The 54,075-nt window shown below is 32.9% G+C and overlaps 1 protein-coding gene across 1 annotated transcript; it reads left to right on the forward strand.

Moving 5' to 3' along the window:
* Positions 1–31,732: 31,732 nt before the first annotated feature.
* Positions 31,733–34,880, forward strand: LOC120067212 (probable aminotransferase ACS10). The gene is made up of 4 exons (XM_039018722.1): positions 31,733–32,523; positions 32,636–32,773; positions 33,656–33,816; positions 33,895–34,880. The coding sequence occupies exons 1-4, from the start codon at positions 32,029–32,031 to the stop codon at positions 34,748–34,750; spliced, it is 1,650 nt and encodes a 549-aa protein (XP_038874650.1). The 5' UTR covers positions 31,733–32,028; the 3' UTR covers positions 34,751–34,880.
* Positions 34,881–54,075: the final 19,195 nt, after the last annotated feature.

Here is a 54,075-nt window from a genome sequence, read left to right on the forward strand (position 1 = left end):
CTCTCCTCAACCATTTAAACTTTTAGCCAATTGAGGATCGGTTTGGATTGACTAATAAAAATAATTTCTTTTCAAAAATTAAATTTTATTTAAATATTTTTTATGAAAATTACTTAAAATAAAAACAGTAATGTGTTTGGCAACACTTTCTCATAGGTTTTTTTATATAAAAATCAGAAGAGATTAACTACTCTCTCAAACCACAACTTATTTCATAAACTCATTTTCTCAAAAGTTATTTTGAGTGGTTGCCAAACACTTCAACTTTTTTCATAATAACTTATTTTCAAAATTAATACTTGAAAAATTAAATCAAACACACTCTGAATTGTGATATGACATGTGTTACGCTACAAATGGGATATGAATGGTTTGGAGAAAACATACACATCAATAATAAAGCAGTAGAAACAATCATACCCAAAAGTCAACTTTATATAAATATTTCTCCCCTTCTATAATGAAGTAATCAAGTCCTTAATAACACCAAACAAAGCAATGAAAAGAATAAGAAAACAGCAAACCATATATCATTGGAAAATACACAGACATGTGAACTACGTATAATCTTCTGCAAACTGCACAAGTTTCTATTATAATAGGGTAAATTATCATCACTCCACATTACAAATTCTTCAGCAAGCTCAACACTTGCTATTTTCACTTTCGAACACCACAACGATAGTTGTTTAGGTTACAACAATGAAATAAATTTAAACCCCCCCTGAGACACACAAGATCTACCCCACACACACAATGATTTAATTTCTTCATTGGCTTTCCTCACGTTTTAATTTCTTCTCAATCTAAAAATAGTCTTTCATCAGTTTTACAAGTGTGAGCAATATTCATCTAGATCGAACTACTTTTGTAACACGTTTTTATGCATGTTTGGAAATAATTTTAAAATTACTCGAAAAGTATGTTTGGTTTAACTTTTCAAGTGTTTAATTTTGAAAATAAGTCATTTTGGAAAAAATTGAAGTGTTTAAATAGCATTTGAAATAATTTCAATGTATAATTTAAACGATTTTTTTTTCAAAAGATTTTAAATAAAAATAATTTTTTTGAAAAACACTTTTTTCTTTCATCATTCCAAAAAGGCCCTATATTGGAGATTTGATTAGTTGGCTTTATAATTTTCTAAGGCAGTGGTTACATGGCTGTCTAAAATAAAGTCTTAACATCTGTTTCAGACAACAATTCATTTTCCTATAGAATATTTTTCTTATCTGGAAATATTCGATTGCAATTCTCTGTTTGATATTTTCCTTTATCGAGATGCAACTTACCTTTTCCAAATGGGAATTTGTTTCCTTTCTTGGATTTGAATATTTAAGGAGATTTATGTTGAATCTTTAAGGCTGACGTTTTTTTTAATCAAGCAAGATGTGCTCTGTTCTATGGCCATTATTGTGCAGCGTTATGTTCTTACTTATGGTTTACTATTCCATTGTGCAAGTTCTTCACCCGTTGAAGTGCAACACTTTGACGTAAATCACGGTCTTAGGGGGAGCCTAAGACATTGCTGCCAAAGAAGGGATTCTCAGTCTTAGAGGGAGCCGAAGACTCAACATCGAAGAAGGATTTCTTCATCTTAGGTGTATTCTAAGATTCATCATTGAAGGGAGTTCGCTGACTAAGGGGAAGGTATCTCAGTAAGGGGAGTTTCACACACTGTCGGAAGTCGAAGTGTCTAACACTAATATTAGTGAATTGAACTCTATGTGAGTCACTGTAGTGATCATGTATTACAGATAAATACTACGTTGTAAATTGCTTAACTCTTTAATATTAGTGGATTATCGTTCCTGGGCATACTGCCCTCCGACGTAGTTGGATTGTCACCTAATTGAGTTACTAACTTCTGTGTGTCTTAACTTGTTGTTAGTATTTTTATTGTTATAGTGCTTGTTAGTTGTTTCTGTTTAACATTCATATTTCGAGTGGGGAATCATTCTATTGCCTTTTCAATTGGTATCAGAGCGGGTCACCTTCACCTCAGGTGCTTCAATCATGGATAGGTGTTCAGACTGAAAAATCGATGTCGTTAATTTGACTCCAAACAGAAACAAAAAAATATTTATAAATCACTGAAACCTACTTCTTATACTAACAAGTAACACAAGTGACAAGTACATGGTCGAACAACATAGAGGCCAAGAATTAAATCCCTCTTAAGCTAAATTTGACTGTGAAAATCAGTAAAAATGGGGGGTTTGTTGTTTGGATAGAATAAAATAACTTGTATGAAATTAAATCGCAAAGGGTGAATGTAATCGAGGAGTGGAGTCTATCTAATTTCTACAGTAAGAGGGAGAATTCTATGCAATTTCTATCATGGAGTTCATTAATTAAACAAACATTTCATTCTATGTATGCATAATTACTAAATCAATTTGTTTTAACTAGTCTCTACAAAGGCCGACAACTAATTAAAACCAAATCAATCATGTGTCCTAAGCATTAATCAAGGTTGGAAAGCTATTCTCTAATTAAACTATATGCTTTTGATTCTATTGAGTTTGATAGTGTCCATATAGAAATGAAATTCATATGCATGAAGATTGCGGATACAGTTGTATCGATTAATTGATTGGACAGGCTTATTCAATTAATCAAATTGATTTTTGAACCTAGGTTGAACATGCATTACTAGAATTCTAGTCCAACCAATAAATAAAAGCATTCACATTCAATCCTATGCTACTAGGGTAAATTCAAGCATAGATGAAGACAAGGGAATGCGCAAGCTCGAAGTTAACTAGCAAAGATAAGCAATTACGATAGGGTCGTCAATCCAGCACATAACGATAATCTAAATTAGATTAAGATTCAAAGAAAGCATAGAATTGAAGCAAATTAAATTCAATTAAAGAAATCTCAACAAATTGAACATGGAACCTCCTATTCTAAGAAATTGGATAGGAAGTACCTCTTAAATTCATAGACAAATTCAAGAAGAAGATATGATCCATGATTACAACCCAAGAGAGAAATAAAAATCCAACCTATTGATGCTAAAAAGATAAAGGGGAGGGAAGAAAACTAGGCCTTTCCTCAGCCTCCATCAAAATCGGCATAAAAATTTGACCTAAAGTGAAGAGATATATATATAGAGTCTGTTAAAGCATTGCAATGGTAGGGACAACATTGCAATGTTGTTATGCGGATGGCCTCGGCCATTGGGGTAGAGGAACAATGTTGTTGTGATGCTTGGTTGCACAAGAGGCGCGCGTGCGGATGCTAGAAATTTCGTCAAAAGTACGTAGTGTTGCAACGCTCTTGGTAGCGTTGCAACACTACCCTCAGTATTCAACTACTGCCTTTCAGTGTTGGGCTAGCGTCAGGCTTAGGTATATTTCATAATTGTGACACTCCTAATAGGGGCAGTTTGGGCATTTTCACTCTTTTGAAGCCCGAATGCTCAAATTACCTCCAAATTGCTTCAAATTGACCCCTTTTGGCTCCAAACTCTCAGTTTACCTCTTTTTTGCTCGATACATATAAAATAGGATAATTGACGTTAAAAATCTTCTAATGAGCTTTAGTTAAGCTAGGAATTATAGCTCTTTTTTAGAGCTATCAAACACTCAACTTAATTCTTCTAGTCCCAAGCAAGGTAGAAACACACATTCAAACAAAAATTTATTAAAATATATCATGCTTGCTCTAAAACTATGCTTAGTTGTTACTCTGGTTTTATTCTATAAGACCTTTTTTTTTTTTTCCTGTGCTGGTGTTGGTGATATTTTTTCTTCTTGTCAAGACTTTATTTCAGACATCTTTATCTTTATTGTTGAAGGTTGTTTGCTTCTTGTTTTGCCTTTTAAAAAAAAATATAAGCCAAAAGGGGAGTTTGTTGGATATTTGATTAGTTGGCTTTATAATTTTCTAAGGCAGTGGTTTCTACGGTTGTCTCAAGTAAAGTCTTAACATCTGTTTCAAACAACAATTCATTTTCCTACTGAATATTTTTCTTATTTGGAATATCCGGCTGTATTTCTCTGTTCAAAATTTTCCTTTATTGAGGTGTGACTTATCTTTTTCAAATGGGAATTTATTTCCTTTCTTGGATTCGATTATTTAAAGAGATTTATGCTGAACATTTAGGGTTTCCGCTTTTGTTAATCAAGCAAGATGTATTCTGTTCTGCGGCTATTGTTGTGCAACATTGTGTTTTTGCTTGTTGCTTACTATTTCGCTGTGCAAGTTCTTCATCCGTTGAAGTGCAACACTTTAAAATAAATCAGAATCTTAGAGAGAGTCTGAGCTATTGCTGCTAGAGAAAGGATTCTCAGTCTTATGGGGAGCCTAAGACTCCACTTCGAAGAAGGAGTTTTCCATCTTAGGGATATCTTAAGATTCATCAGTGAAGGGAGTTTGTTGACTAAATGGAAGATATCTCAGTGAAAGGTGTCTCACACATTGTCCGAAGTCGAAGTGTCTAACGCTAATATTATCAAACTTAAGGGGAGCCTAAGCACACTTGAGAGGGAATCTCACATCTAGGGGAAGCCTAGGTGGTTAGTGAATCGACCTCTATGTGAGTTACTGTAGTGATCGTGTATTACAGATAAGTACTACGTTGTAAACTGCTTAACACTTTAATATTAATGGATTAACTTTCTTGGGCACACTGTCCTCCAGATGTAGGTGGATTACCACCAAACTGGGTTACCAACTTCTGTGTGTCTTTACTTGTTTACTTCTCGTTAGCATTTTTATTGTTACAGTGCTTGTTCGTGCTTTTCGTTTAACATTCGTATTTCGAGTGGAAATCATCCTAAACATGTTTTTTAATCACCAAAATTAATTTAATATTTAATTTTACATTTTTAATTATTATTTTCGTATATCAAAATTGGTTTCGAATTATTAAAAAACCTTTTTAAGAGTGATTTTAAAACGATAAAAATGATATTAACTATTTTAGAATCATTTCCAAACATGCATTTGACTCCACGGAATTAAATCAACACAAACTTCTTTTTAACACATGAAACAATTGTTTAAAAAAATAACTAAGTTGATTATCCTTCAGTCCCTTTATCTAATATTTTGTGTAATAATAAAAGAAGAGCAACCCTTTCTATTATTTTATTGGATAGGTTTCGTAACGGATGAGAGTTTACTCACTCCCTTTCAAACGATGTAAAGCATTTCTTAATTAGGACAATTCTCGAAACAATGTTATCTTTATCTTCTTGATTTTTTTCACAATAAGGTAATTAGCTAATTTACTATTCTCTCTCTCTTTCTTTTTCTTTTTCTTTCTTTTTTTTTTTCACTTTTAAAATGTTAAAAATTATAGAAATGCATAAAATCAAATCAATAACATGTTGTAATTCTTGAGGATGATTCTTTGAAGCAATAATTCCATAAGCAAGTACATGACACTCTTTGACTTGAAAGCTCCGAAGAAGACTGAAACCTATTATTAAAAATACAACAATATTTCGATATTAACTCGTGCATGTTAAAAGGAAAATCCAATTATATAATTATGAACTTGGTTCGTCTCTACTTTAATTAAATTCTTCTATTGTTAAAACTCTCTATTCATATTTAAACGCTATCATTCAATCCTATTTAATGACATAAAATCGTTGACTATTAAATCATGGGATGATATATTCTTCTAAGAAAAGGTTGGATAATCATGAAAATTGTAAAAAAAAAAAAAAAAAAAAAAAAAAAAAAAAAANACTCTCCTAATACTCACAAAGAAAACAATCGTTTTGCGAAAATTTTCCTATCAAAGTATAAAAGAGAGCACCAGAGCAACTAAACAAGACACACAAGAGAAAAAAAAAATTATTGATTGCCAAAAATTCTAGCCCGATTGATAATGTTTTTTTTTTAATTTTGTCGAAATAGAAACAACTTTTTCTATTTTTTAGAAATTGGATAATGTTTTCCTTCATCTAAAATATAAATATATATTTTTTTATCATAAAAGTCAAATATGAAGCTAAAAAGAGATAAGCTTGAGAAAGAGAGAAATGTTAGCTAGAAAAGAGATAAAAAGATGTTTTCAATAGAGACACATATTAGAGGAAAATAAATAAATTTATAATATGTAATAATTAGGATATATATATAACTGTAAAGAGATAAGTTATAAAGAGAGGATTATTAGTTAGAGCCCTTGTTAGAGAAAGAAGAAATACTATGTATAGTGTGTCAAGAAAATTATTTTTTTAAAAAAATAATAACCTAGCCATTTGTAAAAGAACATATTAATTATGCTCGCTATTTGTTTTTAAATTTTTTACAAAATAAGCATAGTTCAATAAATATAAAAAAAATTATTATCGATTTTAAAGTGAGAGATTTGATTCCTTATCTGTATTGTTAAAAATAAAACAAAACAGAACTCCTTTGCACCCAAAAATCTGAAACTGAATTGGATTAATATCAATAATTACGATCTTTATATTGTTCAAAATTTATAACTGAATGTATTAATATCAAACACATCCTTTTATTTTTCAAAACTGAGTTAGGTTATAATACGGTTCGTTTAACTTGAGTTAGGGTTATAATTAGGGTTCGTTTGTTAAAAAGTTCTAGTTCTACCTTCTATTTTTTTTTTTATTTCTTGTTTCTTATTTTTTATAAATGTTTTTGAAATTGTGTAGAAACTAGCAAATAATCACATCTAAGTTTTTTTTTTCTTGTTTTGTGATTATGTTTCTAGATTTTTCCAAAACATAAATAAAAATATATTTTATCATTCTTCACTTATAAAATGCTTAATAAATATATATTAAAAAAAACAATCATAACCTATCTTGAAAGTCTAATTTAAAAAGAATTTTCATCTAAACTTGGGTGGTTTTAATTTAAAATCCAATCAAACAAATCTAGTAAATCTAGTAAATGTGATTATATTTCTTTTCACAGAATAAATCGTTATCAAATGTAATTGTAGTTTGCTTTCTTATTTAAGAAAGAGAAAATAGAAGATAAGAAATAAGAATCAATAACATTATCAAACGAAGACTCGGATTAAAATATTAATGAGTAAAGTGTGTAAAAATAAAATGGAATTGTCTTCTCCAAATAGACGAAAGGCAATAATAGAAGCATCCCTTTCGATGCCATCGAAGAGGGAAAAATGGGGGGTGGGTTTTGAGAGAGAATTCAAACATATCTTTAGCTAAGAAACTTTCTCCAAAATTTGGTCATCTCTTTCTCTTGGCCTCAAACATCAACATCCAATCCTTTCCTTTGGTTAACCTAAGCTTCACCATCTCCACACTTTTCCCTTTCCCCTAACATTGCATATACTTTGAGACCCACCACATTTGCCCATATCCTATATGTTTTCTTTCCTCTTTTTATTACCATATATTTCAAATTTTTTAATGTTTATTTTCTTCTTATTATTTTTCAATTATTGCATTGTAGATTTGTAATATATTTTTTTTCTATTAATACTAATCTCATGAAACAACTGCTTGAATCTATAATATTTAGATATCAAAATAACTAATAAAATTTTAATCCTAAGTATGTCTAGTTGTCATGACATGATTTCATATTATTTTATCCCGTTTAATTTATCTAATCCTAACGACTATAAGATGAATAGTTGAAATTTAGGGTTTTAAGGCATTTTATTTCTCAATTCCTTCTCACTATGCATTCTCTAGTAGCCTTTTTGCCTCAACAAAAATTAGATTTAGAGAAAGAAATTATAAATTTGAGGGTGGAGTTGGGAGCGCTAATCGAGGTAAGGCATTAAAAAAAAAATAGAGAGGACAATTGCATAAGGAGAGGAAGAATACAAAGGTTTTTTTTTATAAAATAAATAAAATAAAAACAAAAATTATTCAAATGATTTTATATAAATTCTTTTGGAAAAAAGAGGTCTCTTTCCCACCACCCCCTTACCTTTTCTTTTTCTTTTTTTTTTTTTCTCTCTCTCTCTCTCTCTTACTTATAGTAGTTTGGGTGGAGATTCTCGCTGATTAGTCAATAGAGATACTTTCCCTACAAAAATATATGGTAGAAATTTAAGATCCTTTTAATAACCATTTTATTTTTTGTATTTGGTTTTTGATAATTAAGTCATTTTTTTTTCTATTTATTACAATGATTTGCATCTTTCGTAAGGACAATGATTGAATTCTTAGCTAAATTCCAAAAACAAAAACAAATTTTTAAAAGATACTTTTTTTAGTTTTCAAATTTTTGCTTGGTTTTTTAAACATTGGTAGAAAGTAGATAACGAAGGAAGAAATTTGGAAGTGAAAGTAGTATCTATAGACTTAATTTTAAAAAAATAAAATCAAATAAAAATCAAATGGTTATCAAACGAGACCTAAAATTTTGATTTCATAATTGAACACATATATCTTGTGACATATATGGTTATCCATCATGTTAGATATTATGTGGTTGGCAATATTTGTTTGAGTATCACAGAGACAATATTTGTTTGAGTATCATAGTGGCAATATTTGTTTAAGTATCACAAATATTTTCTTAGTTATCTCTGCATTTATGGTTTTCTAGCAAAGGGATGTTCTATGGAAATGCAGATTCTGCAAAATACTTTCCTTATCAGGTTTTCCTTCTACATCATTATTTTTCATTTTTTTTTTTGTTTTTGTTTTTTTAGTATGTGACTGCTATAGAAGTTAGGGTTGCTCATATGTGTTTCCATTGTGCATATTTATAGGACAATTAGTCCTCTAGTTTGGGTCGGTCGTTTTATTTTGTGTGAAGCTCGTGTTTGAAAGAAAACAACTCAGTGTATTTTCGGTCAACATTACAATGTATTGACAGAGTTGACTTTCTGGAAGATGTACTTTGTGTTCCTCATATCGAAGGTTAGAAGATCTTTTCTATAAGGGATTCTCAGCTTACAGGGAGCCTAAGCCATTCAAACAAAGGAGACTTTATTCTTAAAAGGAAAGATACAATACGAGTGAGAAGTAGTCTCACGACTTGAGGGGACCTTAGGTCTTATAGAAAGGGAGTCTCAATCATAGCGGGAACCTAAGATTTTATTCACTGATAATACAACTTAGAGGTAGCCTAAAACACTATGAGAAGGAGTCTCACACCTAAAGGGAGCCAAGCTTATTAGTTAAGTGATAAAGTTATACAAGAGTTACTGTAATTGTACATTTATTACAAATAAGTGTTACATCGTAATTGCTTAGTATTGATATTAGTGAAGTTATCTTTCCCTATGATTTACACCAAACTGGGTTACCAACCTCTGGTGTTATTTTATATATTCTTAATATTTAATAATTGTCTTGTAGAATGCTATAACATTTCTCGTAACATAGTTAACTTGCAGTAGATACCTTCTTATCCTTTTTTCATCTGGTATTAGAGCAGGTTATCATTATCTCTGGTGTTGTGATCCTGTCTTGCTCTATGGAAGGAGTAAAATAAAGAGGCTTTACCTTTGGTCCACTTGTTACCTCTGGTCCACTTGTACTGTATGAAACCAACTATGGATATTGAAAAGCAAGGATGACTGCCTTTCTGAAATCTTTAGACAGCAAATCCTGGAAGTCTATTATCGTCGGATGGTCACATCATCAGGTTCCTAATAAGAAAGGTAAATTGAGGCTCAAACCTGAAGTTGAGTGGACAAACGATGAAAAGCAAGTTTCCCTTGGAAATTCTAAGGCCTTAAACACCATATTTAATGGTATTGACAAAAACATCTTTCGCTTTATCAACACTTGTGTGTCTGCCAAAGAAACCTAAAATATTCTTGTTATTGCTCACGAAGGAACATCCAAAGTTTAAATGTCTAGATTTAAGCTATTGGCTACAAAATTCAAATCTCTGAAAATGCAGGATGATGAAACTATTGTTGAGTTCAGACTCTTTGATAGTGCAAATGAATCATTTGCTATAAGAGAGAAGATTCCTAAAGAAAAGCTTGTATGAAAAATTCTCAGACTTCTACCTAAGAGATTTGACATAAAGATCACTGCTATAGAAAAAGCGCAAGATATCCCCACTATGAAACTTGATGATCTGTTTAGATCATTACTCACCTTTGAAATATCTCTTAGTAACAGGCCTGATAAGAGAAATAAGGGAATTGCTTTGAAGTCTTCAATTGAAAAACATTCATTTGAATCAGGAGAGGAACCTGAAAAAAATCTTGCTGATACAATCTCCTTAATATCAAAACAGTTCTCCCATGTGATGAAGAAATTTGAGAAGATTCTGGCTTCTATTCTCTAAGGGTGGCTAAGAATGGCAACAATTTTGGGTCAACTATTCAAAGATCTCAATGTTTTAAGAAGAAATCTGACGAACCAGGGGAAAATGATACAAATATAGATAAGATGTTTCGATGTAAAGAATGTAAAGGATTTGGTCACTACCAGTCAGAATGTCCATCATTTTTAAAAGACAAAACAAAAGTTATATTATGACCTTGTTAAATGAAGAGTCTGATGGCAGTAGTGATCCAGAAGAAGATGTCAAGACATTTTTCAGTTGCATCTCTTCTGATAGTTTTGAAGATAAACAACTCATAGATAACTTCATTGCAATAAGTGGTAATGATAAAACTCATGACTCGTCAATTGCATCTACCTATCGTGATCTTTACAAACGAAAATGTGAGGGTGCTAAGGCTTTCGATGTTTAGAAAAGAATGATAGAATCACTTATTGCTAATAACACTCGCCTCATGTTTGTTATCTCTGACTTGATGTGTGAACTCAATAAAGTTAAAGTTGAGAAAGAGTCAATGCGTAAATCTATAAAGATGTTAAATTCAGGAACTAATCATCTTGAACAAATCCTCTTTGAAAGTAAACCATCCAGGGATGTTTGTGGCATTGGGTTCACTGGTTCCGGCTCTCCAAAAGGAAGACATTATTCAAAGGGAAACATAATTTTTTTTTTTTTAGAGAGCAAGAGCCTTAGAAAATATGCAGCCTGAGTGTCCTATCACAAGTCAATTTCGAAACAAGAACTATCTGAGTATAATGCAGTGGATCTGTCACTTTTTGTGAAAAAATAGGTCATATAAGTCTTTAATGCTACAAGCTACATGGGTATCATAAACATGAGAATCGCTCAAGATTTCCTGAGTTTGTCTACAACAAAAGATCAAATTCTCCCACAGTGAAGAAAGTTTGGAAAGTCAAACCCAACCCAAGTCGTTGTATTGTTGTTCTTACATCTCTTTGATCTTCAACCAAAGGTGATTGCTTTCTTGATAGTGGGTGTTCAAGGCACATGAGGGGTGAAAAGAGCTATGTTTCTGATATTAAGACTGTTGGATTAGGTCAGATCACATTTGGTGATGGAGCCACAGGAAAGATTGTTGGAAAAGGAAAACTAAAATATCTCAAATTGCCTGTTCTTGATGATGTGATGCTGGTAGAGGGCCTGACAGCAAACCTTATTAGCATAAGTCATTTGTGTGATCAGGGGTTGAATATGAACTTTATCAAAGATGGTTATGTTGGCATGGATAATGCTAAATCTCTTGTCATAATAGAAAAACGCTCATCATATAACTATTATTTGTGGACTTCTACTGATTCAAAGCAAAGTTGTCTTGTCTCTAAGCAGTGCCTTGTGGCACAAGCGTCTTGGACATGTCAGTACTAAAACTATACAGAAGGTCGTGATGAGAAATGTTGTGATTGGCCTTCCAAATGTCAGCAACTATAAAAGAGTTATATGTGGAGAATGCCAAGCTGAGAAATAAATGAGAATGCCTCATAAACAGGTATCTATTACAAATTGCATTCTTGTTGGGTTTTATGTCCTAAAAACTCGCATGTTTGTAAAATGATAAACATTTTCTATTATCAATATACTTGTTATTGATTTAATAAATTGTATGAAAGTTCAAATTCAATAAACTAAGACCCATGACTATTGTATGAGTACTTAAACTTTATGTGGAGACATAAGAGTGGATCGGGTTCGAGTAAATAGTCAAAATGATCTATGGTACATGAATGAGGTTGGGTACCTTATTCTGGTAACACCATTGGATGCAGCCTACTTTGTAGTTGTTACAAAGAGTTGTAAAGTGTTACATACAATGTGATCCTAATTCGTACATGTTATGACATGAGGAGTGGGGACGTCTTATGCAATGAGTTTGCATAAGATCAGGACCAAGAAATAAGTCACTCTTACTTTATAACACTGTTTACTATTTAAGACTGACTATTTCACCTAGATGAGGTAACTCGATCTTAATCCTGAGCTAACTATAAACTCCTGTTTATTCGGGATTGCTCTTAGATTTGCATAGTTAAGGGTTGGCTCAACTACACCGGCTCAATAAGACTCCCATTTCAGGGGTAAGACTGGATAGATAGCTGGGGACATAGGGTACAAGATAGAGTTCACACCTACCCGATTTAGGGATAGGAGAAAGGTTGTTCTTTCAAGTACTGAATCCAGGTCTTGAACAAGGGCCCCACTCTCTCACTGGGCTGAGAGAGTTTGGTTTGGTGAATGGATCACAAACCAGTTGTTCATTAAAGGATCAGTAGAGACTTGAGGAATAAGACGTAATCTCAGAGGTAAAACAGATATTTGACCCAGCCGTTATTACGAACAACCTGTGAAGGATTGACTTGCTGATTATGGTTAAATCATGTGGACATAATATATCTACAGTGAGGGGAATGCAACTATGGGCTTTAGTGGAATGACCCATTAGTTAACGAATGTGGATTAATTTGGTCTAATAAGTTTAGCCAATTAATCTCGGATCATTAGAGCCCATGATCTGTAGGTCCACGAGGTCCACCTACTAGCTCGTAACGGACTAGCTCTAGAATAGCGTGATAAGTTAATATGAAACATTCAAATTAGAATTAAGGGAATTAGTGATTATATGATATATAATTATGTTTAATTTTAGAATTAAACGGAATAGGAGAATTTATATATTTAAATATGATTTAAATATATAAAGATGGATATGTGTCAAAATTAATTTAATATTTGATATTAAATTCATTAAGTTTTATTTAATAACTAATTTATGAAATTAATTAAAATTTTCATTTTTTAAAATCAAATAGATTTTTTAAATCAAAATTTTATTTTTGGATCAAATTGAAAAATTGGAAAACTAAAACATTTAAATGGAAAAATAATTTTTTCCATTATCCATCTTTGAACTAGCTCAGACATGAAGCAACTATTTGCCTTGTCTTCTCTAAGCATGAGCTGCAACTCATGCAGCTCTTCTCTTTGCATGTTGATCTGAAATATAATGAGAAGATTGGAGTGAAAATCAGGTATGCAATCTACAGAATTTTGAGAGAAAATTCTTCAACAAAGGTTGCTGCAGTGAGCTTTTCTCCTTCATCCCTTGATTCAAACTTGTTTTGAGTCCTACAACTCAATCTAGAGCACCAAGAGAATAGTGGGGAAGATCTTGAGGTGGTCTACAACAAGATATGGAGAAGATTGCAGCTGGAGATGGAGCTTTGAAGAAGTTTTATAAGAGGTATGTCTTGAAACCCATTTTTCTGTAAAAGCATGCTTTATATTATGCCAAAATTAATGTATTTAAATGCTTAGATGATCCTTGTGCTTCCGCTACTATTGATACAATCCTATAATTCTTTAGCTAATTCATGTTGATCTCATGAGGCCCATGCAAGTAGAAAGCCTTGGTAGGAAAAGATATATCATGGTCTGTGTTGATGAATTTTCCAGAAACATGTGTGTTGAATTCATAAGAGAGAAGTCTGGGTCGTTTTAGGTGTTGAAGACATTATGCCTTCAATTGCAAAGAGAGAAAGGATTGGACATTGTTCGCATTCACAGTGATCGTGGCAGGGAGTTTGGAAGTAGTCATTTTGCCGAATTTTTTCACTCTGAAGGTATACACCATGAATTCTCTACTCCCATCACACCTCAGAAGAATGGAGTTGTTGAACGAAAAAATCACATTCTACAGGAGATGGGTTGTGGTATGCTTCATATTTATGATCTTCCTTATCATTTTTGGGTTGAAGCTGTAAGTATTGCTTGCCATATACATAATCGAACTGTGAATCGTTCTGGCACTGACTGCATAGATTATAAAATATGGAAGGGAGGAAACTCAATGCCAAATATTTTCATATTTTTTACAGTCTCTATTATATATTAGCTGAACAAGATCCAAAGAAAAAAATGGGATTTCAAAAGTGATGAAGGAATCTTTTTAGAGTATTCAACAAACAATAGAGCTTACAGGGTTTGTAACAAGCGTACAAAGAGTGTTATAGAATCTATCAATATTGTCATAGATGATGCAAATGGAGGAAAATTTGCTGCTAAGGTAAATGAAGATGATGATGAGTTTGTTGCGACAGATGTGTGTAAATCAAAACCGATTGTTTTTCCTTTGATGACAATTGCTGTGACATTACTAAAAATTTTGAACATAACACAGTCTTGAATAATGATGATGATTGAAGAATCATCCTTCCAGTAATATTATAGGAGATGTTGAGTCTGAAGTTTCCACTAGGAAGAAAGAGAAGGTGGATTATCTACAAATGATTGGTAATATTTGTTATACATCTCCTGTGGAATCTAAAAATGCAACTAAAGCTTTAAAAGATGAATGTTGTGTGAATGTCATGCAAGATAATTGATGCAATTTAAAAGACATCAAGTCTGGATGTTGGTTCCTCGTTCTGTTTTAGCAAATGTCATTGGCACCAAATGGATCTTCAATAACAAATCTGATGTAGATGGGATGGTTACAAGAAATAAATCTCATTTGGTTTCTCAAAGTTATTCTCAAATTGAGGGTATTGACTTTGGAGAAACCTTTACCCCTGTGGCTCGCTTGGAAGCCATTAGACTTCTGCTAAGTATTGTTTGTCTGCTAAGTTCAAGCTTTATTAGGTAGATGTTAAAAGTGCCTTTCTTAATGGGTACTTGAATGAAGAAGTTTATGTTGAACAACCTAAATGTTTTGTTGATCTAGTTCATCCTGATTATGTGTATAAGCTTGAAAAGCTCTATATGGTCGGAAACAAGCACCTCGTGCTTGGTGTGATCACTTATTTGAATTTCTTCTTAAGCAATGATATGTGAGAGGAGGAGTTGACAAAATTTTGTTTGTGAAGAAAGAAAATGGGAGTCTTATGATTGCTCAAGTTTATGTGGATGATATAGTGTTCGGAGGAATTTCTCAACATCTGATAGATCTTTTTGTTAATCAAATACAAACTGAATTTGACATGAGTTTGGTGGATGAATTGACATTTTTCTTATAATTCTAGATCAAGTAGCTTAAGGATGGAATATTCATCTCCCAAAGCAAATATACAAAAAACCTGGTAAAAAACTTTGGACTTGAAAAGGCTTGTACAAAGAGAACTCATGCTCCTACATATGTTAAAATGTCTAAAGACTCTGATGGGTCTTGTGTTGATGAGAGTTTGTACCGAAGCATTGTTGGGAGTTTACTGTATATCACTACTAGTAGACCAAACATTCTTTTGTTGTATGAGTTTGTGCTAGATATCAAACTAAACCTAAAGCAAGTCACTTGTTGGGTGTCAAATGAATCATCAAATATATTAATGGTATGTGTAAGTATGGTCTTCTCTACTCTTTTGACACTAACAGCTTATAGGCTACTGTGATGCAGATTAGGTTGGAAGCTCAGAAGATAAAAAAAACACTTCTGGTGGATGTTTCTTTTTAGGAAACAATTTGGTGTCCTGGTTCAGCAAAAAGTAGAATTGTGTGTCTCTTTCCACTACTAAAGTCGAATATGTTGCTACAAGAAGTAGTTATATTCAACTTCTCTAGATGAGGTAGATGCTTAAAGAATACGATGTCACACAAAATGTTATGACATTATACTATGACAACTTGAGTGCCATAAATATTTCTATGAACCAGTCCAACACAGTAGAACAAAAAATATTAACATTTAACACCAATTCATCTGAGAATTGGTAGAAAGTAGACAGATCGTTTTGGAACATATTCAAACTGAAAATCAGATTGTTGACATCTTCACAAAGGCACTAGACGTTAAATAGTTTGAGGCTCTTCGTACTGCCTTGAGCTTCTGCACATTTGACTTGTAACAAATAATCAAGTTTTGCGAGTGCACTACAAAGGGATTAAGGCCCATTTCTCAGAATCAGAACACATGGCATGATGTTAGTGCATATCGAGGGGCTGATTAGGGTAAGTTAAAAAATATTTATTGTTTGGTTTTTCATAATAACTCATGTCAGTTGTGTTTTGGTAGGAAAGAAGTTTTCAATTTTTTGCATGCCCATGATCTTTTCAACTTCCCCTGTGTTCGTGGTTTCTCTCTAGTGGTTGCAAACAAAATGATGAGTACATGAAGACGAACTCATTCTCCTAAACCAAAAATGGTGCGAGACAAAGTAAAGGTAAACAGAAAGAAGATTGTTGAATCTTCTGATGAAATTGTTCCGATGAATCTTCTTCTGGTGCAAAGCGAAAATGAACAAAAAAGCTAAAGATGAGAAGAAGAAGGGAGAGACCTCCCTTAGACTAACCATGGAGGACCTTGTGGATCGTAGTGTTGAAATTGAGCCCTCCCAACTTCCGTATGATCTTCATAACTATACAGATAATTATCTCTTCTTGTTTACTTTAGAAATGAAAACGTGACTATGGCTGGGGATGACATGCATGTTGCGACTATAGAACAAACACAAATTGATGAAAATAGAGTAAGAGGGTCTAGGGTTTCTGGCAATACAGAATCATCTAAAGAAATTTAACTGAAAAAATCAAACTATGTTGGGTGTTGAGTCTAATATCGATGAAACAATTCAAAATTTTGAAACTATTGAGGCTGAGGCTCTAAGTGTGTTGTTGATTGTTATTACATTTGGGGTGTTAAATGATTCCAAATTTGTTAAGAAGGAAGATGATCATGGGAATTCAGAAAGTCCAAATGACAAAAGTAACTCAAGTAAGGAAAGTTCTGAAAACGAAATTGAAGGTAATATGTCAAATAAGGCTGGGGAGAGTGAAAATACTTCTGAGAAAGACGAAGAAAGTAAGAGATCTTCCTATTCTCTTAATGAATTTTTTTTATGATAATGTGTCGATTAGTTGGATGAAGCTACAAGATAAACAAAAGGTTATTAGTGAGGATGTTGGTTCCAAGAAGCCAAGTGCTCAGAATGCAGGTGTTTCACTCAAAATGGGTCGATGAAGAAGAAAATGTGTTAGAAAAAAATCCTCAAGATATGCTAAATAAGAATTTTCAGAAAATTGAGACCAAACATAGAGTGAAGAAGAAAGATGTTTCAGTCGTGCCTTTAGATGGTATATCATTCCACTCTAAGGATAGTGGTATGATGTGAAAGTTTGTAGTAAACAGAAGGATAGCTGTTGAAAGAGATCTCTCTGAACAAGCACAAGATTATCTAGAAATTATGAATTTACTTGTAAAGGCTAATATTGTTCGCCCTGTGTTGAACTTTGGATCGTACTACCCATAATTGGTTCGTGAATTTTATGTAAATCTCTCTAATCAGTTTGATAATGAAGGCAGCCTGGGCTATAGAAAGGTCCATGTGAGAGAGCATTACTTTATGTTTTCAACCTCTTTCATTAATAAGTTTCTGAATCGCCTAGTTCCTAAAAATGTCACTGAACTCATAGGTGGAGTCAAATGTGCTTGACCCAGGATGAAGGAACTCTTATTCAAGAGTACCTACGAGCTAAAACGGATCTTTCCAATTCATTGTGACAGAATTTTCGTATATACATTCAAACATACAGATATGCATTCACAATACTAAATTACTGGCATGCTTAAAGGAACAATAAACAAGAGACCGAGAGATCATACCAGTTGAAGACTTTTTCTTCACAGCAAATCTTGCTTTCCCTGGAACGGCAGGCTATCATTAAGTAAATCCCAATCGTCTACCTCAAATAGTATCCACACGAACAGAAGGAAACGGGGACGACATGATGCTTAGTTTTATGAAGTGGAAATATGGATGATATGCATTGATGGAAATTTGTTGTGCACTCAAGTTTCCCCAGCGAAATCCAAGTGTAAATTCCTCTGAGTTTCCTGGTAAGTCCAAGGTCGAACACAGGGACTTGTGAAAACAGTTTGCATTGGTAATTTTTATGAAGAATTTTGCGGTAACCGGATAAATAAATAAAGTGTTAGGTTTGTTGTTTGCGTTGATGAAAAAGAAATAAAAAAATGCGATGGAGTTGAAAAAAGACATTTGCGTTGATAGATGAAATAAGTATGCGATGAATGGGTTGAGAAGATCTTTAGCTAGCGTTACTTGGGAATGCGTCAGACTATGCGATCATGTTACAACCATACACAACAAGTCATTTTCCAATGTAAATGCGATGCTCCTAAATCTAGGACTCATGTGTTGAATGCAAAATGTCCATAGAGCTCATCCCTAAATCTCTACTCTTGTCCTATGCGATGATGCAAAATGCATAAAAGCAAGGTGACCGCATACAATCATATCCTATCTCTAGGATGCATGCGATGCGTTGATAACAAATAGTGCTCATTCCTAAGCGCCTATCTCTTGTTCATGCATTCTAATCTGGCTCTTCCGAGTCTAGATTCTAACCTGACCTTCCCAAGTTTAGATCCTGTCCTTAGACTACCCTCCCGAGTATCTCTAATGGACGAATGAAGCATACATAAACAAGATAATCGCAAAGAATGAAGATTCCCTAGTTGTGCTAGCTAAATGCTTCTCAACTCATTCAATCGATTTAACTACTCATGCGTGAATAACAGAGAGTGAACAAGTATAGAGAAGAAAATTCCATTTTTATAAATAAGTTAAGTACAAAATGACAATGAAAGTTAAAGGTAGAAAGCCTGGTAGCAATTTCTTGCTGACCGAGGCTTTTACACTGAAATCTCTATTCTGCTTTAAAGATGTTCCCGCTTCCGCAGGCGTCGGCCCTCTCTCTGTCCTTGAAGCTCCCGGCGCTCTTCCAAGCTTACTGGAACGATCTGCCGGCACAACTTCCTCCCTCGCGTCCGCCTTAAAATGAAAGAAAACTAAGAACAAAAGCGTGCGAACTAAATTATGAAATATCTAACTGTTGAACTTGTGATCCCCTTCCCTGAAGAATGCCCTTGGAATTTATAGAGCATCCATGGTGAAAGGCGACTTCTCTCTCCTAGTTGTACAGATGGGACAGCTTTAATTTCTGACTGATGCACCGAATAATTGTCACCGATAAAGCTGAATGTACTTTGTGACTGTTATCGGCTGTCAACTTAATTTGGATTCGACTGTCATCAGCTTTCTGTCCCATCGCGCTTAATTGGCCTTTCACCCAGATGCGCCCACCATGTTGCGTTGACCAAGTTGCGGTGATCTTTCTTGGGCGAATGTTTGCGAGCACGATCAACGCAAAGCCCTGCGGTGAAGTTGTGCTCGACCAATGATTCCTATGATCGCAGTTCTTGCATTGCGTTAATGCATATTCTGCACAAAAATACAAAAATCAATTGTTCTAATGCACTGAACGCATGAGACCGCAATATTATGAAAACGATGCTTAATGGACACAAGTTAACATATTTCATCAACTCAATCCAACATTGTTTAAGAACTTAGCACTATGATAATGTGCATTTCTGTCTGTTATCATGACACCACCACTCAGAGCCCTCAGTATTTTTGGAGTGAGAATCCAAAGGGTGGGTTTTATTCGGATTTGGAAAAGAAAAGAAGGAAAGGAGATCGTATACAATGATCAAGCAAGTGGAAGAAAGGCTCGTCTATCGTATAGATAAAATGCTTGATCGTTTAGATGAAGTATACGATCGTGTAGGAAAAGGTAAGCGATCGTCTAAACGATCACGTAGGAAAAACTAAGCGATCATCTATACGATCGTTTAGTAAATATTGGACACTAAACGATCGCTTAGAAACAGGTAAACGATCGTTTAGTAAATAGTGTGCGCGGGTGTATGCGTTAAACGATCGCTCAGCACTATCATATAGGTAATCGATCATTCAGCACTATCGTATAGGCTATGATTTTTACTAAGCGATAACACACTTCAACACTATGTCGTGCATCCAATGCTTAACACATCATGAGCTATTTAAGCGTCTCAAAGAGATTCTTCATCTTATTCATCTATTATGAAAATAGAAGAGACACTGACCGATTATCTCTTAACCGTCCAATTAATAGACAATAAATATAATCACATTATATTCATAACTTATGGATTAATATCATATATTAACCATAGTATTTTTTTCTCTACTAGATATAAATCATATTTATATCCAATTTCCTCCAAATTAATGTATCTCATACATAAAATTAATTATATCATATATAATTAACGAGTTCAATTATATTCCCTCTCCTCAATTTGAATATTTCAAACTGACCCAAAAAACTGATTCTCAACTTTTATCCAAGCTACCAAGGGGACCTTATGGATCTATAGCTCGAAGCTCCAACAATATGTGAATAACTGACTAAACTCTTTAGCCACAATATCCACCATCTATTAACTGTCAGGCATTCCATTAAAGACCGACAGATGAACTCTTCTTGCTATAGATATATTTCTATGTCCATTGGATATAATCAATCATCAGTACGATGACCTTTCACAGATGCTCGTAAGTACAGTTGGACCAATTTACCGTTTTGACCCTGTAGTTACATCTTACTCCTTAAGTATCACTAATCCCTCTAATGAACAATACAACATAGTCCTAGTATGTGTGAACACCTCTCGAACCATGAGAAGGTGTGTGGTGCAACATCGTTCAAGCCCCGGGATCATCCCTTAAGGGAGCAATCTATCTACTTACCCCTGCTTCAGGGAAGAAGTGAACTCTATCTTGTGAAGTTGAGTTCCCAGCTCCCAAATCAGACGAATCCCCAAAGTGGTAGGTTTGAGTCGGCATTCTAGCTACTCGCACCCATGTAAATCAAAGGACCACCCTCAATGGCAGGAGTTCCAGACTCACTCAAGATTGAGGTCATGTTACCTATGGTCATCCTAATAAAGTGAAGTCTCAGTCATGAACAGAGTTATATGACAAGACTTTAACACTTCGTGGTCAGGTCTTTATACAAACTCTTTGTGTAGGACGCCCCCACTCGCATGTCCCCTACACAAATGCTCAGGATCAAACCATCTGTGACAAGTCACAAAACTTGTAATTTTTTCACAAAGGGTCGTGTCCGTAGTGTTACCAGGATAAGGTTTCCCTCTTATATCCATATACTACAAACCATTTTGGTTGTCATTTAAGACATAATCCACTTGTATGTCACTACATACATGCTTAAGTTATATAAAGATAACCAAGGATTTTAAGTTTATTGTTTGTAGTAAAATAAAAACATCTAAATATACAAAGTTAAGAAGTGAAGTAAATATCATATATATAATACATCACAAGCGTTCGTACAAAATTGTTTACAAACTACAGGAAAGGTCAATTGCCTTGCTCTTTTTAGTGTGAAATATGTTTTACTTCATAAGATAGAGATTGAGAACCAATGCCCATCTTATCACAAATCTAGTCTCTCTACTGTTGAGATTAATGTCCTAAATCTCTCTTGTATTCTCGTAGTTTGTAAACTTTATATAAACAAATTGTGATTATTAAAATACTTGTTATTTTATGAGCATACACTCAATCCAATAAACAAAGATCCTAGGTTATTTTATGTAATTTATGAAGGAACTCTAAATAGAGAACCAGAGAGCGGAAGCAGATCGTTCCAAACTCCATTGAGAAAGATCATAAACAATCACAGTCTAGAAGAATAGATTATGCATAATAAGTAAATTACAAGCACGCTTCTTAAAAGAATGAACAGGGGATAGAGTAGCAAACATTTGAATAACTCTTTCTTCAAGTATTCCTCGATCAATCTCCAACGTGTCCAAAGAAGTACTCGAACGCAACAATCAAAACAGCCAATAGCACAAACTAAAGAATCCTCGATCACTATCAAGTCCAACTCGATCCTCGACCCTCGAACGGAACAAGAACACCACCACAAGAGTTACCTTGGTATTCTCGGTGTTAGAATCTAAGAGTTGTGGGCTCTGTGTGACTTTGGATTGAGGAATGAAGGAGGTAGACGATCGAGTAAGTGGGAGATGGAAGAAGTTTATTGTATAGACTACATACTCGATCATTTATAAGAAGAAGTCTATCGTATAGACTTGCTACTCGATCGTTTAGTAATAAGATGCCTATCGTAGAGACTTGCTACTCGATCGTGTAGCAACGAGTAAACGAGTGACTATCGTATAGTAAACTCAGTATTCGATCGTGTATGCTCTCTATGATATCGTTTACGTTTAATAAAACACTTTCACTCGATAGACCTTCTGTGAGATCAATCTGAATAAAAAACATCAACTTCTGAATTTTGGAAAACCATTTTTCTTTTATCTTACAGTTACCATAAAACTTCCAATAACCTCCCACTCAATTCCGTTATTAAAGAAAAAGATTAATTAATTATCACATAATTAATATATTATAAATAAATACAATAACCAACTTATCATATTATATTTATAACCTATAGTTTTAATATTTCATCATATGAAACATATAAACTATAGTTCTTTTTCTATTTTATGGTATTTAATATAAATCATATTTATGTTAATTCCTCCAATTAATGTATCTAATACTTCATATCAATTATATCACATATAATTTAATTAATTTAATTATGTTATATATAATCAAATTTTCTCTTGTTAATTTAAATACTTCAAACCAACCTAAAATCTGATTTTCAACTTGAACCCACTGAGCTACCAAGGGGACCTTATGGACCTGTAGCTTGAAGCTCCAACTGTACGTGAATAACCGACTAAACTCTTTAATCACAAGATCCACCATCCGTTAACTGTTAGTCACTCCACTAAAGACCGACAGTTGCATTCTTCGCACTACAGATATATTTTTGTGTTCATTGGATATAACCAATCAATAGTGCAATGAACTTTCACAAATCGCTCGTAAGTACAGCTGGACCAATTTATCATTTTTCCCCTGTAGTTACATCTAACTCCTTAAGTACCACTAATTCCTCTAATGAACAATAAGTCATAGTCCTACTATGACTGAGTTCTCTCTTCCCAAGAGATGGTATGACCACTATGTTCAAGACCCGGAATCAGCCCTTAAGGGAGCAATTTATCTACTTACTCCTGCTTCGAGGAAGGAGTGAAATCCGTCTTGTGTAACTGAGTTCCCAGCTTCTTAATCAGATGAATCCCCAAAATGGTAGGCTTGTTGAGTTAGTAATTTGGCCACTCTCACCCATACAAATCAAAGGACCACCCTCATGAACAGGAGTTCCCAACTCACTCAAGATTAAGGTCATGTCACCTATGGTCATCCTAGTGAAATGTAAGTTTCAATTATGAACGACATTATGTAAAGAGACTAATCATTTTATGGTCTGGTCTTATATAAACTCTTTGTATAGGATATCCCGCTCGCATGTCTCCACATGAATGGTTAGGATCAAACCATTTGTAGCACTTTACAACACTTGTAACATCTACAAAGCGGCCGTATCCGTAGTGTCACAAGGATAAGGTATCCCTCCTTTATCCTTATACTACAGACCATTTAGGTTATTACTTAAGACATGATCCACTTGTATATCTCCACATACATGCTTAAGTTACATAAAATAACCTTGGATCTTAGTTTATTGGATTGAGTAAATTCTTATAAAATAATACTTATCTTATTAATAACAATATGTTTACAGAGTGTTTACAAACTACGAGACTATCAGGAGAATTAGGACATCAATCCCAACAATTTAAACATGTATGTAGAGACATATAGGTGGATCATGTTTAAATGATAATCTAAATGGTCTGTAGTAGATGGATAAGGTTGGGTACCTTATCCTAGTGACACTACAGATACGACCCATTTTGTAGTTATTACAAAGTATTGTAAAGTACTATAATTGATCAGATCTTGATCATTCATGTGGAGACATGTGAATGGGGGTATCCTATATAAAGAGTTTGTATAAGACCGGACCACAAAATTAATAGTTTCGTTATATAACATCATTAATAATAGAGACTTACATTTCACCAGGATGACCATAGGTGATATGACTTGAATCCTGAATGAGTTGTGAACTCCTACCTATAAAGGTGGTCCTTTGATTTGCATGGGTAATACTGGCCAGTTCGTTGACTCAATATGCCAATCATTTTGAGGATTTTTCTGATTGGGGAGCTGGGAACACAGCTACACAAGACGGAATTCACTCATTCCCTGATGTCAGGGTATGTAGATAAATTGCTCTCTTAAGGGCTGATTTTGAGGCTTGAACAATGTGACGCCACACTCTTTCTAGGCCCTAGAGGGGTTTGGTGATAGTTAGACTATGACTTATTGTTCATTAGAGGGATCAGTGGTACTTAAGGAGTTAGATGTAACTATAGGGGAAAAATGATAATTTTGGCCCAACTATACTTATGAGCAATTTGTGAAAGGTCATCATACTGTTAATTGGTTATATTCAATGGACACAAAAATATATCTGTAGTGCGAAGAGTGCAACTGTTGGTCTTTAGTGGAGTGACTAATAGTTAATGGATGTTGGATAATTAATTATCCAAGCACCATTGAAGTTTAGTTGCCACTATAACTCAATAGGGATAATTGAGAATTAATTTTGGATTAATTTGAATTGTTCTAATTTGAATTTGATTTATATTAAATGTCATAAATGATTGTGAGAATTCAAACTATAGATTATATTATATTTGATACAATATAAAAACTATAGTTTATATATTATATTAAATATAACATATAGTATAATATACATTATATAATAAAGTGGTTATTATATAATTATATATTTTTAATTAAATTAAATTAAATTAGTTTTAATTTAATTTAAATTTAATAAAAGGAGAGAGTTATAACTCCCTCCCCTAGTTTTCTCTCTAATCACGTACGTGGGAATAAGAGGTTACAAGAGATCTTCTTCTTCCTCTTGCTTCTAACGTAGAGAAAGTCTGTTGTGTTTTTTTTTTCTTTTTTGGTTTTGATCACCCAGTAATCTCTCTCACAAAACACAGAAAAAAATCTTCTCTTCTCCCTCTCCCATAAATCAATAGAGAAGCTTACAACTCTCTTTGTAATTCTCTCCTCTAAGAAGAATATAGGATGTTCATTTGTGATGATGTCCACTTTGTTTCTATACGAAGTGTTCGTAATCTGAAGAAGGAGGTTCGTGAGGATTTGATTCTTTAAGGGTAAATGTGACTAACCCTAATTTCCTTCATTGTTTATTTACAAAACATGTTGTGAAATCTCTATGATATGTATAATTTAGTTCATGTATTATAATTATTTGTGAAATTGAAATTGGGATATGATCCACACTTCCGCATCATACCTCACAATCATTCATCTACTACATTGGCAAGTCTTTCGTATCAGATTAGTGGCAACTGTATTAGATTAGTACAGGGGCAAAATTTAACTATGGTGTCTTAGCTTTTTCTTTAATCAAATTAAACGTCATATTGCTTCTCAAGCCACCAAAATTCCCTTCTGTTTTACTAGATTTATTTGTGGGATTCTATTCACTCAAAAGCCTAATCTTCTCCTGGAATCAGACGTTTCTAGACCTCTTCCCCTTGCTTTATCACTCAGCTACAGATTGTAGTAGGAAAAACATGTTCCTGACCTAGTTCACACCGTTTGTGACTGAAAGTAGTCAAATTAGAAAGTTTCTTCTGACTCCATGTGGGAAAAAGATGATGCATGTGCTGGAAAATGAATCAAAAGATCTTGACGTTTTGGCCCAGAATATTCTTGCTCGCAAAATTGAGGTGGATAACATGTTGAATTTTCTTCGTAGTGCTTTGGATGGTCCTGATCAAGGTGGAAGCTCTGGTGCACAGGATGATGATACGGATGAGTGTTGATGGCTGCTTGTGTACTTCTCCTCTCTTGTTTTTTTTTAAGCATGGCAAAAAGAGGGAAGAAGTTGAATATGTGATGGTGTTGTTTGGTGTTTGCTATGGTTGTTGCTTTTATTGTGGTGGTTTTCTTTGTTTCTGCTGCTGTTATGAATGGTGTGGTTTGTCTCTCAAACTGTTATATTCTATTTCAATGACATTGTGCTTCTGCTTGTCTAACTATGTTGATTAATTCTGTTTTTTTTATCAATGCTTAAAAAATATTGGCAAATGGGGATATTATGTGGTTGAAAATATTTGTTTAAGCATCATAGAGGCAATATTTGTTTAATTATCATAGATGTTATCTGATTTTCTTTGCATTTGTGGTTTTCTAGCAAAGTGATGTTCTACGAAAATGTAGATTCTGCAAAATACTTTTCTTATCAGGTTTTTCCTTCTCCATCATCATTTTTCGATTCTTTTCCTTTTTCAATATGTGACTGCTATGAAAGTTAGAATTGCTTGTATGTGTTTCTGCTGTGCATATTTATAGGACAATTAGTCTTCTGGTTTGGGTTGGTCGTATTATTTTGTGTGAAGCTCATGTTTGAAAGAAAACAACTCAGTGTGTATTCGGTCAACATTACAGTGTATTGAAAGAGTTGAGCTTCTTCAAGACATAATTTGTATTCCTCATATCGAGGGTAAGAAGATCTTTTTTAGAATGGATTCTCAAGCTTAGGGGGAGCCTAAGCCATTGGAACCAAGGGGACTTTGTTCTTAGAAGGAAGGGTACAATACGAGTGAGAAGTAGTCTCACGACTTGGGGGGACCTTAAGTCTTATAGAAAGGGAGTCTCGATCTTAGGGAGAGCCTAAGATTTGCTTCACTGATAATACAACTTAGGGAGACCATATGACACCGCGAGAAAGAGTCTCACATCTAAGAGAGCCTAGCTTATTAGTCGAGTGATAAAACTGTGTAAGAGTCACTGTAATCATGCATCTATTACAGATAAATATTCCATTGTAATTACTTATCATTGATATTAGTAAAGTTATCTTTTCTGGGCACACTACCCCCAGACGTTGGTGATTTACACCAAATTGGGTTACCAACCTCTGATGTTATTTTATCTATTTTACATATTTGATCATTGTCTTATAGAATGCTATAACATTACTCATAGCATAGTTAATTTGCGGTAGATACCTTTTTTTCCTTTTTTTTCACATCGTATTGGGAGTACAACTGATCAATTGCTTCAAAGTGGTATTGAAAAGAAATTGCCCATTAAATACATTTTTCTTAATTAACATTTGGTAGACATAAACTATTATTTTTTAAGAATATTTTAGCAATTAACTAAGGCAACATTTGAGATTGCTTTTAAGAATGTTAAAAGTAATTACTTACAAATCTTTAACTGCTTTTGGGTGTTGATAAATGTTGATATTGAATAATTCTATTAAAATCACTTTTTTACATAGTTTATTTCCATACTTCCAAATTTGTTCCCTACTAGTTTTAAAAATAGATTCTCATAGATTCAATTGTTACTTCCTAATTAACAAGCTTTAAAATCAGACGATCAAACTCTATATCCTAAATTTTTAAATTGATTAGTTCAATGCCACTAATTTTCTTTAAAAAAATATCATACTTTTTCAAAAATAAAAAAAGTGGCGCATATTTTTCTTTATATACTTAATCAATAGGAAAATAAAATTTAAATTTGAGTTGAAAGCATATATAATGTAACATTTTAAATAATTATTTAAAATATAAATTATAAACAAATAAAATTGAAATTCTTGATAGTGAATATATTTTAGATATTACTTTTAATCAAGGTTTAAAATGTTGATATCGAAAAAAATATTGAGATCTTAATTTTACAAAAATGTTGATAAAAATATCAATAGAATATCGATGTTGATGAATATTTCTAAAAAAAATTATATAAAAAAATATATTTAAATTAACAAATAAACATTTTACATTTTATTAGACAAAATAAGATTATTAATTATATTATATTTACATAGACTTTTTTACACTATAATGAAAATTTAGATTATTTTTTGGGGTTTAAAGCTAAAATTGGCTCAACACTGATTTACTTTATTTTACCTATTATTATTAATATTATTATTATGATAGGAACTCCAATCCAAAATTTGAAAATAGGCTATAATTTAACATAAATTAATGTTTTAATGATCTACCCGCCAGATTGTTGACCACAAATTAAGCTTCCAATTAAATTCTCCAAAGTTTGTGGTTTGAGTTTGGCGCTTAATTTTTGTCTTTTACTTACATCGGATTCATCGCAAATACCCCTCTTCTTATTAATAAATAATTCAATGTTTTTTTTTTTCTTGTTAGGAAAAAGAACGGTTCTAATTCATTCTTTTTTTTTAAAAAAAAAAATCTTTCTCACAAATTTGTATTGTTCTTGTAAAATTGGCTTCATCTCACATGCCAACTTCTGATGAATACCCAAAACTGGTGCCCAATCAATTGTGTTTGAAAATTACTAGATTCAAATACAAACAAACCAATTAAAGAAATATTGTTACATTATTAGGTCATATTCACTACTCTGTAAATAAAATTATTGCAATCATAATGATTCACATGATATTATTAACTAGCTTTATGGGAGAATACCACATTTTTTATATTACGATTGATTAATTACATTTAGGAGCATTTGGAGTAATGAATTAGTTATTATAGTCCTAGATTACTATAGTTGAGTTATGATAGTTTGTGTTTGTATGTAGATTATTTTAATTTGGATTATAATAGTATATGTTTGAGGTATAAACTATTTTAGTTTGAGAAGCACACGGTGGCAAATAATAAAAAAAATGATAACCCTTGCCCCAAACGCCCCTTAGTGGGAAGTACATGTGGTCTCAAGGGGAAAAGACAATTATAGAAAATTGGTTAAATTATTACTTTTTTCCTTGTGAGGTTTGTGTAATATATCCACTTGTTTCCTATCTCTTAAGTTTCAAAATTTTACACCTTCATTGTTCCAATTTTATCAGATGTCCCGAATGGACTACGCCTTCATCGTTAATATTTAGAAAATACTCCATTTCGATACTCTATTCAAGAGCTAGAGTTGGGAAAAAGGGCATGGTAGAAGAGGAGATGGAGTGCATTTTTTTTTTCTTTATAATTTTTAATTTAATTTTTTTAAAGAAGTGTTGTTTTCAAATATAGAAAAATAAATCAAAATATTTATAAAATATAGCAAAATTTCATAACTATTAGTGATAGACACTGATAGACTTCTATCATTAATAATTCTAAAATTTTATTATATCTTGTAAATATTTTTAGCAGTTTTACCATTTGAAATAATTTTTCTTATTTTGATTATACATTATGTGAGATGGTAGAATCAAACATATATCAGTTGAAGCATGCTTATTTTTAATTTTAAAGCATGTAATGTCATCTGTTTTAATAATAAAGTATGTTGCATCATGGTAACAAAAACTTATTTTATAGACCAAAATAGAGTATTTTCCAAAGATTTAAGTACAAAATTGTAGGAACCTAGAAATTAGGAGATCAAATAAGAATATATAAATAAATAAATAAATAAATAATAGCATTTCTATTCTTATTTATTGGAAACAATTTTAAATTAGTTATTCTTAAATTAAGGTTTGGAATATCTGGCTGGCTTTGCGCTGCTTTAATCTGATTGATTGGGTTCTTGTGGTTGTGGTGGAAAAAGGAAGGCAACATCTTCCAATTTTTGTCTCTAACTGAAACATATGATTACGTGTGTATTCATTTTTGCATTTTAATTACACATGAAAAATATAACACATTTCTTTTTCTATATAAAATATTTATTAATTATTAGAGTTTAATATATATTTTCACAATATTCTATTCTCTCTTAATAATTTTTTTAAAAATCTTATTAAAAACTAAACTTACCAACTTTGAAATAATTATACTAGAATATTCAATGCTATAATAAAGCAATCTAAAAAAGTAACATTCAATCTAAATCAAATTCTAGAGATTTAGATTCAAATTTTGAATCTTGGATTTTTCTATTATGTTTGAATTGAATTTATTGATTGGATTACATAGGAAACGTCATACATTCAAATTGATATAGATAATTTGTTCACTTTATTGAAAATATGTGGGATAGGAAATTGAACCTCTAATATCAAAGTTCATAACACAAATTTTAAGTCTATTGAGTTAGTTGAATATGATTTAATATAAGAAAAATACAATTTAAATAATGAAAGCACCATTGTTTTTGTATAGAAATATTAATATATTTTTATTTAAAAAATACTTTAGATTTTTAAGCTTTTATGAAAGTTTTAGTTTTCAACTTTTTAATTTGTAATAATTTAATTCATAAACTTTAGCATTTAACCATTGTGTTTCTCTAATTTAAAACATTAGACATATAAATTCAATGGTAGCCTAATTTTAGACATACGTTACAATTTCTCAATTGTTATCATGTAACAATTTTAGTCTACTTAGTTTACGAGCATATCTAGTCCCTAATAAATTTATAGGTCAATACATGTACAAAAGCCCGTTAGATCTTCATAATACTTTTCATGTAGAGACTAAATCTTTACAAATTCTAAAATGTAGAGATCTAATTTTTGTAAATTGATTAAAATTAAGAAATTAAATTGTTACACGATTGAAAGTATATAGACTAGATCGTTTTTTCACATACCATTGCACGGTCTTCTTTGATTGCGAAAAACGACCAAGCATATGATGTCATTCAAGATTCAAATGAGTGATCATCACAATGACATTCTAATAGATGTAAAGTTTGTTCTACTAAATATAGACTAATTTTATGACCCTTCAGAAAATCACAAATGATATGACATATTACTTCTCTTCTTTTTTGAGAAAGTGTGATAGAAAATTCTAAATCCTAAAAATTCCATTTCTTAACCTGTATTTTTAGGTAAATAAAATAATTAATATATTATAAAATAAATTTAAACTTATAAAGCCCTAGCATAAACGATAATTGAAAATCGTGGTTTTTTCTCAACTGTAAGCATGATGGAAAATCTCAATCAAAATTTCTATAGGGAGAATTCTGATATCCCATTTTGATGAAATTTTAAGGAAATTTCGATTTTTTAACTCAATTCAATATTTTTTTTTTAAAATTTTATAGTTTTGATTACCTGCAATTGTACAGTTTTATATGCTAAGGTATGATTTTACATGCTAATGTCATTTTCAATGAAGGAAATAAAATTTTCAAATGTGCTAATTTTTCATATTTTCAATAAATCTCAAATTTTCACCCTTATTTTCAATTCAAAACTTTCATTTTCAAATAAATTAAATTTGAAAAAAAAAAAACACAAAAAGGAACCTATATTTATTTTTAATCTCACTCAAACTTTTCCTATTAAATTTTTACATCTCAAATTTGAATTTTGTTTTTTACTATCCAAAAATTTAATTTTCACGTTATTTCATCTTAAAATATTCATAAACTTCATATTATTTTATAATTATCTTTCTATTTTTATAATAATTAAAAATGATCCATTATAATTTATTTAAGTCAGAATGAAAATTTCATTAATTAATGGTAACTAATTTAATTATTTTCTATCAATATACATAAAATTATCTAAAATTTTCATGGAACTCCAAAAAGAAAAAAAGAAAAAAAGAATCACGAAGCGTAGTATCGTAAAATAAGAAACCCTTAAAAAAAAAAAAAAGAAAAAAGAAAAAAAAGGAAAAAAAATCGGGGTGAATTCATCTCCGCCTTAAAGCCAGAAGAATCGGCGCGGAAAGTACCAATGTAACATAAACATCATAAATTCTTTTATTTTTTTAAAATTCTTTTCGAAGGAAAAATGTTCAAATAATTCAATTTTGTCAATCCTACCCTTCGAGCTTTTTGCTTGCCCTGCCGGTCGCCGGAATTTTCCTCGTCTATCCGGTGAGAGAAGCTCCTCCACCCTCGCCCCTCGCCGGCGGCGGTTTATCTTCGGGTTCTGGTGGATTGAAATGACTCTGCAATGACCCAGACCCGATTCTTCAGAACTCGGAACTCCAAATCTGACAAAGAAGCAGAACCCACCACAAGCGGTGGCGGAGGAGCCGCCATGAGAGTCATAGTGCCTCTGCAAGGCGTCGTTCAAGGAAGAGGCGGCGTCGTTTTGGGCTCTGTTATACCTTGCGTTCTCTTCTACTTTCTTCAGCTCTACTTGAAACGAAACCGGTCCGAACCATCCCCGGACCCTCCTTCCTCGCAGGAGGTGGATTCTTCGGGGAACTCTTCGCCATCGTCGAGTAATCAGTTAGTGGAGCTCTCTGTACTGCCTCGAACATTGTCTCGGACCTTCCTCTCGCCGAGGTCGAGTGGGCCGCTTTGCGTTTCGGGTCGGGCAAATTCGATTTCTAGAGTTGGGGATTCTACGATTTTCGTTGGAATGAGGAGGTTCTTGGAGGACCCATTTGATGAATTGGATAATCCGACGGGGATTATTCAGCTTTCTGTTGCTGAGAATAAGGTGGGTGGCTTTATGCTTTTTGTTGGTTTGAATATGTGTCAGCAAGATTTTTGTGCTCTGTATTTCTCGGTTTCTGTGTTGACGATTGTGGATGTTTAATCAAACGATGAAGTTATCCTCGGACTTGGTGCAAAATTGGCTAACGGAGAATGGAAGAGATGCTATATTAGGAGGAGTGAATCATAATGAGCTGAGTGTAGCTGGGACTGTAAGTTACCGGCCTTCAGATGGATTGACGGATTTGAAACTGGTAATCAAATTTCTGTCTTCTCTCTGTAAATAATGTTTTGAATTAGTTTAGTTGCCACTTGCCTGTATGAATTCATTTTTGACATGGAGAGATTTAATTGCTTGACCAGCTCTGTTTTTATTTTCTTGCATATGCTTGGATTTGTGTTCTCTAACATAGAATAAGGACATCAAATTTCTAAGCTGTTTCAAATGCTGATGACTTTATTTGAATATGTGCTTTCACCCTGTTAAAACCTTCTTCCTCTATTTATTTACATTCTTGATAATTATTCTTAGTTTGATTTATGAATATAGCTTTTGGAGACTGGAGAAACTCTATTTTGGCTGTGTTTAGAGATTAAAGGTGGTCCGGTCAATGTAAACGTAAAATTCCATTGAAGCATCCTTGGACCACCATTGTTAAGCTTATACTGAATGAAGTGAGATTTCAATATATGAAGCACAGTTGACTACAATGAGTATACCGGCTAACATGGTGTATTGTTGCAATTGAGTACCACCTTTGAGCTGGGACCTTTCATTTCCTATCAAGGAAATTATAATCATTTTCGAACGATTCCTCAATGTTAATGTTTGATTCTGATATTTATATCTCCTGAAAGTATTCTCCTTTCTGTATTTCTATCTTTATTGCCTAGCTTTTCTTTGTTAACATGTTAGAGAAGATGTTTAAACTTTCTCCATAATTTGTAGGTATTAGCTTTTTTATTACTTATTACTTATTACTTATTTCCTAGCTCTAGCTTGTCAGCTGTGTTGCCTCTAGCATTACCTTTTTACTTGTACTTCATTCGATTGGTAAGTAGACTACCATATGGACTTCCTTGTAATGGGTGTACTTTTGCCCAAAAGATTTACCTTGTCAATCATCTTCTCACAGGCTGTAGCAAGCTTCATGTCTCAAGTTGTAGGGAACTCTGTTTCATTCATCCCTTCCCATTTAGTATTTACGACCGGAGTGACCTCTGCAATCGAAACTCTTTGCTTTTGCATAGCAGACCCGGGAAATGCGTTTCTTGTTCCTACGCCGTATTACCCTGGGTACTTGTTCATTCTTCTTTCATGAAATACTACTTTAGTTTTATCTGGAAAAACTAAGAAACTAAATCATAAATGCAGTCTTGACAATGACGTGAAATGGCGAACTGGGGTGGAGATAGTACCCGTTCCCTGCCGCAGTGCCGATAACTTCAGTTTAAGCATAACTTCTCTTGATCGAGCATTCCATCAGGCAAGGAATCGCGGCCTTAAAGTTCGTGGAATTATAATCTCAAATCCCTCAATTCCGGTTGGAAATCAACTAAATAGAGAGACACTCTATGACCTTCTGGACTTTGCCAGGGAGAAAAACATCCATATCATATCAAATGAAATATTTGTAGGGTCGACCTACGGAAGTGAAGAGTTTGTGAGCATGGCTGAAATAATCGATGCAGAAGACAGTGACCGAGACAGAGTTCATATAACATATGCTCTATCTGAAGACATGTCACTTCCTGGTTTTGGAGTTGCTGCGATCTACTCTTTGAATGAGAATATCCTGGCTGCTGCTAGGAAACTGGCAAGGTTCTCATCTGTTTCCGCTATAACCCAGAACCTCCTTTCTTCTATGCTTTCAGATACGCAATTCATCCAGAGGTTCATTCGAACCAATCGAGAGAGGCTTGGAGAAATGGACGGTAAATTCACTGCAGGGCTGAAGGAACTCAACATCAAATGCATGAGGAGCAATGGAGGTTTCTACTGCTGGGCAGATATGAGCAAGTTAATCCGCTCTTACAGCGAGAAAGGGGAACTTGAGCTCTGGGAAAAGTTGGTGGATATAGGTAAAGTTAATGTTATCCCTGGCTCATCTTGTAATTGTATTGAACCGGGATGGTTTGGATTCTGTTTCACAACTTTGATTGATAAAGAAATACCTATTGTTATGGACCGAATTCGGAGAATTTCCGAAGGTTGTAAATCTTATACTTAAAATGATATTATTGTTCTGTACATATGTATCAATTGTATTAAACTTTTTCTAGGCCTTTGTAGTTGTTTATAGGCGACTTGTAAAGTGGTAGTACGGGATTTTGATCAATTGCTGCTACATTCTTAGCTTCTATAATTTTCTAGAGTAGAAATGGATTGCTACATTCTTAGCTTCTATAATTTTCTAGAGTAGAAATGGATGTTTCTGAACCTTCTTCAGTTGGAACCATTTTGTGGACTAAATTTAAGTCTTTCTTCTCACATAGTGAAACCAAAGTGAAGTAACTTCAGCTCCTGACTCGCAATTCGCCCCAAGTAGAGAATTCTCACCCTCATGCAGTACTCCATGTGACACAATTTTGTTGAACAAGTATAGACATCTTTAATCCATGAAATTATTTGTACCGTTAAATCGCTGAATTTACTTCGGTGCAGACGTATATTTAGTGATTTAACATTTCAATGAATTTCATGGATTAAAGACAGTCTATACTTTGATCAACAAAATTTAATATGAAGTTCTGTTTTCCTTTCCAAGGGACTAAAGCAATGAAACAAGCAAAACTAGCCGCTTTAATGGCTATACGCCTGTTTGAATGGTAATCATCCTCTCCTTTTTCTTGAAAGTGATACGCAAGGTCTATGAATCTTTCCAATCTTTTCTTCATTTTTCTATACAAGCATAGTCTCACAATCTCTCATTTTCGTTGTAGATTCGGTTCATTCATACGCCTCTCACCTAAAAGAGAAACTATTAGGAATCCTCTTTTTTGTGTGTGCTTCCTCTTTTGCACTAGCAATTGGTCCCGCTCCTCATTAGCTCAAGATAATAAATCGTACAAGTTCAAATTTCTACACTGTCATTATTCCACGTGAATAGTCCTAACCATGTTGGCAGGATCTTTTCTGAGTTTCTTCTTGCAACAGAACATATTATGAACAAACTTCAATAACTACAAAAGAAATTATCTGATTGATCCTATATCATATTTGGTCCCATACTTTGTGTTCATATGATCTAATTACTTCTTAAGCTTCACGAAGTTCAACAACTACTGGTCTTGAAATAGAGAAAATGTTGAAAAAAGATTGTCAACTCCCAACCTCTTACTACTATATAAGTTACACTCTAGTTTTCTTCAGGTTATATTTTAGTACTCTAGATAAATGACACATATATATTGAATAAAGAGTTCAATACATCTAGAAATCACTCAGAACTTCTCACCCTCACTAGAGAGACATAAAACCATGCCACCCTCTGATGATTCCCGTCACTTTCTCTGTTCCAAATGTGGGAATTTTTTCTGAAACTCAGTCATTAAAGCCAAATTCTCTTGATGAAGGATATTGGCTTTCTCTCTAAGCTTCTCATTCTCTTCAATTATGGTCTGATTTTCCAGATATAGCTGCAGATTCTTCAGCTCAATATCCTTCCCCAGCTTCTCTTCACATCTCCTCCTGCTAAAACAAAACAAAAACAAAAACAAAAACCCATAAACAAAGTTCCCTAAAACCCATAAAAAAGGTGAAATGGGGTTGTGTAAGAATTAGAAAGCAACCTTGTGAGTCTCAAAACTTTAAGTTTGGATCTCTTTAAACTTCTGTTCTTGAAACTCTGAATTGTATGAAACAGAACACTCTGTGTTGCACTGATGCACATTATTTTTCTATGGCAGCTTCTTAACTTTTGCCTTTCTTTCTAGTAGAATATTGTATGGAAGTTGCAGGGGAATCAGTGGGACTAAAGCTCATACTTATATAGACTGTGTAGACTCACGAGACAGAAAAAAAGAGAGGTAGGGAAAGCAAATTGTACTAATAATAATGACTGGTGGACTTCTGATTAAGCACTCTTTTTATCCTTTGGCTAAGGCCTCAGACATTGTTAATAACTAGTGACTTGTGACACTAACGGGCTCTCGTGTTAGTCGGTTCATTCATGTGTCTCTTTACCTTAAGCATCTGTCAACGAACTAGATGCTTAAAAATCGACCCGTCGCGCTTTCTTATTGACCTTTATTTGTTTCATGATTTTAGTTTTGAATAGATATTTGTAAAGAGTCAAATGGAACATTGAGAACAACCTTGAGGTGAGACCCATATTGTTGGGTTAATGTGTAATGAGCAATTTATTGACACTGTGAATGAAGGTATGATGCTAATTTGTATATTTGTGTATGACTGTATTTGCAATGAGCCTTTTTTTTTTCAGCCTTCCACATTACCAAATTTCATAATGATGCCTCTCTCTATTTCTTCTTCCATATCAATCATACCTTCTTTTTTCCTCACTTTTTCATTTCCTTCTCACCACTAAAATATACAATATCCATATATACAGATCATTTGTATATATATACTCAAAAGTAGAATACAGCCCCACTCTCCATGACTTCTCTCAACATTAGATAGAGACAAAGTAGCATTTGTGCTTAATTTTAAAGATTTGTTCTACTTGGATTTCATTTGCTCTACAATAATTTCATCACTTTTGATTAAAAAATTGTTGTTCTTTTTTCCAAAAGATTTAAATTAAGAATTTTTGTGTTGACAACAAATCCACCACCGACAAATACATATATATATATTAGAGAGATGTAAAGGAAGTGAAGTTAAATATCCTAACACAAGAGATTAAGAATTTGATAATATAACTTAGAAATCTTTCTTGAGTACTTCGGTTGAGTTGTGTAAATTTGTTTTATAAAGTTTTTGAACTTTATACTTTGTTAGAATGAACAATATTTATAAATACGAATGGTAATTATAGGTATATTTATATGAAAATGACATTTAGTCCTTATACTTTCATTAAGGTAACAATTTGGTCTCTATACTTAAAATTCGTTATGATTTAGTCTCTATTATTAAAATTGTTAAAATCTAATAGAAATTTGAGGTAACTCCCATCTAAGATTCACAAGTGCACATTAATAGGCAATTTTGTACCTATTATGTGTCAGTTGAAGCTTAGGTTGATTCAATTAACAAAGTAGATTAAAAAGATTCTTTAAAATTGAAAGAGCTAATGCCCCAGGCTAACACCTAATGGCCCTGATAACGTCATTCTTACTTGTCTTGAAGTGCTTCTAAAAGTGAAAACTATGCCCACAAATCAACATGAGTCCTTTCAAGACACTTTGTCCTCACTCACATGTTTCTTAAGAAAATTTCTAAGAAGTCACCCAACATAGAATTGCTTCTAACTAAGCACTTTTAACTTTGGAGTTCCTATGATTGTGTCACCAAAAAGGAAGGTACACCTTGTTCGTATGAGCAGTAACTTTAAATTCTTTTAAGCCTTTCTTAACGACCATGCTTTCATATTCTTAGGATCTCTTGTATTCGAATGTGATCTTGATTCATACATGTACCCCTCCTAAACTTGGGGCATTACATATTGTTTTACGAAATCGACAATTAAAGAATAAAAAAAACATGAAAAGAATAGAGAGTTAGCATATAGATTTACGTGGTTCCCTTACAGTGTGTTAGTAACATCTATGAGGTAAAGGGAGAACACTTGTATTAGAGAGAATACTATAGAATATAGAATAAATAGTGCCTTTAGAGTTAAAAGAGTTTATATCATACACTTCTCTAAACCCTATGATCATAATCGTAAATAACCATAAATAATTAAATAAGTGAAACACTCGTATTAGGTGGTTCGAAATGCCGGATGACATATTCAAGGCATTCTAACATATTATATTATATTTTATTATTTTTTTTTTTTAAAAAGATTATAGATTCATTTTATACCCTATTAGATGTAGAAGAGAATATATATATATAGAGGAGGTAGAAAGAAAGTAAAGAATAATAGTTGGAATTTAGAATATAGAATAATAATTATTGGAAAGTTGTCACATCATGGTTGCCCTAGTTGAATTATGGATTTGGAGAAGTAATTATAAAGGGCAGCACTGTGTCCATGGGGGGAGTAATGGTGAGTTGCAGTAATGTGTATGATTTCTTCATTTACTACTACTACTAACAAGTACTCAATAATTGTGAGTTGAAATAATGAGGTTTTGGTCGAATACAAAGAGAAGGAGAATAATATATAGAGAGAGACCCACTACAAGCCTGCACCTTGTTTCCTCTTTTACCACTCCCTTTGTACCCAAAATTATGATATATATTTAAAGAGGGTGGGGGAAGAAGGAACTCAGATTAATTGCCTTAGTCAACTAACAAATCAAGGGGTTTCATTTTTGTGTTTTTATTCTTCTTTTCATCTTTATATATTACATTTTGCTCATACAAATTATTATCTATGTGTTGAGTTGATGTAGCAATCACATGCACACCAATCATGAAATTCCCTAGCTAGTGTGTAATTGGTGTTATTCCTTTGTTCATTATTTACTATCAGTCTTGTCAAAATTAAACCATGTTATAGGTTTCCTAAGGTTCAGACAAATTTCATATTGGTTACGAAATGTGGGGGAGATGCATGATATTATATAGGTTTATAGTTGGTAAATATATATATATATACACTCCCAATTGGAGTAGTAGATTCAACGTATGAAGTAAATGTACATGCACCATGGATATAAGATACCAAAATACTTTTTCTTTTTAGTTTAATAATTAAGAGATGGAGCATCAAACCTTCGACCACTAGAGAGGAAAGTCATGTCAATTACCGTTGAGTTGAGTTCATTTTAGCATAATATACCAAAATATTATTAAGCATGCACTATCCACTAAAACAAAATGGACATTCCATGACACATGAATAATAACAGATTTAGAAAAGAGAAAGGAAAAATAGTCATAAAAGCTGAATTTACGCATTTTTTACGGGAAAAAATGGAATTTTTCAGATTTTTCAAAATTTATGACAGTTGTTTTGTGTCATGAATTTACGATTGTATATAACAGTCATTAAATGTAAGATAATGAAAAAGACATGATTTGACGTGAGAAAAGATGAAAGATTTCGGATTTTTCGACCATTATGACAGTCTTTTCGTGTCGCCAATTTGTGACCAGAATTAACAGTCACTAAAGAGTAATAGTTTTTTAAGTCATTAAATTGAAAATTAAAAAAAAAAAATTGGTGGGAAAAAACTGAGAATTTTGGATTTTTGGATTTTTATGACTGTTTCATCAATATATGACTTGAATTGATTATCATTAAAGAGTAATGTACAACAAAAACTAGGTATGATGTTAGGTTAATTAACTTTAGGATAAATTAGAAAAATATTAATAGCGCTTAATAAATTTTAGTTTTAATATTAAATTTGTGTAATTTAATTATATGAACTAAATAGACGTAAGTTTATGCCTGATTTGGGACAAGCTTCCAAAATTAAAAAGAAATTATCAAAAAAATTTAGTCACGACTGTTTTCAAATTTTAATTTATTCAATTTTTTATAATAATTATTTTTCTTATACTTTTATCAAATATTTTAGATTAATCAAAATTAATTGAAATTCTGATTAATAATGTAAAATTTTAAATAAATATATTTTAATAAACTATATATTGATAATATGAAAATAATTGAAATAACAAGTCTTAATTTAGTTTTGTTCTAGCTTTCAAAATTATTGCCAGCAATCTATGAAACACAGACACAGATACAGCTATGATCGGATGCAGCGATTCGTCAAATTTTAAAAAACAAAGATATGGATACGTCTAAGGATGCGTCACTTTTTTAATATTTTATTAATATATATATTTCTAAAAAAGGAGGATATTGATACGTTTAAGATACATTTTTTTCTTTAAAAAAATATAGGATATAGATAAATTTAGCATAGAAGTTAATAACAATATTACAAAATAGGCAACATCTAATACACAGTGAGTATAATTTTGTGGAAAGTGAGTATAATCTCTAATACACAGTGTTTTGATGCTTTCAAAATAAACTATAAATTTTAAGCTAGTTGATCGATCGGCCTTTGGGCTTGTTGATCTTCTTGGGTGATCGGCCCAAGTTTCTTGGATGATCAGCCTTTGGGCTTGATGATCTTCTTGGATGATCGGCCTTTGGGCTTGATGATCTTCTTGGACGATCGACTTTTAGGCTTGTTGATCTTCTTGGAGGACCGGTCTTTGGAGTTGTTGATTTTCTTGGATGATCGGTCTTTGGGCTTGTTGATCCTCTTGGAGGATTAGTGTTCGCACGAGGCTTCCGGAGAAACTTGTTTCGTGGAGTTGAACTTAAGTTGGTGTTGATGTTGAAGTTGATTTGATGCAATGTTGTTCGATCTCTAGTACTTGATCCTTTGATTCTCTCTCAGTTGAATGCGTACGCTTGATTTGAGGAAGCATGTAGAATTGCTTATATCTTCAAAGGAATTCAGTCTTCAGAGTGTTTGCATCTTCAAAGGACTTAAGTCTTCAGAATGCTTTCATCTTCAAAGGACTTCAATCTTCAGGATGCTTGTATCTTCGAAGGACTTCAGTCTTCAGGTGTGGTCAGCTTCAGGAGTCAATGAGTCTTCTGATTGTAAAGAATTCTCTATAAGCTCTATGGAGTATAGAATTGTTGACCCTCACAAATGAGGAGAACTCCTCTATTTATAGAGTTCTCTACTGGACTTCATGGGTTTGGGCTTGGTCGGTCCATGGGTCTGACCAATTGGATTTGGGCCTTATTTGACATTTTGGTCAAATTAAGCCTATTTATGGGCTAAATTGGACTTTTAGCCCAAAAAAAAAATATCTAATTGGACCAAAGTAATTTTATTCAATCCAATTGTTACGAAGGAAACATGTGGCATCATCGGACTTCGCCAATTTATGTCTTCAACTTCAATTTGGGAGAAGTGTCAACTTCTAATTAGTCTCGAATTCAATTATTTGGAATTTCGTCACAATTTGCGATCGGTCCAAAATTTCTCATTCAACAGTGACTCATATTGCAAAAAAGAAGAAGAAGATTAGAGAGAAAAGTATGAAGATAAACGAAGAACTCATTGTTGAAGATATCTAAATTGTTTATATTTTGGTGGACTTTGTGGGGAAGATGAAGATTAGATAATTCTAGTCTAGGGTTTAGTTCGTTATTTATTTATTTTTCTTTTTGTTTTGGACTTGAGTAGTGAGCTTTTTAAATATGTTGCCTAATTTTAGATTGAGAATTATTAGATAAGTTACTTGTTTTTTTTTCATAAAAAAAAATACGCATAGAAATAGATACGTCAAATCGCATGTCAGATACGTATCTGAAAGTATAGATACGTCAAATTACGTGTTAGATACGTATTTAAGAAGTATTTGGAAGTATCGGTATCCGATACATGTCTGATACCAGCAACTATGATTTTAGAGAAAACTGTGGTGAAAGAAAGCAACATAGTATTTGGTAAATTTTATTTTTAAATTAGAAAATAATATTCACGGTATCTGATAAATTAATACTAAGTTTATGTAATTTGGTTTATATGTACCAAATCATGGTTAAAAAAGGAGTGACGATTAAGATTTTGTTTAAATCACTTTTAATTGTACCAAAATCATCATTACTAATTTATGACACGATTAACCTCCATTAAATATAAATAACTATTTCATAACTATTTCTATTAAATAAACAAAATAAAACAAAATTGAAAAGCTCTAAATCTCCTTTTGTACTTCATTCAAAATTTGAGTGTAGTAATTTTCGTAAATTGGAGTTTGTTTGGAAGCATGTCGTGCATATTGACGGCGTTCAATAGGTAAAGGCTTACTTTGAACACTTTTGGACTCAAATAAATTATCAGAAATAGCACCATCAATTTTTCATCTATCAAAACTAGCACATTTTTTGAAAAATCGTTAAACTAATTTTTTTCGATGGATCTCGGGTGAGATTATTTAATTATAAAATTCATTTTTTCTAACTTATCGGTTGTTTTGGCCCTTGTGAGCCTTTCTCGATATAACTCGGAGAGATTAAACGCCGAGATTCTAGTAATTTTTCCAAATATTAGGCAATCTTATACCAAATCTTATATATTTTCAAATTTTCTCTAAATTTGGTTATCTTTATCGAATATTATATTCAATTCTTACAATACCAATTTTTGTTTCTATGAATTTCTAAATTTCCAAATGAATATACTAATTAGATGTTTTTCAAATGAATGATTGCATTTTGATTTCTAAATTTTGGAAAAAATTAAATTTTGCAAAAAAAAATTAGGTAAGATATGAAAAATATATAAAATCTTGTTATTAATTTGCCCGGGAATTCACCGATCTCGATGTTAATATGCCCGAGATTCATACCAATTTTTTTTTTTATATTTTTCATATTTTACCCTTTTTTTTTTAAAAAAATAATCTTTCCAAAAATTTAAAAACCAAAATTAATCACCTGAGAATCTAAAAAAATTCATTTGGATAATTAGTAAATTGATTTAGAAATTAGAAATTGGGTTAAAGATTTAAAAGATTACATAAGATTTTGATATAATATTTAGTAAATATAATCGAATTTGGAGAAAATTTGAAAATATATAAGATTTGGTATAAGATTTAGGAAAATCACATAATATTTTGGAAAAACGACAGAATCTCGGTGTAATCTTTTCAACATGTACCGAGAAAAGCCCAAAATAGCCAAAATAATCTATAATTTTTTGGAAAATGCTAATTTTTTAAACTAAATTTCGGTGATCGATCTCGTCCGAGATGGACTGAGAAAAACTATTTGAACGAGTTTTCAAAAAGATGCTAATTTTGTAAGGTGAAAACTTAAATTTGTTATTTCTGACAATTTTCCAATAAAATGTTTATGACTAGTTTCTGACTTTTCGGTTTTACTTGCATTAGTTTCAGACTAATTCGGAGTGTTCAAATTGGTATTTTAAGGAACTTTTTGAAGTAATTTAGCAAAGCTTTAGGTAGGTGGATTCTACTTGATGTGTATGTGCCTTTAGCATTATTATCTACGTTTTATTTAAGCCATAATTAATTATGTTAATTATTACTTAAGCAATTGAAACTCTTACACCGAACATGTGTAGGGATCGAATCTCGAGTGGAAGCATTGGGATTGTCTTGCATTCGGTTTTTCTAATTTAAATGAAACAAAATCAGAAAGTTAAAATAGAGAATAAAAGGATAAACAACATATTTAGCATTCTTTATAAAGGGAGAAACAAAGCGATGAATGGTTCTTATCTTTGTAGACTCCCAAGCTCCTCAAAATTCCTCTTGTGTTTCGCACGAACATCTCAACGATCATCGATACTACCACAATAATAACCTTGTTATTTTTTAGGATTTCAAGAGTTGGATGAGTTGTCTCCAACCCTTGGAAGAAGAAAAGGTAGAGTGATTGTAGAGAGAGTGTAGTGAGGAATTAATTTTGTGGAGGCTAGAGTATGTTTTTTACCAAAAAATAATTCTTGTCCTAAATTGACTAATAAGATGATTATATATGAAGAAGGGTAACTTTTTCCACCCTTAATGCCAACTAATTAAATAACCCCTTGTTTAATTAATAATTTAATTAATTGACACATTAATTAAATAGTAATATATTAAATCTAATTTAATATATAGTTAATTAATTAATAGTATAAACATCACATGCTTATATTCTTCCGCCTCTCTATCATTTCTTAATCAATTAATTAATCATCAATTAATCAATTAAGTTTATTAACATATAAATATTACATACTTATATGTATATATCTCTTTAAGAACCCAATTCATATAAATCTAATATTTGAATCTCATTCAGATATGTCTCTCTTACATAATTTGGATTATAGATCTCATCTATAATTAATTATATATTAATCACATCAATATATAATTTCCTCAATTGATTTGAACAATTCAAATGATTCCTCATTAATATGCTATAATGAGCTAACAATGGGACCTAGTGGACCTACAGATCAGAAACTCCAACGATATGAGTTTAATTGGCTAAACTCATTAACCAAATTAATCAATATTCTTTAATCGTGGGTTCACTCCACTAAAGACCCACAGCTGCATTCTTCCCACTGTAGATATATTTCTGTGTCCATGATATATATCAATCACAACACGTTAGTCCTTCACGAGTGTTTGTAACACCAACTAGGTCAAATTACTGTTTTACCCTTAGGTTACCTCTGTATCCTTAAGTACTAGTGCTTATCTAATGAACAATCTGTTTATGGTCCAACCATTAAATAGAAAATCCCTCTCGGACCAGTGAGAGGGTAGGGTGCTTTGTTCAAGTCCCAGATACACCATTTAAGGGAACATTCATCTACTTACCCTAAAATCGAGAATGAGTGAATTCTATCTTGTATTATTATGTTTCTTGCTCCCCATTCAATCTTATTCCCAAAATGGTAGGTTTATTGAGTCGACAAACTAGCCACTCTCACCCATACAAATCAAAGGACAATCCCTCATGAACAAGAGTTCATAATACACATAAGATTAAGACTAAGTTGCCTAAGTCATCCTATTGAAATAGAAACCTAACTAGTCAACAGTGTTATATCTATGGTTACTATTTCATGGTTTGGTCTTATGCAAACTTATTGCGTAGGATACCCCCATTCGTATGTCATCTACACGAACGCGTTGGATTACTGTGTTTGTATCAAATACAAAATGGGTCATATCTTTAGTGTTACCAAAATAAGGTACCCAACCTTATCCCTATACTATAAACCCTTTAAGTTGTATTTGAACATTGATCCCTGTATTTCTTCACATATTGTTCCAGACTCATAAGACAACCTTGGAGGTTAGTTTATTGGATTTACGGTTAAGACAAAATAGAATATAACACAATCAATAACATTTATTAAAATAACATCGATAACTTTTTATTGATGATGGTCAATTAATTACATTTACTATCTGCGAATTTTAAGGCATAAAACCCAACAACATGCAAGGTCTACCCTTTAGATACTTGGCAATTGTTGTTGGTTGACTAGATGTCTTAACTTAGTTTTGACTTAGATGTTGTTTGATCAATTTTTGTAGATTTAATTTTCTCTTGTTTTCTTTGCCAGTGAAACAAAATAGAAAAGAGGCCTAATTTGAAGGGAGATAGAAAATGTGGTTTTGCATTATGTATAAAGTGATTGAACAGTTGGTAGCTTCTTGGTGGTTTTGTGTGACATCCCATTTTTTCAAATTTTCAAGTAATTTTAAATTACTTAATTCAAATATTTGGGTTGAGGTTTGGAGTTTTGGGATTTAAAATGTAATGATGGTGATTGGTTGGTTTATTAAGTTGAGATTTCGGAAAAGATTTAAGAATTTGAATTGGTATTTGTGTGAGATTGTGAGATTTAGGAGGAGAAAGGATATATTTATATATATATATATATATAGTTCGAGTCATATGAGGGTTTGTTCTAAAAATTATATAAGTAAATTTATAAAAGAAGAAGAGGAAGATGAAAAACTAGAGCAGCCACACGTCTCTCACGTCTCTCTCTCTCTCTTACCCTCACAGCCTTACTCGAACTGGCAGTTGTCTGCCGTTTGCCACCGCCCTGAGTTGTCCACGTGCAGATCCTACCGTAGGTAAGTCTCCCAGTCTCTCTCCCTATGTTTTTTTTCTCTCTCTTGTCAAACCTCTCACTACCACAGGTCCTAACTCGACGTTGTCTATCGGCCATAACTGTTTGTCGCCATCGCCGACTAGTCGCACGCCTTCAGTCGTCTTTAGAACCCTTACGACTTTAATCCAAACCATTCTTTTTGTCTGCCGTTTGTTGCCATCGCACGCCTTCGTATTGTCCAGTAAAGGCATTGACGCCTTGGTGATTTTAGGTGAATATCATATTTTGGAACCCTTACGAATTTGGTTAATGTTGCTGTAATTTGATTCCGAACCATTCTTTTTTGGTACTTTTTTGTCTTTATGAACTTTTTAAAATGTTGGTTAGCAAATAGGTAAAATTAGGGCGTTAAATAGTTGGAGGGAATAACAATGATTGCTTTTGTTATATGGTTATTTCTTTTAGATATGTGTACTTGATTTTGAACAGCTTTGCGATTTCGATCAACGTCTACACATTCAAAGCTAACTTTGAACCACTTTGATTCCATGAGTGGTCTGATTTCAACGTTTTTTTTCCCGATGAGGTTCGACTTTAATCCAATCCCTTTTTACCTCTGTTTAATGTTACTCACTATAGTTTGACATTAAATATGAAAGTTTAATCTTGTTCAAATTTTATTCAGCAAGTGTTTGGATCTTTATGGCCATAATACAATGGGTAAAACACTCTAATAGATGTTGTAGCTGTTGGGGTTGATGCCCTAAATCTTGTGAGTCCTGTGATGTACAAATAATTTATTTATTTAATAAAATACGAGATGTTTTATTTGACATTTAGTAGCAGTAATCCACAAACCAATAAATTAACATCCAAGTTCACACCATTTCTCCTTCATTTTTCTCGTGAGGTATATGATACTTCATTTTCCTTTTCACGTTTCTCCCTAAAAGTTCACACCGTGAATGGAAAGAGTGTTTATAGTAATTGGGAGCGGGACGTTTTGAAGGATCTCTAAATATAGAGGACTTTTGAGCGGAAGCGGATCGTTCCAAACTCCATTGCGAAAAAACTCAAACATTTACAATCATACTAAATAAATTACAGCATGTCTTTTGAATTAAATACAAAGGATCAAGAAATCAATACCTTTGAAGAACTTTTCTTCAAGTGTTTCCCTTGATCAAACTCGAACGCAATGAACAAGAACTCGATCTCCCTCGAACACCAGCAACAAGTACCAACTCAATCCTCGAACAAATCCGGACACTACCACTAAATTACCCTGGTATTCTCGGTGTGAGAATCCAAGAAGGATGGGCTCTAGCTTATTTTGGATTGAGGGAAGGATTGGAGTGAAGGAGGAGACGATCGAGTAATAGACAGAAGTATCATGTAAAAGATGAAAGTCTATCGCATAAACTTGATACTCGATCATTTAGAAAAGAGTACTATCATACAGTAAACTCGATCCTTATTGTTTAGTCACTTGAAAGTCAATCTGATCAGTCGTATTGTTGTAGAATGATTAGAAAAGCCATTTTTTCTTCTTTATCCCACTTAGCCATAAAACAGTATAACCATCCACTAAGGTAGTTATTGGAGAAAAAGACATTTAATTATCATATAATTAATAAATTATAAATAAATACAATAACTAACTTATCATAGTATATTTATAACCTATATTTTTAATATTGTATCATATACAATATATAAACCATAGTTCTTTTTCTCTTTTTATGGCATTTAATATAAATCATATTTATATTAATTCCTCCAATCAATTTATAATGTATCCAATACATCATATCAATTATATCATATACAATGAATTAATTTAATTATATCATATATAATCAAATTCCGATTTGAACATTTCAAACTAACCCAAAAACTGATTCTCAACTTGAATTCATTGAGCTACCAACTTAAATTCATTGGACCTGTAGCTTGAAGCTCCAACGGTATGTGAATAACTGACTAAACTCTTTAATCACATTATCCACTATTCATTAATGTCAGGCACTCCACTAAAGACCAACAGCAGCACTTTTCGCACTACTGATATATTTCTGTGTCCATTAGATATAACAAATCAACAATACGATGACCCTTCACAAATTGCTCGTAAGTACAGCTAGGATAAATTACCATTTTGCCCCTGTAGTTACATCTAACTCCTACCACTAATTCCTCTAATGAACAATAGATCATAGTCCTACTATGCCTAGACCCTTCTCGAGCCAAGAGAAGGTGTGGTGCCACATTATTCGATCCCCGAAATCAGCCCTTAAGAGAGCAATTTATCTACTTACTCCTACTTCGGGGAAGGAGTGAATTCCATCTTGTGTAGCTGAGTTCCCAGCTTCCCAATCATACGAATCCCCAAAATTGTAGGCTTGTTGAGTTGGCGATCTGTCACTCTCACCCATGTAAATCAAAAGACCGCCCTCATAGGCAAGAGTTCACAACTCACTCAGGATTAAGGTCATGTTACTTATGGTCATGCTAGTGAAATAAAGGGTTACATTTACAAAAAAAATGTTAAGCATGTTAACAGTTTCTGAACCGACCAATGGTGACTAATATTTACAGTAACAATAGTTGTTCCACATATTGGTTGAGGTGGTCTCATTTCAGAGAAGGGGTACTGTCACCCTAGGGTGGCTTTTAATCTGCTTCATTGAACATCATTGGAAAATAGATCACATAGGGTGCATTATATTATTTTGCTAAATTTTATTGGTTTTTCAAATGGGTAATGCTTGAATACTAATTTAAATAAATGGTACATTTCAACAAATTCACTATGACTTTCGCAACACTAAAAATATTCGCCCCCAATAAACTTACTGGCGAAAATTACACTATATGAAAAAACACAATCAACACAATATTAATCATCAATGACCTAAAATTTGTCCTTATGAAGGATTGTCCTCCTGTTCCTGCTCAAAATGCTCCTCGAAACATTCAGAAGGCATATGAGTGTTGAATACGAGCAAATGAGAAGGCTCGAGCGTATATGTTGGCAAGCCTTTCTAAAGTCTTGGCCAAGAAGCATGAGCCCATGGTCACTGCCCTTAAGATCATAGAGTTCCTGCAGGGGATGTTCGGACAACCGTCCACACAACTCAAGCATGAGGCTTTAAAAAACATCTTCAATGTAAGAGGGGACATCTGTTAGAGAAAATGTTCTCAAAATGATGGTCCACTTAAACGTGGTGAAGATGAATGGGTCTGTCATCGATGAAGCCAATCAGGTTAGCTTCATACTGGAATCTTTACCTGAAAGTTTCCTACAGTTCCATAGCAATTTGTTTTGAACAAGATTGACTACAACATGTCCACCTTGCTCAACGAGCTACAGACATTCCAATCCTTGATGTAATCCAAGGAACAAAAGGGGGAGCTAAATATTGTTTCATCATCTAAAAAGTTCTACAGAGGATCGCCTTCTGGAACTAAAACTATGCCTTCTTCTTCTGACACTAAAAAGTAGAATAAGAAGAAAGGTGGAAAGGGTAAAGCTAACCCACCAACTGTTGTCCAGAAGGGTAAGAAGGACAAGGTTGCAAAAGAAATCTGCTTCCATTACAATCATGAAGGACACTGGAAGAGAAATTGTCTCAAATACTTGGTAGAAAAGAAGAAGGTCAAACAAGGTAAATATGATTTACTTATTTTAGAAACTTGTTTACTGGAAAATGATAATTCAGCTTGGATAATAGATTCAGGCACCACTAACCATGTTTGTTCTTCATTTCAGGGAATTAGTTCCTGGCAGCAACTAGAAGTTGAGAAAATGACGATGCATGTTGGAACTGGGCACATCGTCTCAGTTGTGGTATTGAGAGGACTCCGGCTTAATTTATAGAATAGATATATTTTATTAAAAAAAATGTATTTGTTGTTTCTGATTTAAAGAGGAACTTAATTTCTGTAAAGTGTTTGATTGAACAAAAATATTCTATACATTTTTCTATGAATAAAGAATTTATTTCTAAGAATGGTATAGAACTTTGTTCTGCTAAGCTGGAAGATAATATTTATGTGCTAAGACCGTTAGCAACCAAAGCCCTCCTAAATACTGGACTATTTAAAACTGCAGTAACTCATAATAACATAATTAAAATTTCTCCTAAGAAAAATGCTCATCTTTGGCACCTAAGATTAAGATACATAAATTTCAATAGGATTGAGAGACTGGTCAAGAATGGACTTCTAAGCGAGTTAGAAGAAAATTCTGTACCTATGTGAGAGTCATGCCTTGAAGGCAAAATGACTAAAAGATCTTTTACTGGAAAAAGTCACAGGGCCAAAGAACCTTTAGAACTTGTACATTCAGACCTCTGTGGTTCGATGAATGTTAAGGAAAGAGGAAGGTTTAAATATTTCATCACTTTAACTAATGATTATTCTAGATATGGGTATGTTTATTTAATGCAACATAAGTCTAAAGCCCTTGAAAAGTTCAAGGAGCACAAGGCTGAAGTTGAAAACACATTAAATAAATCCATTAGAACATTTCGATCTAATCAAGATGGAGAGTATTTGGATCTAAAATTCCAAAACTATTTGATAGAACATGGAATTGTATCTCAAATCTCGGCACATAGTATATTTCAGCAAAATGGTGTATAAGAAAGGAGAAATCAAACCTTGTTGGACATGGTTCGGTCTATGATAACTCATACTTCCTTACCTGACTCGTTTTGGGGTTATGCAGTACAGACTGTAGCTTACATTTTGAACTTCGTTTCATCCAAAAGTGTTACTAGAACACCTTTGGAATTATTGAATGGTCTTAAAAGTAGTTTACGTCATTTTAGGATCTGGAGTTGCCCAGCACATGTGCTTGATACAAATCCTAAGAAATTAGAAGCTCGTTCAAAATTGTGCCGACAAACGCTACCATTTTAGAAGATGACCACATAAGAGAGCATAAACCCTGCAGTAAGATTGTGCTGAGTGAATTTTCCAACAAAATTAATAAACATTAACCAAGGGTTATTGAAGAACCCAATACCTCAAAAAGAGTTGTTGAAGTTAGATCATCTAATAGGTCAAATCCACCTCAAGTGTTGAAGGAGCCTCGATGTAGTGGGAAGGTTGCGAACCCACCTGTCCGTTATATGGGTTTAATAGAAACTCTAGCTATTATAGCTGACGAAGATGTTTAGGATCCATTGTCTTACAAGAAGGCATTGAAGGATGTTGACAAAGATGAGTGGATCAAAGCTATGGATCTCGAAATGAAGTCTATGTACTTCAATTCTGTTTGGGATCTTGTACATCAACCTGATGGGGCAAAATCTATAGGTTGTAAATGCATCTACAAGAGAAAACGGGGTGCTGATGGAATGGTGCAAACCTTCAAGGCTAGACTCGTGACAAAAGGTTATACTCAAGTTGAGGGAATCGACTATGAGGAGACTTTCTCACTTGTTGCCATGTTGAAATCTATCTGGATCCTCTTGTCCATTGTCTCATATTATGACTTTGAGATTTGACAAATGGACATCAAGACTGCCTTTCTGAATGTCAATCTTGAGGATGAAGAAATCGGTGAAGGTCCTTGAGCGAAAACGGAGATCGGACCCAAATCTCAATTTTACAAAACTCATAATTTTTATAGAATCAATACAGAATTATGCATCAAAATAAATTATAGCATGCTTATAACAAAATTAATAGAAAGACACAATTAGGGGTAGAAATACTAACTCTTGAAGTACTTTTCTTCCCGTAAGATTTCTCCTCTGCAAAGTGGTCACGAACTCAAAACCTTAATTATGACACCACCACTCAAGGCCTTCTATATTCTCTGGGATGAGAATTCAAGGAATTTGTGGGCTCTTGGTTTTTTTCTTTTTTTCTTTTTTGGAAGAAGAAGGGAATTGAGAGAGGAGAAGAGTGATTGCGAAACTAGGAATTTTTCTTGTAGAACTATTCTGTCATCCTCCCTCTGTCAAACGAAGAAGAAGATAATATCCTGAAAAACAATCACCTACACAATATATGGGTTGAGAGAGAATAGTCCCTTCCTTAATTTAAAAAATAAATAAATCTAAATTAAGTAAAATTAAATTAAAATTATTTTAATTTTAATTAATTAATTAATATATATATATATATAATAACTAATTTATTGTACATATATACATAACTATATATTATATCACATATAACATATAACATATAATCTTTATATTATATCAAATACAATATAACCTATAGTTTCAATTTTCTCACCAATGACATTTAATATAAATCTCATTTATATTAAATTCAATTATATGAATCCAATTCATATAATTAATATTTGAATCATATTCAAATATTTATTTCCTCTCAAATAAACTGTATATTATAATGTACAAATGCATTATAGTAATTATATCATATATAATTAAATTAAATTAATTATATCACATATAATTAATTCCTTCAATTAATTTGAACTATTTAAATCAATTCAAATTAATCCAAAATTGATTATCATTTAATCCCTGTTGAGCTACAAAGGGGACCTTATTGATTTGTAGATTGAAGTTCCAATGGTACTTGAATAATAAATTTAACTCTTTGATTAACTTATTTAACATCCATTAACTGTCAGGCACTCCACTAAAGACCGATAGTTACACTATTCGCACTACAAATATATTTCTTATAACTAGTCAACATCTTGATGACCCTTTACAAATTGCTCGTAAGTATAGCCAGGCCAAAATTACCGTTTTGCCCCTATAGTTACATCTAACTCCTTAACTACTACTAATCCCTCTAATGAACAATAAATCATAGTCCAGCTATGACTAAACCCCTCTCGAGCCAAGAGATGGTTGAAGAAAATCTAAACATAGAGATCCAGTGAGTGGAAGCAGATCCTTCCAAATCCCATTGAGAAAAACACAACGATTACAGTCTAAACACAAACGATTGTGCATCAACTATAAATGACAACATGCTTCTTTAAAAGAACAAAGAGAGATAGAGTATGCAAACCTTTTAAGAACCTTTCTTCAAGTATCTCTATCGTTCAGTAACTCGATCAGAACATGATCTCAACGAGCGAAACAGTTAACAACATGAACTGTTGAATCCTCGATCACTATCGAGTCCAACTCAATCCTCGACCCTCAAACTAAATAGGACCACCATAAATGTTACCTTGGTATTCTCGGTGTGAGAATTCAGAAGTTGTGGGCTCTGTGTGACTTTGGATAGAGGAAAGAAGGATGTAGACAATCGAGTAGACGATCAAGTAAGTGGGAGATGGATGTTGTTGTTGGGGTTGATGCCTTAAAGTCTCATGTCCTGTAGTTTGTAAATAGTATATACGAACACCTGTGATTGTTAATATATAATATTTACTTCACATCCTGTTGTTTTGCTCGATTATTTGTTTTATTTGCTTTACCACAAACCAATAAACATAAAACCCCTGGTTATCTGTGTGTGACTTAAGCATGTATGTGGTGACATACAAGTGGATCATGTCTTGAGTGATAACCAAAATGGTCTGTAGTATATGAATATAGGAGGGAAATCTTATCCTGGTAATGCTACGAACGCGGTCCGCTTTGTGGAATGGTCACAAGTGTTGTGACTTGCCACAGATGGTCTGATCCTGATCATTCGTGTTGGGGACATGCGAGCGGGGGCTTTTATACAAAGAGTTTGTATAAGACCTGACCACAAAGTGTTAATGTCTCATTATATAACACCGTTCATGACAGAGACTTCACTTCACTAGGATGACCATAGGTAATATGACCTCAATCCTAAATGAGTTGGGAACTCCTGCCATTGAGGG

This window comes from Benincasa hispida, chromosome 12 (assembly GCF_009727055.1).
Source record: "Benincasa hispida cultivar B227 chromosome 12, ASM972705v1, whole genome shotgun sequence".
Lineage (NCBI taxonomy): Eukaryota > Viridiplantae > Streptophyta > Magnoliopsida > Cucurbitales > Cucurbitaceae > Benincasa > Benincasa hispida.

Excerpts from the sequence above, each read along its gene's own strand:
- LOC120067212 (XM_039018722.1), top strand. The coding sequence starts at position 32,029 with ATGACCCAGACCCGATTCTTCAGAACTCGGAACTCCAAATCTGACAAA. Across the intron at positions 32,524-32,635 it reads TTTCTGTTGCTGAGAATAAG|TTATCCTCGGACTTGGTGCA; the intron begins GTGGGTGGCTTT and ends CAAACGATGAAG. Across the intron at positions 33,817-33,894 it reads CCTACGCCGTATTACCCTGG|TCTTGACAATGACGTGAAAT; the intron begins GTACTTGTTCAT and ends TCATAAATGCAG.